The sequence below is a fragment of the Hirundo rustica genome, chromosome 16, assembly GCF_015227805.2.
Source record: "Hirundo rustica isolate bHirRus1 chromosome 16, bHirRus1.pri.v3, whole genome shotgun sequence".
Taxonomy (NCBI): domain Eukaryota; kingdom Metazoa; phylum Chordata; class Aves; order Passeriformes; family Hirundinidae; genus Hirundo; species Hirundo rustica.
In genome coordinates, this window is record NC_053465.1 from 5367149 (window position 1) to 5428096 (window position 60948).

Below are 60948 nucleotides of genomic sequence, written 5' to 3' on the forward strand. Positions count from 1 at the left end.
GGAGCCCACCTCCAGCTGGACTTGGCCACTTCTCATCTTGCCGTGCCCCTCAGAGAAACACAAAAGCATCCAGACAAAGAATTCTGACGAATTTAGTCACAGATTTGCATTTAAGGATGTGTGGGATTTACTTTATAGGAAAATTTATATGTTGGGAGTCAGATGTCTGGGGTGGCATGGTGAGAAGGAAAACACAGAAAACCAGAAAATTTATTTTCATGAGTGGGGAAGCGCAGGATGTACCAGAAATGCTGACAGCAGTACCTCTCTTGCAGTTTCAAGGCATAAAACTGCACGTATCACAGGGATGTTGGACAAATTCACCACTGCTACTTAAACTGAAAAAAGGAAAAAAAAAACACAAAAAACACCTCTACAAAAGCACTATTACTGCTGCTGCTAAACCTCCAAGAAAATTGCTTCTTTTCTGATAAAGGTGCACTTCTGCTTTATGTGAAGTTTAAGAAAAATCTGTACAGAGACTAAGATTCCCTTTTGCAAGTTGAAGTTTGAGTCTGGATTAACAGCCCGTGGTACCCGGAGTGGGGAGTGGGAACCTGTGGAGAGACTGGAGAACGAAAACCTTCAAGCTAGAAATTGTTACTGCCCTGCTCTGCCATGTGCAATAACATCACAGAAGGGACACCAGTGTCATCAGCAGGGCTCCACAAGATGCTTGACCACCACAAAGTCAGAGATAGCTTTAATTACTCGTAAAGTTACATTGAATTTGAAAGGAAGGAGCTGTCAGAGTGCACCAAGAAGCCGAGTAATTACCCTGCATTAATCCTTGGTTGCCCCCCGCCCCTGAGATGACCTGAATTTGTTAAATTCTATGAGCTCTGGAGTCTGTGGAACCACTGCATCAAGCCCAGAGCATTACAAAGAGTTTTCATTCTGAGGCTGAATGCAAAGGTACAAAAACCCCTAATGATTCTGAAGAACATTCTGGTTTCCAGTTGCTAACACCAAAAAGACTCATAAAGGAGGAAAAATACAGCTGCGTCCACCCAATAACATCCACTGGAGATCTGATGCTTGATCCCACTTATCTTCATTATAACCTTTCATTAACTGGATAAAGAGAAAAACTATTTTAATATAGTATCTCTTTGCAGAAGACTGAATTGAACAGAAAATTGAGAAAAAAATTTAGACTCACAATGCAGTTAATAGTTAAAATGAAAAGTTTTTCCTCAGCTGCCCGCTTGTTATAATAGGTTACAAAGTTTTACAGTTCCATTATCTTCTGTGATTGGTCATTTTTTACAATGTAATTGGCAATTGTTTCAAACTGAAAATTAAAATGCAGGGTTTGGTGACAACAGAAGTTTCTTTTATTAAGACATATTAAAGAATTAGGAGCAGCTCCAGTGACTGAACTCAGTCGATTTAGCCCAGTGAAATAAAACTTCATCATGTTGAAATTGTTTAAAGTCCTGTTTGCTCATAATTGAAGTGTAAAGGGAGCAGCACAAACGGGGTATTCACCGTTCCAGTAAGTTTGTGATCTTCATTTTCTAGAAATGTTTGTCAAAGAGCTTCCTATTATGAACCTGATTATTACCTGTGTTAGAAACAGGAGCCTCAAACAGCCAAAGTTGTCAAAATTAATTTCAGAAATTGGTCTGGAAGACAAGTATGAAGGCATTTAATCAGAAATCCTGTCTAATAAAACTGATTAGAAGAGCACAATTTTGCATGAGCCCACCTTGATCATAGTGAGAGCAAATAGCAAATGTTCCGAAATGGAATAAATTAGCAACGATCCCATCAGGGCACAGAGATAAGGTAATATACAGATATGAACTGCAGCAATAAAAGGTAAAGTGGGAAATGAGGTAAGATTATTTCTCTTAACAACTCCATTAAGTTGATCCGAGAAGAATAACTGAAAGAATTCAAACTGAATGCAGCTCATTGTGTTCTGGGATTTCTCTTCCAGATCAGACTGGATATAGTGGAAAATTCATCAGCTCTCCCGAAATCCCTTGAAGATGAATTACACTTCTGCACATGTGTACACAAACAGCTACACACCTGATACGTGAAGCCGTTTTCTAGGGGTGGAAATATTCCCATTTAATCCCACCTTTGATCATGGAATATATTCAGAAACCAACCAGACTCCCTCGTAATGGAGAGAAATGAAATTAAATGAAATTAAATGGATGTAATAGACAGACTCCTTAAAATAACTTTAGGAACTGCTGCACACAAAATGGGGAGAAAGTGCCAAACACAAAATGGGGAGAAAGTGCCGAACACAAAATGGGGAGAAAGTGCCCCTTTCCTTGCTGTGCCCAGGGATGAAAGTCACCACAGATCACCCCAGCTGGACACTCAGAAAGGCAACAGCAATGAAATGTTGTCCGAGATTCTGAAATGAGAATACACCAACAAATCAGCTCTGGGAACGAACATTTGGCACCTGTACAAGGACAGCAGTCACAGCAGGCCCAGGGCTAACTCTGCATCTGGGTTTCTATTGCTTTCACCGATGAAAATCTTTGCCATAAAAAACTAAAAAACAAAATAAAGGAACTTTAAAATGATGAGACCATTTAAAGGGCATCATTTAACAGAGGCAGTGAGTGGCCCAGCACAAAAACATTGCCACAAACATTATTTTTTCCACCCTGTATTTTAGATTTTTTTCCACTTTGGTTACTGAGCATTTGGTCTTCAGATTAAGAAGCAAAAGGGAGAACAGCAGACCCAGATATCAGGGAAAAAAGACATTATGTGAGACCCTTACAGAGGGGAATTTCTGAGAAACTTAACTTTGTCAAGGTAGATTTGGTGGAAGGCTTTTCCATTCAACAGAGCTGGAGCATTTTGCCCCCTGACCAAGGTCAGGTGGTTCTTGTAAGGTCACAGAACCCTTCCTTTAAAAGCATCAAACAAAACGTTGGTACATGCAAGTTCCAAACTTACCCCAGCTGTAAATATTTCCTAGTGGGGACTTAGTCACTCCAATGAAAATTTGTGGTGATTATATTTAACTTCACCAAAAGTAGAGAGCACTTCAGGTGATAGCTTCCAGGGAGGGGAAATGAAACACTGGGGATAAAGCCATCCTTTAAACCATGTATATTTTTATTATCATGGCAGGAGCAATTCAGAATTCTGGTGTTCAATGTTAATAGGACAGATTATCGTTCACCTGAGCCCCAAATTTCCTACTGCTAAGGCAAAAGAGATTTTTATTTATTATTTTCTTCAAGTCCGTTGAACTCTATTATATGGCAAGAGGTACTTGGATTCCAAGCAAACTTTCATCTGCTTCTAACGGAGGATTAAAAAAGAAAAGCTTTTGAAAGTCAGATATATGTGACTGAGTAACTCCTGTCACAGGTCTGCAAGTGAACCTTGGGTCTAATTTAGTCTCTCTGAAGTTATAGAAAAAAGAAATTTTTATTTTTAAGGTTTTGGAATCTCATAGCAGCCAAGAAAGCTTGGAAAAGAGCTGTGTTCTGAAAGATTTGGAGCTAGGTCTGGGGTATAGTAAGCTTGACAAATATAAATTAGACATTAAATTTCCTTCACATATATTCAGTCCCTAAAACACAAAGGGCATAGAGACATGGGAGTTAACAAAAAAATCCCTCAATGAGGATAGTAGTTAACAAATGTCCTGATTTTGTGTGAATGAGGGGTCAGCTTTGCCTCTGCCCCATCCAGCCAGAACAAGACTCCTTGGCAAATGGGAAAAATTGTTAGTGAATAAAGACATTTTAAAAAAGAGGATTTTGTCCTCGTTCATTCCTTTTGGCCGTGCAGCAGCATCTCCAGTGTGCTGAAGAACAGGCATGAAAAGGCTGGGGAACCACAGGACTCTGATGTTGCTTGGATGTTCCTAAATTACCTCTCCAAGAGCAAATGCTGCTTCTCTACCCCCATTCCCAAGGGCTGATCAGAAGTCTTGGGAAGACAAGAGAAAGACCCCCCAGACACTGGCACCTTCTGTAGGAGCAGTTCCTTTTCTCTGGTAAAAGTGTGAGCAATTCAGATCTCATCAGAGATGGTTTTAAGAATGGGAGAAGAGTGAGAGATACCTGATTTCTCCTGCAGGGACTGGAGGATGTCAGGAGCACAGGATGTGTAGGTGGGATGCAAAGCCCTGTGTGCTTGATCAGCCTCATCCCTCGCCTCCCTGTCCCACTCTGTGAAGACAGAGCTTGTGAGTCTTTAAAAGTATGACCTCCAACACACAGGATAAAATCAAATAGGTATTTCCTAAGTGTCTCACATAGATAAGTGGTGAAAGTATCTATTATGAAAGAAATTGGCGCCTTCCTACCTTTCAGAAAACGCCTTATATCTAATAATTTACCTCTGGTACTGTCTCAAGGAGCATAAAACCAGCATGAACAGCTGAGGCAATTGAGAAATCCTGAATAGGAGGAGAAGCTCCGTCTCTTTGCAAAAAGCTTCCAGACATGGCTTGCTGGGAAAAGCTGTGGAATGAGCTCCCAGGCTCTCTCCCTAACGTGATTATGCAAAGTAGATGATAGTAATAGTGTTGCCTTGCTATCACTTGCTATCACTTACATTTGTTCTCTTCAATTTTATGTAATTTTCATTGAATTTCGGTCCATCAGGTCTACAGGAGTCATGTGAAAATGAGATCCTTATTCAAAGCAATTGATGCAGTCGAAGAAATGGGAAGTGTAAAGACTTCTATCCATTATGCTAAGGGGGGAAAATTATCCCCAAAATTCAAAGAGATAAAATCTATTTAAATGCTCAAGTTTTCAGTTGCTTCCATTCCAGAAAAAGTAAAAGGAGGTCTGTGAATCACAGCTGTCCTCAGAACACTTGAACATATGTGCTCAGGTGGGATTTATGATATATATGTAACATTGCTGACAGACCTGACCCAGCAAAGGCTGCACTCCCAAAGGAATCCCAAGCTGGAGTGAATGCTCCAAACTTCAAATATCGACTTTGGGGTAGTAGCTACTGAGCGAATTAAACAAGGAATAAAGCAGGACCAGTAATTTAAAGGCAGACCTTGATCTTAGCAAAGCAGTAAAGCACATTGGCCAAGTCAGCCTGTGTGAATGCAACACAAATTCCTGCAGCTCCAGAGTGTAATGAGGTGCTTTCTGAGTGCAGAAAGTGGTAATTAGAATTCTGGATGCAGTAGAGAACTGCTGATCCAGTGGGCAGGTTTACACAATTAAGTCTCTCATGAAGATATCATACATAATCTGCTAAACTTCTTAAGTAATCCCTCATTGGCATCATTGGCTTTTGCATCAAATTAGAGCACCTCACTACAGTTTATAAAATCCCCAAGTTTTGCCACAGAAGCTGCAATGCACTGAAATAAAGTTCTGCCTGCTGAATCAGAAACCAGGAAGTAGCCAAGTGTATCAAACCATAACAAAAACAATTGCACATTCTACCTTGGTGATACTGTTAGCTGTATCTGTGCCTTTTTACAGGAACAGATTGATATATATATATATTTTAGCATATTTTTATATAGCGATGTCAGTCATGACAGTGTTGTCTACAGCCTTTCTTTAAACCTGTTTATTTACTTGAGGGGTTTTTTTTTGCTCCTGAGGCACCCTAGGCAGGCACATGGTAAAAACTGACATTTTTTTGGCTATGAAGATGGAAACACTTCAGATCTAACCCAAATACATTAAATTACTGATACAGTTATTTTGGCTTTTTTTTTTATTTGCCTGTGTTGTTTTAGAAGGAATCACTGGCTTTGCAATATGTGCTGTAAATTAGAGGGAAAGAAAAAAAAAAAAAAAAAAGAAGAGTCCCAAGCCTGAAAAATAATGACCAATTTTCCCTATGTCCTCTTACAGGTATCTCCTAAACAACCAAATAAACAGAAAACAGAATACATTCTATAGGGAATTCCAGCTTCACTGACATCAATGGATTTTTTTCCCCTTTAATTCACACTTAGGCATAAAACTACTTTTGTTTTGTGGGTTTTTTTGTTTTATTTTGTTTTGTTTTGTTTGTTTGTTTGTTTTTAATTTATTTTTTTCAGCCAGTCTGGTTAAGTGTTATTAAAGATAGTGGTGGAGTCATTGAAAATGGTGAAGGACAAAACTCAGAGACTTTAGGCAACACCAGGCAAAGCTGCTCCTGATCCAGGGCTGCATTTGCCTGGTTAAAGGCAAAGTGACCCAGGTTAAGAACATCTCCTACCAATGGAACCACTGCAAATATATTGATGATTTCTGAGAATCCAATTTCTTCTCAAGGTGATGGATACTGAGGAATTTGGTTCAACAGATAAAGCTCCAGGATGAGATGTATTGGTTTATCAAGCATTCCCTAATATAAGTAATTATACACTTTGCACGCTGAGGAAAGACAGAATTACACAGCTCTGTTTTGTTTCTGTAAATCAAATGAAAATTTAGTATCAAACCAGAAGCGTTTATAAAACAAAACAGGAGACAGAACAGGAGACTTATTTCCATGACCACTGAGAAAAAAAAGATCCAGTTAGTAGAACTCTGCGGACTCTTGTCTCAGAGACACACCGACTCTAGAGACCTATTTCTACAAATTCAGACATTCCTTGACAAGTTACCTGGCTTAGGCCTGGCTGGTTCTACTGATTTATCATTGCAAGCCAAATTTCAAGCAGACTTGTTCCTTCCACAGCTTTCTGTGCTGTTTTCTGTGCCAGCAGCATTGCCTGCCTGGCTGTGATTGCAGTTTGTCCCTTTTGCCCCTGCTTCGGATCCATCCCAGGAAAAAACTTCAGGCATCACTCACACATTGTACCCTAAGGAATGATGCTGCTGAAAGGTGCTTGTGAATACTCTTAGTAAAAACGAAATGCCAAAAAAAGGGGCTCTAAGAGGATCTCCAGACCCCTGAGTAGTTCCGTGGGTGCTTAAAGGAGCACACGTGCTTCATGAAAATCTGCTGCCACCCTCCGCCACAGCGAAAGCTGAGTGTGGCTCAGCTAGGCAGGGTTCGTGCTTCCCAGCTTCCCTTCTGAAGATCCTTTCAGCTCATGCTAGCTCTTTGTCATTTTACAAACTAGTAGTCGTAGTTTGAAGAATAATTTTTTTTTTTTTAATGCCCCCGAGAAGAAAGGGGTGAGCTGAGCAAGCCTAATCACAGTGCTGAAAATGTCAAGGAAGGGAATTCCTTCTGGATCTGTTCTGACCAGCTGGGCTAACAGGACTTTAGTTCGGCTGACACTTTGGTAGTATTAATAAAAATCACCTTCAGTAAAACATGCTCTGATGTTGGCTTGGGCTTGTCAAGGATTCAGGAATTGATCCTTACGTTCACCTTGAGCTTGTTCATCATAAATCCACTGGTTCATCTTTATGCCTCTCTGTAAGCCTAGGGTATGATGGATTTACCAAACTGAAAAATCACTAAGATGGCTTTTCCTTCTCCAATCCCCTCTGCGCTGGGATATTTTAAAGCACAACAGCAGCAGTAACAAACGCCTCTGTGCATGTTCAGAGATAATTATTTGCACTGTTTCCATCTCCTTTTCCAAGGTTTGCCATCTGATGCCCACCTCATTTGAAGCCTCTCTCCGCTGGGAGAATGAGCACAACTGATCACAAGGGGAAAATTCAGTTTGAGAACATATGTCTGAGCAGAGTGGATCCCCTGTCTGACAGCTGCTGCCCTCAGCCTTTCTGCTTCACCCTTACTTTGATTTAAATTCCCTATTTTGCACCTGTGAGAAGATATGCAGGGCAGATCTTGAGAGTGAATTTTCCGTTCAATGTCCTTGTTTAATATAATCAAATATACATTTAAGCAAAGGGGAAAGGTAATTAACTGGAAGAGGAGGAGGCAATGCTGCTCTAAAGGGCTTTGTGATAAGACTCTAACAACAGTCTTATCTTTGTGGTTTGACAGAGAGAAAACCATCTGCCTATCAAACTATCTTCACTGATTTATTAAAAAATATGCAAAATAAACAAGCTACAACTTTTGGACAGTTCCCTGGGCAGCTCTGTTAAAGCAAAACTTTCCACAGATTTCACACTGAAAAAAAAAAAAAAAAAAAGGGGATTTTGAAAGTACAGCTAAAGCTCACAAGTCACATCAGAACATTTCTCTTCAGGAGGTTCTCGTAAGTCACAAAGGATATTTTATTCAGAAATACTGAAATGTGCCAAGGCACTGAGATTACTTATTTTGTAGAAGGATTTACAGATCTGAGAGTAATTTGGTGCAGGAAGAGGCTTCAGAAAAATGTCCTTCTGCATGTACTTCTTACCTGTGTAAGAAAAATCCTGTTAGATTCTATCTTTTAGAAGTTCTAAACCCTCCTCCACAAAGGTTAAAAGACTGGGTCTAATGCAAAAGGAGGCAGACGATACTCTTTTACAAATGTTCATGAGGCACACCAAAAATCACAGGATTTGGAATGAAATTTTTTTGCTTTGTTAAGGGCACTAGCACATGGTGTTCTTTCTAAAATAACGACAGAAATAGTTGTAGCCATATTGCTGATCCCAGAAATCCAACGCTTCTAGGGAGAATGCCAAATGCCAGGCGGATTTCTCAGTTGTTGCAAAGTCTTAGGAAATTACCGGGGAGGGGGAAACACTGACCCAGCCAAGGGCTCAGCACCCTTAGGTGATACAGCAACCAGTCAGGCTTTTAAGGCTGAAAGCAGCCTAAGGAGTAGGAAGAAAAAAGAAAGAAATTAAATCATGCACGTCTTACGCAGCCTATATCTGTTTAAACCCAAAAGTAGGATTTAAAGTCGAATGAGCGAAGTGTAAATTTTTCTGAAAAATCTGCTTGGTGACTGAAATAAAACAAAAAAACCCAGCACAACAGTCAAGTTTAATGAGGGAAAAATTAAACTCTGGTCAAGATCCAGGTGGAGGCTGTACATGGCATTATTATAGGCTCCCATATGTTTCCTAGAAGCATTGAATGTGACAAGGGAATTTAGACATAGAAAAATATAATTATTTGTGACTGAAACAAAATAGCAGCCAGTTTATGAACATACTGCTCCTGTTGCATTAATATTATTCTACTGAAATGAACTGTTTTCAGATGCTGTTGTATTTTCAGAGGTAGACACAGGTTTTTTCATATTCTGTTTCACATATTACTTTTTTTAGCCATCAGAACTTAGTGACATAAAAATTGCTGTCTGAGTTGACACAGTTATTCCCTCTTGATGTCTTTAAGTAGGAGCATAATGTGACAGATGAGAGTGCTGAAACTCAGTGTCTCACACAGGCTTAAAAATTAGTTATTCCTGCAAAACTTTGAAAACTGTTCTACAGGGGGAAAAAATTATACTCTGAAGTTTATTTGCTTTTTTTGCTCCCCTCATTTTTCTATGCCTTAGAAAGATGTATGAAAACAGGGATTTAGTTGTTCAGGAACTCATTTCCTCCTGCTGTGCAGCCATCACAGGAAATCATAACCCTTTCTCTCGTTAGCAGCTGAAAGCTAGGCAGCAGCAGAGATCAAATAAACACTGAGAGATTAAACAGGGCTGAGATTTAGGGCTGGGCTTAACTGCAAAAACATGAGGACTTCACACTGATTTCTTCGTTTTGAGCCAAAATTACCTATCAACAGGACTTTGCCTATCTCAAACAGAAGTACCAAACTTCCTAAGGCTTCACAAGTGAGGTCTTGGGTTTAACTCATTTCAATGTTTATTTAACATTGCGTTACTGTTTGGGGTATTAATTACATCAATCCCAAAACAACGATACGAGTCAGCTCTTTGAGTATGGACAGGTACGGAAAGTTCGATTTCAGAAAATTGAATCTTTCCCTTCCTGCTTTTTTATTATTTGGATAATTTGCATTAAAATAATGTTTCTGCTTGTGAGTGTTTGCCCCCACTGCTTTATTATTCACTCAGAACACTCATTCTTTGCATATGATGTGATCATTATTTGCTGTTGAAATACTTTTAATGTCATTTAATGGATTAAATCTTCAAGCGAGGAGTGAGCAATCGGAAAACCCTATCACCTAAGCAACAGCAGTCCTATTTCATGCCTCTGTGTCTAATTATACCTAACAAGCCAAAACCCCCTTATCTCCAAGGGGATGATACACTCGCTTTCTTCCCAAACAATTTTTTTTTTATTTTATTTTATTTTAATTTACATCTTAAAGGATGGGCAAAGCCGGTAGGTTCTGCATTTTGTAACCAAGCCAGGCACAGCGATTTGTTAAACATCAATGCCGGGCTGGTATTTGATATAAAACGATCCTGTTGTGACAAGGAGCGGTCAGGGGGGTTGCAGTGCTTGGGACATCCTTCCACCGTGGCAGCTCCTTGGGCCAGATAAGGACAGGCCATGAGGGCAAACGCTGAAATGGCCGAGACTTCACAGACCAAGAGGGGAAGCTCTGGGGTGGCCGAGGCTTCCCGGGCAGCAGAGCCTGCCCCCAGCCCCACTGCGAGCCCCCGGTGCCCGCACCCCAGTCCCAGGGATCTCGAAATGCAGAGGAGAGCCCTGCGGAGCCCATCGGGGCGGCAGCGTTCTGCTGCCTCCACGATTGGCCCAAGGGACCCTGAAACATGACCGCGGCCCATCAGGCTCTTCCCGGAGCCCCAAAAGGCGTTTCCAGAGGCCCGTAAGGCTTCCCCCAGATGTTCCCCAAGCTCTTCCCAGAAGTCCACGAGGCTGTTCCCGGGCAGTGCCCCGTGCTCAGGGCCGGCAGCCGGTGCTCAGCTCCCGCCTGTGGCGCTGCGGGGCGGCGCCGTGCAGAGGAACCCCCGAACCTGCGGGGCCCCGCCGAGGCTCCCCGGTCTCAGCGCGGCTGTGCCCGGCTCCCGGCCGGCAGGAGCCGCTGCGGGCGCGGCTCGGCGGGGATGAGCGAGGCGGAGGGCGGCTCGGCCCGCCGCCGTGGAGAAGCCGCCGCTGCCCGCGGCCGGGCCCGGGGCGGCCGCGGCGGTCGCTGCCGCAGTTGCAGCCGCGGCGGCGGCGGCGGCCGGGCCGGAGCCCGGCGCGCCGGCGGAGGAGGCGGCGGTGGTGTGGAGCCCGGAGGTGGAGGTGTGCCTGTTCCACGCCATGCTGGGCCACAAGCCCGTAGGTGAGCGCGGGCCGCGGCCTCCGGGAGCGGCGGGGGCCGGGCCTGGGAGCGGGGCTGGGCGGGGGCTCCCGGGCGGCTCCGGCGGCCCCCGAGCCCGCTCTGCAGCCGGGCCGGGGCCGCGGGGCTGCGGCGGGGCCTGTGGGAGGGAGCGCCGGGCCCGGCCGGGCCCCTGAGCCGCCGTGTGAGCGGCTGCCCTGCGCTCCCGCCGCGTCGCAGAGCGGGTCACGCTGCAGGCACCGCGGGGTCGTCTGCTGAGGCAGGGTCGTTCCTGCACAGGATTGTGTCCAGGCCGCTCTGGAATAGCTTCAGGGAGGGAGACTCCATCGATCACTCTGGGCATTGTGTTCCAGCGCTCGCACTAAAGTTCTTCCTCGTATTGAGGTGGAGCTTCTTGTGCATCAGTTTCTGACCCATTGCTTTATGTCCTATTGCTCTGCCCCACCGAGCAGAGCCTGGATCCATCCTTTTGGCACCCCCTTTAGATATTCATAAACATTGTTGAGGTCCCCTTGTAGACGTCTCTTCTGGAGGCTGAACAGGCCCAGATCCTCCGCTGTTGGTTGCCGGAGATGCTCCAGTTCCTTCATCTCTGTTGCCCTCAGTGGACCCGCAGCAGGAGCTCTGTGACTCGCTTGTACTCAGGAAACCAGAACTGGACAAAGCACTCCATACACTTTCCTCGGGATGTTTCTCACACAGCCCCTCTAAAAGCTCTGTCTGTGTGTTAGAATTACCCACAGGGGCATCCTCAGCTCCCTAGGGAATAGCACCTGCAGTGTAGGGTGAAAGATCGGCTTGCCCAGCTGCCTCTCCTGTAACATATGGATTCCTTGTAACATGGCTTTTTTTAAATTCATAAGCAAATAAATAAATTTCTTTATATCTCTAAATATCATGAATAAAATTGTTAGCAGCGTTAATTGCACTGGGTTCTTCCCCCAGGTGTGAATCGCCATTTCCACATGATTTGCATCCGGGATAAATTCAGCCAGAATATCGGACGGCAGATCTCATCCAAAGTGATCTGGGACCATCTGAGCACCATGTATGACATGCAGGCTCTTGTGAGTACAAAGGGTTGGTGCTGCCTCACAGTTTCATGGAGTTCAGAAGTTTTGACAGGCCAAAATCACTGGGCCTGCCGTGCTTTTCGTGGTACTTAGAATTAAGTGTCATTCCAGTGAGTTGATGGGGTTTTCCCCAAATAAAAGTAGATTAGGTAGGAGGCAATAAAACCTGCAGGGTTTTTGGGGTTTTGATACCATGTTCTGCCTTTGTTAAAGTTGCCTAAATGCTGATGCAGAAAATGTTTAGATACATACATAAGTGTCAAATGAGAAAGTCACTGTGTGTTTACATAAGAATTTGCTATGTTTGGGTTCTAAAAATGATCTCAAATGATCATGAGTTGTGATCTCAGGTATCCTGACCTCAGTAATCAGTTTGATATCAGAAGCCTCATGATTCTCTAACATCTAAAGTGTCTTGTTAAAAATTATTTAGCTCTTAATTGCATGTAAAATAGAACTTGAGATTGCCTGTCAAAATTCAAATTGAAGTCTTTACCAGTCACTCACAGAGATCTTTCTTTTCTTTGTCAGCATGAATCTGAGATTCTTCCATTCCCTAATATAGAGAAGAATTTTGCTCTTCCTGATGAAATGATTCAAGAAGTGAGAGAAGGTGAGATGTGATTGCAGTCTCTGATTCTGGGTTGCTTTTATCTCATCTCAGAATCTTTAACAAAACTCCCCCCAAAAAGCATGTATTGTCAAATCTAATAGAAATGTGCAGGAATTTGATAGAAATCTCAGGTTGAGCAGTGAGCTGGATTTTGAAATTTAGCTGATGTGTGTTATCCAAAGTAGGAACTAGGAAATTCAAGCATTTGCCAAAGCTTGGGATATTTTAAACTTCAGTGGAATACTTCTCAATTACTAGATACACTAAACGTTACACTAAAAATTCAGTGTAAAATTCTAGTACAGATAAGACATTGCAATATGTTTTGCGTGTTTAGCATTTCACTTTCTCGTGTTAATGGTAATTTCTTGACACTGAGTTACTGATGAATGTTGCATGGAATATTTGCAAATGTGCAAAAATCCACGTGGTTCTTTAGAACCATCTAACCATTGCTAACAATCCTTTCTGTAGGAAAAGTAATGATGGAAGAAGAAGTGAAAGAGGAAGTTTTAAAAGAAGAGATGGAAACGCATGCAGGTCCTGAAGAAGGTAATTTTGTAACTCTCTACTGTGTAATACGAGATTAAAAAACAACTGTAATTGAGAAATTAATGTTAAAATGTAAATCCAAATGCAGTGTACTTTGGGATTTGTACTCAGACTTAGCCTGTATTCATGCTAAGAACTTGACTAATTTTAGAGTGCACAGAGTAAGCAGCTGCTTATTGAAAAGATTTCTTCTTTCCTCCTAATTCATCTGTACAAAGTTGTATAGCTTTGGAGACTTTTTGCTTTAATATGTACTTGACAAACCCCTGGGAGTCTGAAGGATCTCTGGAAGAAAGCTGAGTCTGATTTTTCTGAACTTAAATGCTCTGTGTTGGGAACTTTGTAGTCATGGGGGAAATAAATCAAAGAGATTGTAAAATTGCGTGCTGAAATGGGAAGGTGGGCAGAGTGTTTATTATTTTATTTTATTCTCATTATCTTGCTGCTTTTAAATAAAAGGCTTGCTTTCCTAACACTTTGCTGTAGAACAAGTCAAATGTGAACAGTAGAGATCCCGTTATTTATCTTAACAGACCAAGCCAACTGCTAACTATATGATTTCATCATATTTATATCACTGAATAAGTGGTGTTTAAAGACTGTAATAAAAGATCTAAAATGTATTTTAAAATATATTAAATTTTTGGGTGTTCAGTTTTAAAATTATCTATGGTACCAAATGTAATGACTGCTGCTGATTATAAATTCCATAGATTGGTCCTATGTTTCTGTAAGTGTTCATTTTAATTATTTTAATATTAAGTGCTGTTTAATTCCACTTAATGAGTTGGATTTCTAGCCTGTCAAAATATATGCCTGTCTTTAAAGCAAATAATAAAAGCAAGATGTGCCTTTCTCAGAGATTTTTCCTTTAGAACTGAAAGTAAGACTTAAATGATGGACAAGTATGCTGAGAGTCGATTGTTTTGAGAAGTTTTACGGAATATAAAGAAGTTTGTTATCACTCTTGTTTGCCTATGTGTATGACTCTGATCTGGAATCATTACTTTGGTCCTGTTTCAGTTTTTGCACCCTCTGGAAGTTTAGGAAAAACAACTGAAAAGCCAAGCAGCAAAGAGAAAGAGAAAACTTCATCAGATCCTGGATCCAAAGAAGGGTCTGATAAGAGGAAGCGCAACAGAGTCACCGAGAAGGTTCTAAATGCCAACAGCAACCCCTCGAGTCCCAGCGCCGCCAAACGACGCAGGACGTAGAGCTGAGGAGCACTGACAAACTCTGGGATGGGAGGAGGGAGCAGGAAAAACAAGGAGCAGCAGTTGCTCCATAAACTTTCGGAGCAAGTAAAAGATACCTGAGCCAGTATTTGAGGAATCCGTGCTTTGGCTTTGTCTCTCCCGGGGTGTTTTCTGGGCAGCCAGCGTGGAGCCGCCTTCCCGGAGCGTGGGGACAAAGCTGGCAGTGGGGAGGGTGGGTGTGACAGTGCCAGGGCTGCATTTCGAACCAGCAACACCCCCTGTGTCAGCACAGCTCGTGGGAGGAGTGCCCCATGGGGCACGGGGCCTTGGAGCATCGAAAGCAGAGGTGATTGCCGTACGTGGGATTGCTTTTTCTGCTTTTGCTGTCTGTGAGAATTACAGACCATCTGTGGGTAATGTTTGGCCATTTCCCTTCCATTTGTATCAAATGTCTCGATTTGTTGGTTCAGTAAAACTAAAATTCTTTTGAATGCAGATAACCACTGCATTTGAAGTGTTCTGTTGCTCTCCTTGCTGGAGGAACCTCATTTCACCCTTTTTCATGTAACATTTTTCAACCGTAAGTGAAAATTATAATGGCCCTAGCCCAAATAATTAATAAGTATCCTAAATAAGATATCTGGTGATGAGACATGGTTTTATAAGGGATCAGCTGAGCTGTGCGTGAAGGTGGAGGTGTTGCTTCATCCATTTGTAATACAGTAGTGTATAACAGTGGGGTTTGTACTTAATTATTTTTTTAAAGCAGTTTTAGTAGATGTGAATGAAATTGATTTTCCAAAATGTTAGTTTCGTTCTACTACTGAAGAATCTTGCTGACATTGTAATGCTTATCTTTTGTATGCTACAACATTGAGATTTGATGAAGTTACTATTTTTGTGTTGTCAAAAGATGGATCGCAGTCAACAAACACCTGTTAAATGGTGATTGAAGTGAAATGGTACTGAATTTGTTTCACCATATTAACTATCAGTTAATAAAAAGAAGAATTACTTCTTGATCTCTCAATATTGCCTTCAAGGTGAGGCACTAGGAGTCTTCTCATTTTTTTGCTTTATTCTAGGTACACAGCCAAGTTCTTGTCTGCCTAATTTGCTTCTCTTGTTTTATACAAAGAATAAATTACACTTGTTTTTATTTTACTAAATAGCAGTTGTGTGATTTGATTAAGATCTGGCCCAACTTATTTTGAAAGTAATTTAGCATGAAGTGCTGGTTACTTTGTCACGATCTACATAGATTTTGGCCATAAAGCGCAGATTTTGTAACTCTGAAGTCTCATATCCCTGTGGGCAAATCCTTCTCATTCATAGGATTGTAATCAAAATTTTTTGCTCTACCAATGAAATACTTGTATAGCTTAAAGTAGAAATGTGTTGACGATAGTGTGTGCTGGTGCAACCATCCAGCACCAGCCTTGTAGCAACAAAAGTTCACTTGGGGATTTGACAGTCAATCCAGCAACGCAGATTTTGTAGGAACTGTTTGGATGTGAAGTCGTGTTATCGGCAAATGTAAATGCTTTAAGTGCCCCCAGCGCAGCCGCTGGGTGCCCCCCTTGGCTTTCAGAGTGTTGGCTCTTTGGGAACGCTGTTCTTTGATCCCTCTTGCTGTAGGAGACCGGAAACTCCGTTCTTTGGTCCCCTTTCCTGTACGAGGCCGGGAACGCTGTTCTTTTACCCCTTTTCTTGTACGAGGCCGGGAACGCTGTTCTTTTACCCCTTTTCCCGTACGAAGCCGGGAACGCTGTTCTTTTACACCTTTTCCCGTACGAGGCCGGGAACGCTGTTCTTTTACACCTTTTCCCGTACGAGGCCGGGAACGCTGTTCTTTTACCCCTTTTCTTGTACGAGGCCGGGAACGCTGTTCTTTTACCCCTTCTCTTGTACGAGGCCCGTCCGCTCCGCTCCGCCGCGGGTGATGCCGGATCGCTCGGGCGCGGTGCGGGCGGGCGCAGGGCCCGCGCGGGCGGCGGCCAATGGGGTGCGGCGGCGCAGGAAGGGGGCGGGGCGTACCCCCGCTTCCGTCCCTCGGTTCCCCCCCACACGTGTCCGGGCTTTGTGCGCTCGGGCGGGCGGTCCCGCCGCCGCATCCCGGTCCCTTTCGCTTTCCCTTTCTCTTCACCCTCCCATGGCGTCCTTGGCGTCCTGGTTCACCGTCAGGGCGGAGGAGGACGAGGCGGAGGACGAGGCGAACCTCTGGAAGTACGACTCCACCTGGGAGGGGGAGGAGGAGGAGGAGGATGGCGGCGGAGGCGAGCCGGAGGGAGCGGCGGCGGAGGAGCCGGAGGATGCGGGGGAGCAGCCGGGGCAGGGCCGGGCGCGGGGCTGCCGGCACGGCCAGGTGCGTGTGGGGGGCACGGCGGCAGAGCGGAGCCTGCGGGGCGGGACGGCGTGAGGGGACCCTTCCTGCCCGGGCCCCGCAGCCGGAGCCCCTTCCCTTCCCTTCCCGGCCCTTCCTTCCCTTCCCGGCCCTTCCCGGGCCGTTCTCCCGTGCGGAGCCGCTGCTCGGCGGTGGAACGGCGAGCTCCGTGCCGGGGGAGGCACCGCGGCCCTCGGGCGATCCTCAGCACGGAATTTGTCCTCGTCTTGAGGAAGCAAATCCCCCTGGAGAAGGGGGGCTTGCGACGATGCTGTCACTTCATGACTCCTCAAGATCCATTCCGTTGCCAGGAGCTGGGTTTTAATTTGCTTTTCCCCACCGTTCCCAGCGATGTGGGTACTTTACCCCGTAAATACAGGTTCTGTGTTGTGTGCGGCACCTGCCTGTTCGCCACTGCTGATGGCTACTGGATTTGACATTATGGCATTGATGTTCTTTTAAGTTTTTGGTTGGTATCAGCTTTGTATGGTGGCCTTCCCTAGGCTCTTTCGTGCCATCAATAAAAATCAATTGCATAACATCTGCTCAGTTTTAAAAATGAGTTGTCATTCTTTATTTCTCATAGACGTGTTATTTCTTTGGGAGTGTGTGTAGAGCAACTTTGAAAACCAAAAAAAAATGGCGTGTTTTTAAAACTGGAGGTACGTGTGCAGTTTTGAGCAAGGTGCTGCAAAACACCAGTGCTTGTGTCTGGTGCCTTAAAATAGTATTTATTTGAAAAAAGGAATTTGTTAGTCTTATCTGAGGTTTCTGTTTATAGCATCAGTGTTTTTCAGCTTGACCTTGGGTGTCAGTAATTTCTTCTCCAGCACTGCTTTGGTAAATACAACTCTTTTGCTTTTCAGTACTTCCTATGTCAGGCGAAACACTTCAGTCCTTTAACTCCTCCCCTTTCGGGGAAAGGGAACCAACTCCTTCACTTCGAGTGTCATTTCAGCAGCTCGTCCTTATCTTTAGAATATAAATAGGCAGATAATGAATATACTTTTAAAAGAGCTTAATATTAAGCTTCTTTTTTTTTTTTTTTTTTTTTTTTTTTCTTAATAAGCATTCAAATATAGAAATGACCACTCTTGAAGGAAAAAGAAATTCTCTGTGCACATAGATCTGGGAAAGGCCGAAGGTACTTAGGGTGGAACAGCTGTAATTCTGAAGGGAAGAGGCAGAGATATCCTTCGGAGATTTTTGCACTGAGTGCACCTTATCAACTTGTCTTTTGTAGGTGGCTGGAGTTCACAAGTTTTAATAACTCCAGAACATTCCCATTATTCTGTTTGAATGTGTTGGTTCTTCAGGCTCTTTTTTTTTCCCCTGAGAGCAGCTCTGGATGGTGACAGCTGTAAAAGCAAGGACCATTTTTTCACTCCAGTGAGTGGACTGTTCCAGCTTTGCCTTACAAAGGAGGATCTTGTTGTCCCTGAGACTTACAGCCTGTGGAATATTATTCTGCATTTTTAAATAGGAGCTCTTCCTTCAGTGATGGATGTGTAGTCACCTCTGTCTGACAGTGCCCAAAAAATTATAAGGGCAGTGAGAATGAACGCACCAAAGAAGCAGCAGTGAATCTTCTGCTAGCCATTTATGCCTTTGCAGCTTGTCAAAGGCATGGGCTGATTTCCCAAACTTGTTCCTACTTCTGCTTATTTTACACTAATTCTCATTCTTCTCCCCTCAGCCTGGATGGTTTTCTTTATGCCTGAAGCACCTAATGTCTTTCTTTGGTACTGAGGTTAGAGTTTTTTTATTGTTATTTTCACTATGTTATTTTATGGGTTTTTTCGCTTTCAAAGCAAACTTAAAAATGTGCTTCTGTCTTTGCATTTCACTTGTATCTCTCTTAGTGTTCATGGCTTGAAGTTCCTGTAGGTGTGTCTTTCCAGCTCTTTTGCATTTCAGTGCCTTCAGCTTCTGCGAGTGAGCTTTGAAAACTTTGGGGGTTGTGTTCTTTTTAAGAAGTTCCCCCTGAGACTGCTGTAACACCTGGAGTTCATGATCAGCTGTTTTGATAACAAACCCCATGGTCCTGCCTTCTCCTAAATCTCCGTCAACAAAAGGTTTCAATCACTCTACTGGGCTCTCATCTTTGTTGTTCCTGTGCTTTGTTCACAGTTCACATCCCTTTTGGTTACAGCAGCTCTCCAGCTAATTTCTCAGCCAGATCCTCTTTCTGTCACCTTCTCCTGGTTATGTTCTCTGCTTCCCTTGCTCTTCCTACAGCAATGCACGTTCTACCTGGTGTGATGTAGGTTTCGAGCGTGGAACTCACTTAGTTTTGCTATGAGACAAAAAAGTGTGTGATTTCTACAGGGAAGTTTCAGCCTTGCTGTTTAGTTTGTGTTTCTGACCTGGGAAGAAAGGCCTTAATTTGGAAGTTTGTAGAGACCCAGGAACAACACCTGCTTGGAGGAGCAAAGCTGAGTTTTGCCGTTTTGCTTCCCCATCTTATTCTCTGGATTGCTGTGCTCCAAATTGCCTTTTCCCTGGGTGTGGCTTCCTTCTGGACAAGCCTTTTACAGCCTCTTGCACCGTGGCATTGCATCTGTTTCTGTACCTGCACTGATCCTTCAGCAAACCAGTTCTAAGTGGGACCCAGTCTGCTGTTCTCCTGTTCCACCTGACTGTGTTCAAGGATGTTACTGTAGAACCTTAAATGTAAAGAATTTCTGGGATTATTTGGTAATTGGGATCAAAAGTGTCATTAATGCCACATAACTATCATCAGGGCAACTGAATGGGTGACTTAATTACAGCAAGGTGTTACAAATATAAACCAATTCCTGCCTTAGTAATTAATGAACTAATAATCAGTGTTTGTTAGAAAGTGGTTTTATTTTGCTCTGTGCATGTGATGTTAAGAAATACCAAATGAGGCTATGAAGTTACTTGGAGGATGTTTTGCTGCTTCTTTCTTCTAAACTTCTTTTAATGCTTGTTTTGCAAGACTCTGCACATCTTTCCCCCATTTCCCAACTTCCCTGTTCTCTCTGTGAGCTGGCATTGAACCCTCTGGCTGTGCTGTGCTTTGGGTGCCCTTTATTCATGAGCAGTCTTGTTCCTTTTGGCGGTTCTCAATTCACAGAACATTGTAAAATGCTGTTACGGTTTGTGATAAGATGGTTCAGCACTCAGCAAGATTAGACCTGTCTGCGTAGCCTGTGAAGTGTAACAAAATCCCTTATCATTGAGGTAATCAAAAGTATAAATATGTATCTATATGTTTCAATTAAAATGCACTTTTAACTAAGTCATATTTGCAACTTCTATTTCTATGAAGTTCAGGGGAGGAGATTAAGCTGTTCTTTGAATTCTGTCGAAATGTGACACTTGAAATGAATCTAGCACATCTGTGATGAGAACCTGGTGCCTATTCGTGTGGCACCACAGGTTTTTCTCTGTAGCAATTTGAATTATGCATAAAATACAGTGAATTCAGCTGTAACTAGGTAAATCTGTCACTTGGCAACTAATAGGCATCCAGTGAGTCACTGCTGTGGGTATTATCATTTTGTATCTATTTTTTATTTTCTTAGTCAAGTTTGGTTTCAGAATGTTCCGACTGAACGCTTTTTATTTGCAGGATGAAAGCTCAAATTCCTCACTGCTGTCTTGGAGGGGTTTTCAGGTAGGCTTGACATAAAATTTGTTTACATGGAAAGATGGGTACTAATGAAGATTATGATTGGAAGAAAAGTCCAGTAAAATAAATATCTAATGTGACCATGTGGCTCTGTTGCTGTCAACTGCCTAAATCAGCAAGGCTGATCTTGGGTGTAAAGCAAAGACGAAGAAAACTTCTATTTCAGCTAGGTCTGCAGGGAATGAGAATCTTGAATTCAAGGGATATGTCTGCATCCTAAATTCTACAGTTTGAAGGTCTAGCCTCTGTCTTCACTAGGGTTTATAGTAACTCAGAGACATGTCTTGTTTTAAAACCTTTGAGTTAAGGTAAAACAATTTCATATTTGGGATCTTCAGCTTGTTCTGATCTGCACTGGCAAACCCAAGTGGGATTTAAAGATATACATAAAACATAAAAGCCTTGATTAGTAAGATGAGAAGGAAAAAAATTATTTTGGTTACAGGAGATGATGTTGTTTTCTCTTGGTTTAAATTTGTCTTCAGGAATGCAGAGAAATGACTACAGCTCCAGTCTGCTTGGTTTTGGGGGTGCTGGGAGTGCAGAGTGTAGGGCAGGGGGAGCTGTGGGAGGTGCTGAATTCAGTCAGGGCATTACTGTATTTTATTTTATTTTGTGGAAGGTGATTTTATTCTTAATTTCTGCTCTGTCTCTTCTCTCCAGTGCAGCGGGAGGCGCAACTGGACTGCGGCGAGAGACCTGCAGAGATACAGAAACCATTACCCAGTACGTGCTCCTGGGGCTCCTCACCACCACCTCCTGCCTTCAGGAACGCTTCCTAGATTTGGGAGCATCCTTTTGCCTTTGCATTTACAGGCTCAGCACCTTCCAGGGATTCATTTGTGAGGGGGAAGGGATGATATGCGTGTGGGTGCATCAGAAAGAAGCTGCTGCTTCCCAAAGCGCATTTTGAGGATTTAGCTTGAAATGTGTGGGGAATATGAGGGAAAGCAAGGAGAAGTGTTGAAGTGATTACTGCCTTTTAAAAGGTTGCTGCTTGTTCATTTCTTGTTCTCATCTCCAGGATTTGAAAGAACCAGAGAATGAGGAGGAAGAGGAGATGTGGAACTTGAGCTTTTATAAAAATGAGATTGCTTTTGTGCCCCATGGTGAGTAGCTTGTGTGGTGGCTGTTTGATGCCATCTGCTGCAGGTGGTTGATGAAAGAGTAGTTTCATCCATGTGAGAGAATAAAAAACTAAACCAAACAACTAACCAAAACCACAAACCAAACAAAAACCCACCAAGGATGTCCATTTAAAAATGTTCTCGCTGTATTTTCCTTAATACTCTGGGGTTAGAAAATGAAGGTATTTTTCTGGCTGGTTGTCTTGTTGGAGAAACTAATACCTGTGTGTAAATATCTAGGTCTGGGTAGTGAAATGTGTAGAGTAGCTGACTGGCAAACTTTAATTTTAATTTGGTGTCACTTCTTGCCTGACCTTTTCCTTTTCCTTGCAGGTGTGCTTATTGAAACTCTGCTTTCATCTTGGGGGGACAAGTATGAAACCCTGGAAGAAAACCATTCCTACATCCAGTGGTAAATTGTCTGCATGACCACAGTGCTTCTCTAGTTGTGCCTCTTTTAAGTGTCAGGGGGATCTGTGTTCCTGATTTCAGCTTCACACAAGGCCCAGAATTACTTTAGTTAATTGAGTTGCATCCCTCAGGAAGCAAAGCACTGGAACTCCTGAAGAAACAGATTTCCAGTGCAGCTGTGGCAATAGATCTCAGGCATTTGTGGTCTTGGGGCACAAAGTTAAGGCAAGGAGAGAGATCCACATCAGCAAAGGTTTTTTGTTATTGGTGTAGACAGTGCTTTTATGGGTGGGATTTACTAGAATACTACTTCTGTGTCCATAAGGATGGGAGTTCTCCAAGAGATGCCTGTGATATCGCAGATTTTGGAATAATTTTTGGTTTTAACAAGTTGGCTGCCCTGGGTTGGATGTCATTTTTGCTCATCTGGCCTGAAAATTTCCTTCCCTTCAGGCTGTTCCCTTTACGTGAACATGGGATGAACTGGCGTGCCAGGCCTCTCACCTGTCAAGAAATCCAGGTAATTTATTTTAAGTGTTTGTCTCTTTTTTGAGATCTGAAGGGTGTTGGGATTTCCCCTAAATACCTCTTATTTGAAGTCTAGAGGGCTTTTTCCCCTGTTTCCACTCCTTTTCGTGTGCACAGGCTTACAGTGGAGCATTTGCCTGTCTTGTGTCAGCAAATGAAATACAATCAACCCTTGTTTATAATTCAGGTGCCATGTAATCTGGTGCAGGTAATTAGGGAGTTGCACATTTTAATAATTACTGTGTTGTTTTCAGGCCTTTAGGAAGTCCAAGGAAGTTATGGACAGGTTTATCCGTGCTTACAAGCTCATGCTGGGGTTTTACGGAATCAACCTGGTCAATGAAGAAACTGGAGAACTTGAGAGAGCAGAGAACTGGCGCGAACGATTTGAAAACTTGAACAGGTGAGTGTGTTGATGCTGCTGAGCAAAAAAAGTCAAGGCCTAGGAGATCCTCAGCCATTGAGGCATAGAGGTTTTTGTTGATAAATCTAGTGAAAGTATTTCTAACTCTTATTCTGTTAAGCTACAAAACAGAAGCCTTTCCATATGGTTCCATGATTGTTCATGAAGCACCCTTGATGTGTGTCGAATGCTTTGAGTCCTTGTTTGAAAAGTGCACTACAAATGGTCTGTTTTTACATTAATGCAGGTTTTGTGGAGTAGGTAATGACCCTTCCTGGTGATACTAACCTCTTGAAAGGAGTGGGCATAGTCACAAAAGCAACATCCTTTCATGCCTGTGTTCTCAGCACTGCAGGCTTACCCTGTAGGGTCTCTGGCAGGGGCAGGACTTGTGTGTCTGCCCCAGCTGGTGGCTCTTACCTACTTGTGGCTGATTCAGAAAGCCAAAACCTGTCCAAGCAGTGAGATGATGAATCCTGTCAGCTCAGAGAGGGTTAGGAAAGAGCTGCTGAAGGCAAACAGCAGCAATGGGTGCTTTAAAAGTAACCCCACCTGTGCTCCCATTTGGATTGTCAATAGTCTTTAATGGCTCACAGTCAGTAAATGATAAAAACATTTGCAGATACCCCAGAGGTTCACAGTGACTTGTAAGGCTTTCCCTTGACACCTTTGCTTATCTGTGTCCTTCAGGTTCAGCCACAACAATTTGAGGATTACTCGCATCCTGAAGTGCCTGGGGGAGATGGGATATGAAGACTATCAAGTGCACTTGGTCAAGTTTTTCCTCACAGAAACTCTCGTTGAGGAGACATTACCAAATGTCAAGAGAAGTGCCTTGGATTACTTCCTGTTCACTGTCAGAAGCAAAGAGAAGAGGAGAGAACTCGTCCACTACGCTTGGCAGCACTTCAAACCTCAGAGCAGCTTTGTGTGGGGACCTCGTGACAAACTGCAGAAGTACAGACCCCGCTCTGCCAAGCCACAGCTGCACCAAAGGCCTGAGGATAAACAGGACACTCCATGTGCTGATTCTGTGGGGAAGGGTCAGAACCGGTGTCCAGAGGTGGAACAGAGAGCTGGAGATGCTGCAGAGTTGCAGCCTGAAATGCGTGATGAACATGTAAAGGAGAAGATGAGCAAATGTGGTTTGAAGGTAGGGGATGGTGAAGAGGAGAAAGAAGCTTCACTTGCCCAGCTGGAGGAAAAGGATTTAAAAAGTGAAGCTGAAGAAGTGCAAGGTACAGCAGAGAATGACTGCACGAAGGAGAGCAAGAAGAGAAAACTGAACTCAAATTTGGCAGATGCTAAAGGGGATGGATCGTTGAAAAACTCTGCTGATATTGAAAACATTTCCCATAATCTGGGAGAGTGTGCAATTGATGCAGAGGTCCCCTCCTCAGAGCCAGTCTCCCAGGCAGAAGAGAATGAGGAAGCACTGAAGGAAGATGATTCAAGCACCAAAGAGCCGGCGGCGCCGGAGGCCACGGACGCAGCTGTGAAACGCAGGAAAGTTGATAAAAGAACATTGAGAAGCAAACCTGTCAACTTGGCCATAAACCTGAGCATGGGGCCCCCAGGCTCTGCTGCCAAGGAAAATCCTGCTGCTGCTAACGGTGAGGCTGGGATAGAAAATGGCAGTGAGAAGAACACAGCTGTGGAAGTGCCAGGTGAAAAGGAGGGTGGTGGTGGTGATGAGGGTGATGGGGCTGTGAGACCCCCAGCTGCTTCCAGGCTCCCCAGGACTGCCTGCACTGCTCCAGTGAAGGACGACTGGAAGTCAGGTGGAGATGGAGAATCAGCAGGGGTTGATCAGCACCACTGCAACAGCAAACTCCTGGGGGGTAAAAGTGAACTAGATGGGGTAGGACAACAGGAAAAGGCAGGTGAAAAAGGACAAGCAGAAGACGCAGACAAGAAGCAAGCTCCAGAGAGTCGTGAGCAGAGCATGACACCCACTCATCCTGAAGAAAACAGTGCTGAGGTCCCACCAGAAAAATGTGAAGGCTCTGAGAGCGCAGCACAGCCTGGTGGAGAGCAGGGAGCAGCAGAGTGAGAGCAGCACGGCGAGTGCCTGAGCCGATGGAGAAGGCACTGCCCTGTCTGCTGGGAGCCAGCTTTGGTGGCTTGAAGGACTGAATAAACTTCCTTTGGGATGATCCAGCTGGCCCCTATCTCACTTTCACTCTTCCATGTTTTTTCAGTCATCTGTAGTAAACTCTGTGAGACCCTGCTCTTGGTTACCCTAAAGAGGAAAATTTCATTTGCTCATCATCATGGACAGGCTGTGTCCTGTTCCTGGGTTTTACCTGATGTTCAGGGCTATCTTGGAGCAACGGGGATTTTTGCACTTTGCTTTGAATCTGGTTATATCCTTACTGAAAGAGAAGAGGAAAACTGATCTGTCTCCTTGTTTGAATTACTTAAGTATTTATTAAAGACACAATTTTTAATGTAAGACAGCATGACCTAATTCACCCGGCCTTTCTACTGCTGTGTAACTTTTGATTGTTACTGTGAAAGGCTGTACCTTACCAGGAGATTTTCCTGGCAAATGTGCTGTTTCTCTAAAAGAGATGAGTATATGGATTTCACATGATGTCAGTGTAGATGCCTCTCTTCCTGTAAGGAAAGTAGGCTTGGCTTTAGACTGGGATCAAAACTGTCGCCAAAATGTGTCTCTGGCCAGTGAAATTTCTACCTTTGTGTAGAAATTCTGTTCTCTAAGGTGCAAAGTGCTGAGTAATTATTTATCTTTATCCCCACAGAGGCTGCTTTGTAGTTCTTGTTAGAGTTAAGACTACAAATTGCCTACTGGTTTCTAAGAGAAAAAGCTCCAGGTTTTGTAGAAAACTGTTTAGAGCTGCTCTTGCCCAGGTTTTCCCGCCACTTTTCGACCCTTTATAGTCTTCCACAGATTTTTGTGTCCATGACTGTTTCAAAGGCCCTCATCTCTCAGTTGCCAAAACAGCACAGATATTTCCCAGTGCATTTTTCCAGCCTTTGCTGGTAATTTGCAGTGGCCTGGCAGGGGAGCTCTTTCCTGCAGGCCCACGGTATGAGGTTTGATGTGTCACATCCAAGTTCCCTACTTAGGGCAGGGTTGCTTTGCCTTTAATGTCAGACATGCAGGGCAAGTTCCAGTGCAGCATGTCTGGAAACCACGGGGCTTTGTGGGGCAGTTCATTGAAACCTTAATTGGAGAGGCTACGCTTGTCTGGTTCGTTTTATTTCCAGCCCTCAAGAATTTACTTTCAGACCTTGGCAGCTCTTTGCCTGCCTCAGTGTTCCTGACCTCCCTCTCAGCTGTTCTGCCACACTTACACAATATTCCACCGAGTCTGAAGGAGCATTAAAACAGTTCAGCACCTTCACTCCTATAAATTTACAACAGAGGATCTGTTTCATGAAGCAGAGGAAATTGTTTCCAACAGCCTGAGGGTCTGGACTTGCTGTTTGCTCAGGTTGTTGGGGTTGGTTTTGAGGTTTGCTGTGTGGTTTGTGTAGGAGATGGCCAGACAGCAGATACAGCAGCTTGTGCCGTGTCAATGTTTTTCCTTTCTGCTACAGCTCTTCAGAAGCTTTATCTTCCAAGGAATTTGAGGGGTGGTTTGCCTTCCCAGACTGCAGGTTCTTAGCCAGCATGCCATGTATGTATGTGGGAATAAAAGTCTGCAAGCCTAACATCTGATGTTCATGGTCACACTGAAAAAAAGGCTTTAATGTTTTTAAAATACTTCTTTCTTCTTAAGAACAGATGGAGTTAAATAGCCAATAAGAATACACTTAACTACAGATTTAATACTTGAAGACATTGAGTGAGAATTCTTTCCTAACAGATTCCTAAGAATTGTTAATTGTGGCTTTTGTACAGATTTATAGTAATTTTCTTATTTAATGAAGTTTTCATTGTGAATATGTGCTCAGTTGGGGCATAGATCCTGTACTTGTTATGGTGAGGTTTGGTTTTGTGTTCAGTGGGATTTCACTGTGAGCTCCAGCCTGGAGTGAGTGCTCAAACCAAGCCCTTCCCTCTCCCACCAGGTTTAGTTTTGGCTGTAGGTGTGTGTGGTGAGTTCACAAGGTGTTTCCCAGCACTCAGAGCTGTATCACAGAGTCTGTTATCTTAATTCCCCTATTAAAGCATGACTTTAAGGCATATCAGTTTCCACTTACATTTTTTCATCTCTGAGGGTAGGCTATGACCACGTATTTATTTACCCATCCTCCTGGAGCTGTTGCTTGCTGTCTCCAACAAGAGGGTTCTCTGCTGGGCTCCCCATGGCACACACCTGCTGCTTCTTCCATGTGGAGATGATGCCCAATCTTCTCCACCTCTGAAACGTGCCCTGTGAATGTTTTTGGGGAAAAGACCTAATTCCTAAGACCATGCTGCTTGTTTAATGAAGTGCTTGGAAATCATAGAATCACAGTGGGTTGGGACATTGAAATTTGTCTTGGGCCAACCTCCCTTCCACTGGACCAGGTTGCTCAAAGCCCCATCCAGCCTGGCTCTGAGCACTTCCAGGGATGTTTCAGGATGTTTTGTGTTGCTTTTGCAGCTCTTCCCACAGGTGTGGTGCTCTGCAGAGTGAACCAGGACTCAGCATCCCCTGGGGCCCCGGGAGGAGGGCACCTGCCCAGCCTGGCTCTGGGAGCTTCAGTTCAGGGTTTTTTCCCCTCAGGACGCAAGAACAGGGGAGTCTTTGTGGTACCAAATCCTCTGTGTCATCGTGTCTCCTCAGCTGTGCTGCCTGTGGGTGTGGGTTGAAAGGGTTACTGGGAATCCTTTTGGTCTCTGGGATGGGTTTGAAGGTGAACGCTCCCAGGGCTTTTCCTGTGCTGGTCATGGGCAGGTTCCACCTGCTGCAGCCCCCCAAGCCCTGGCTTGCTCTGCACGAGGTGTGGCTGAGGAATTTGGGTGCTTTGCCTTCCCTCCTGCCATCAGCTGGCCTCAGTGTGGAGGAGGAGGTACAAGCTGTGCAAAGCTGCTCTCCCTCTTCGGGGTTTGGGGTGTCTAATAAAGGATTCCAGTTACTCTGAAGCTGTCAGAAGACATAGACACACATTTCCTTTCTGTCTCCCAACTGCTTGTTCCACAGAATCTTGTGGGAACTTGGTAAATCTGAGCCTCTGCCGAATCTCTAGGAATGCTGGCTGCTGGGGAGCTGGACAGACAGACACTGTGCTCCTACAAGCCTCCTGGTGTAAAGATGCCAAGCTAAAATCAGGTGTTTCAGTTTCTAAGCTTTGATTTTCCACACCTCCTCTTGTGTTCCTGATCAGATGAGCTGTGTCATTTCAGCCCAGAGGAATCTGGCCACTGTTCCACTCCACTTCCAAGCCCTGCTTTGGATGAAGTTGTCTTTAATCAATAAAGGGAATCCTGAAGCTCATTGCAGGAGATGCACCTTCATTAATCCATTGCCATTTGGGATCACCAGGGAACTTTCCTCCTCTTCCTTCCTTAGAGTATTTCAAATATTTCTGTGTGGATTTGAGAATGTTCCTCCTTTGCTTTCCTCCTTGTATCTGTGATTGTCTGTTTTCTGACCAGCATTCACCACTTCTCAAGGAATCGGTTCTTTTCAGATCGCCCTAAAAAAATACCCAAACCAGGTGTGAACAACCTCCAGAGCTAACAAAGCCCCTCAACAAAGCAGTAAGTGCATTTCTCTGTGGTGACTGTGCACTGTCACAGGTTTCTTAATGTCTCTGCTGGAATTAGGTGGTCTCAGGCCACCCAGTGTTGCTTTTTACCTGTCCGCAGAGGTGGTGGTGGGCTTTGGGAAATGTCCTGGGTGAGACCTAAGGACCAGCTTTGTATTTGCAGCTGGAATAACGCAGTTTTGCTCCTGTGTCCCGTCTCCCAGCCCAGCCCTTCCATGGGCTCCCGGAGCAGGAGCTGCCCAGCAGGGCAGGAATGAGAGCGGCTCTGCCTGCCTGCTGCTCCCCCTCCTTCTCCCACCTCCTCTCCTCCAAGCTCGGCCCCTCTCGCCTGGCTCCAGCTGGAGCCACAGGTTTATCTGGAGGCGAGGAGTCCCTGCTCTGTAAGCTGAGCCCCGGGAGGAGGAGGAGGGATCTGCTGGACCCTGGAGGAGAAAGGGTTTGGCCGCCCCGGAGGAAAGGGAGAGAGGCAGAGCCTGGGCACCATGGCTGGATTCTCTGCTCTTGGGCTCCTCTCCCTGTGTCAGCTCTTGGCCACAGCATCAGCTCAGGTGAGAAACCTCGTTTGTGTCTCGTGCTCCAGAAAAAACCTGTAAGGGTAAGAGTGGTCTGTGTGGGGTGAAACGTGGCAATAGGCAGGTTATTGTTCTAAAGTTTATCACAAATATGTGCCTGGGTTTGTACCTGTGTGGGTAGGTGTAGGAACTGCTGCTTTATGTTTCTGGGGAAGTGTTGTTTTCCCATTCAGGACTGCAATTATGAGAGGGAAAGCCTTGCAAAGGGAAGATCTGTTGATGCAAGGAAAACAATTTGCTTTTACAATGAAGTAACAGATTTCCAGCAAAATTGATCTGATCTTATCTGGGTCTTTATCTGAATCAGAATTTCTTACTCGTTCCATCAACCAATTTCCAAATTTTATACTTACAGCATGTTTAACCCTTGCTCGCTTGAGACATGAAGCTGTATTGAACTTCCCTGTCTGGTGTTAATCTTATTGTCCGGGGAAGTGACTCCTCAGTGAGTTTTTCATTGTTAGTAAGGAATTTTTTTCAGCCTAGCTTGGGAATTCAGAGCTCTGCTGCTCTGAAGCAGAACTGCTTCTACAATGAAGCCTTTGTTCCCTGACGCTACAGTAAGTTGCTCTCTGGAGCCCTCTCCATAGAGAAGTCATTTATTGGCCCTTTCTTTCCTTCCCCCCTCCTCAGACCTTTCCAAAATCCCAGATTTTCAAGTGGCATCCTGCTCAGAGAGGAGACTTTCCCTTTTTCCTCCTACCTTCATTGGTGTCTGCCTGGCTTTGCCATCACGGCACCAGACTGGGGCTATAAATCAATTATTTCTACCAAGCACTTGGCACCTTTTCCATGGGCTTTGCATTCCCTCCCCTGCCCAACCCAAAATGTGCCTGTAGCCAGAGCAATTTCCTGTGCACCAAAACCCCTTTGCTGCCCAGTGACCAGTTTGCATTCCCAGGATAGGCCAGCAGTAAAAGGAGCTGGGGATGTGCTCAGTCCCAAGGGTTTTCCAACTGGAGCAACGCTCAGCCCAGCCAGGCTGGCAGGGGGTGCAGATTTAGGGTTAAGCTGTAGGACTCCACTGATTTCTGATCTAGCCCATGTGTTCATCTTGATGGAAAAATAAGCTCTTGTCTCTCACCTTTGCCCAGTCCCTTCCGAGAATTGGACCACAAGGCCCTCCTGGACCACCAGGACCCCCTGGACCATCTGGCAAGGACGGCATTGATGTGAGTGACACGGGGCAGGGGTGGGGCAGGGGCAGAGCCAAGGGGGCAGAGAAGCTGCTCTTGTTCTCCAGATCCACAGCCTCTGGACATCCTTCAGGGGATGGAGCTGGAAAATCGCTGTCCTCACAGGAATCCTCCTTCTGCAGGAGTCTGAGCAGAGAGTGCAGGCGCTGAGCAGGTTCTGTGCAGGATCAATCCCCTGTCCCCAGGGAGAGCTCAGGGTTTGTGACCCTGCTTGCAGAGTGGAATGTTTCTCTTTTGGCACAAGGCTGAGTGCAGGGGTACGATGTGTGTGCGCTCAGCGCACGTTCAGCAGCTCAGAGACAGATTTATGTGGGAGCGTCTGCGCTTCTAGAGAGGCTACAAGAGACTCGAATATGCAGCACTGGACACTGCTTTTGTCTTACTAATTTTATTTCAATATTGTCATCATGGTTATCCCTCACTTTGGTGCATGATGTGTCAGGTTCTGGCTCTTGTGTTGCCAGACATGAGTTTGTAGTGGCCTAAAAGGCAAATAAAATGAAGAGTCTTTGTTTCAGCTGGCAGCTCCTTACACCTCCTGCAGAGGGAGAAGACTACATAACTCAGGAGTTAATGGAGGAGAAAATCTTGTTCTGTTACTTTTAATTGATGTTGCCATAGAAATTAAAACTATTGCTCCCATGCATCTGTTGGATAAGGACTGAATTTCCTGTAGTTGGCAGTGGATAAAATGAGCATCAGATGGACCTCCAGCAAGATCACATCAAATGCAAAAGTCTGGGTTCCTGCTTCGATTTTCGAGTTTGAACAGCTCTTGTCTCTCTGAGCTGCTTATGGAATAGTGCAGGGGTTTTTAAAGCTCAGCTGAAGTACATTTATTGGAACTGGGCCCTTAAGCAACCTTGAAAAAAATCTATTCATTCCATGCAGGCCATTTTCTTTTGGATAAGGAGGTAAAAAAAAAAAAAAAAAAAAAAGTCTGAGTTCGCTGGTACCCGGTGAACAAGGAGTGTTTGTGCCTGCAGTGGGGAGCTTCCCCTGCGGCTCCCCGAGCCAGGCTGGGCTGAAGAGAGAACCTCATTGATTTCCAGCTGCTCCCTCCGAGTGTCCTCCTGGCTGAAGGACTCTGTGTTCCTGGGAACCTCCCTCTGGTTTTGTAGCGTGAGGTGTTCAGAGCTGGCACCTCGGCACCTTCCACTGGTTTTCGTGGTGTGACAGGAGGCTCCGGGGCCGCCTCAGAGGAGGGCAGAGGACGCTGGTTCCCGTTGGCAGCAGGGGAGGGCCCGCAGCAGCACACGGCTGCGGCCAGCACGCTTCGGGAAAGGCTGGCTGGGATCCTCTGTGGGAGCAGAAAGAAGGGTTTGGGAAGGATGAAGCCCTCCAGACTTCAAATTTGAACTTCTGCAGAGAGGAAATGGGAAAGAAACGCTGTAGTTCAGTTCCTGCTTTCTACAGGATATTTCATTGTGGAACAGCACCAGCGTCACTTCTGATTGCTCTTGGAAGCAGGAGCCTGGGGACGTGTCAGTCCCAAGGACCTACACCCCTTCATCCACAACTGAAAGATTTGGAAGGCTCCCCGTGGGCCAAGATCAAACAACAACATCTAATTAACGTGAAGAACTTAGTGCTAATGAATCAAATGGCTGCATAAAGCGTTAAAGGTGCAAAGTCCTGCAGCGCCAACCTTTGGCTACTCAGAAATATTCTCTTGTTCGAACAGACTGAAGCCCATCCCTCCTATGGATGGAGGGTGTCAGGTGCCCAGTGCAGGTGAGGTGGTCTGGCTGTCCAGGGACAGGCTCCAGGATGGTTCCTGCTCTTCAGCAGGACTTTGAGTCCTTTCAGGAACTGCACAGGAGATGCTGGGCTGTGGCTGGTGTTGAGCAGCCTCCCTGCTCACGAGCCGCCCTGTTCTGTCAGCACACTCCAAAAAATGATGACACATAAAATTCAGCCCTGTTCTACATTTTCCCAGTGCTGCATGGGGAGAGTCATGTGGATCCTGAGTGGCAGTGTCAATTATGCCACTGCAGACTGAAACTGGTATTTCATTTTTCTTTTGGTGCTGAGACTTTTTTTTTTTTTAATAATTTGCAACTGAAAATTTTCTGCAGTGTATTCCTGGACTCTGTCAGCCACTCCAGCCAGGTCATTTTGACAGGTGACTTTGGGTGGAAGTGGTGTGGAAGTGTTGCTGGGTGGGTGCTGCAGAGGTGCTCAGCAGTCTCTTACCATCAGCTGTGGGCAGTGAGAGGTGCAGAGCATGCAGCTGAATTATTCAGGATATCTGCTTGGATGAACTCCATCAGCACAATTTCTCCAAGGTCCTGCTTTCATCCCTGCCTTTCAGGGGGAGCTGCAACATTAAGTCCCTCTGAAATATTTTATAATTAAAGCCTTTAACAAGCTCCTTGTTTCTAACTCAGTAACAAGCAAAATCTCTCCGTCCCAAGGCTAGAAACAGCATGTTTTGATGGAAAGAGCTAGTGACAAGTTCCTGTGAATTATTTCTGGGGATGTAATTCCCTAAATTGCTAATAAGCAATTGTCACTTTTCAAAAATCAAGCTTTTTTTTTTTCCCCTCTACTTTCTGTCTCCTGGCTTGACTTGCTGAGAAGGAGCAAACTTCCTTCGCTCTCACGCAGCACCAGGAGAGCATTTCCTCTTGCTGACAGCCCTTTCCTCTAATTCCAGTCACCTGGCACTGGGGGTGCAAGCACTGATTAGGGTTTGATTCAGCCCTCTGAAGTTCTGGTGCTCCTGCAGAGTCCTGCAGGGCTCCACCAGGACAGGATCAAAGTTTTCAGACGGTGCCCAGCAGCCTCTGCTGGTGCTGTCACCTCCCTGGGCAGATTCCCACCGCAGAGGGAAGGAAAAATGCAAGGGGCTGGCAATCCCAGGTGCTGGAGGAGGCAGCAAAACCACCCCTACTGCCATTTCCAGCTGCCTTTTCATTTCAAAAGAACTGCTGCTTTCATTTCCTTGGCAGGGAACCTTCCCCAGCCGTGGCAGTGATAACTATTTATGGAAAAGCTGTGGGCAAAGGGTACTGAAGGAGTTGCTTCAGCAAGTCAGGGCATAAAGATGCCTCTGTTCAGGGACCCTCTGGTCAGTCAGTGGTGCAGGACATAAATCCTGAGCAGCTCTAGGCTGGAGAGATTTGCCCACAGCCTTCCCAGTAAATACAGAGACGTGCTGTAAATCCCACAGCTCTGCAGATGTCTCCTGGCTCCTGATCTCCAGGCCCATGGTGGGATGGGGTTATTTCCAGCCTTGCTCTGGTAATATCCACCCTTCTTCCACAGAGATTTTATCCTGCCAGGGTGCCAGCTTGCCCCTTCCCCTCTGCTCACCCAGTGCCCTTCTCCTAAAGGCAGAGGGCAGGGTGCCCTCTGGACTGGGACACAAAGTGTGCTCCCATCAAAGAGGGATGTGCTGGAAACCAAGCTCCAGGCAAGCTCCTGCTGTTCCCAAATGTTTGATTCCTTTGGGGCCTTACAGCAAAATGGAAATTGTTATCTGGAGTCCACACACACGCTTATGAATGGCTTTACAACTGGCTGAGCTGGAAGAAGTGATTAAAGGCTTAGGAAATATTGTCTCACAAACACCTCCAATGCTGTTCTTAAAAGTTTCTTTTTGTTAGAATAGGAAAAAAAAAAAAAAAGATAGAGTGCTTTTGAAATATTGTGTGAAAGTTGTGTTTAACCCAGACTGTGCAATTGGATTAGGTGGAAATCAGTTGGGGGCTGTGCTTGTTCGCTTCTCCTGTCCAGGTTTAGTCGTATGAAGAAAATCGTTGTAGACAGTTTGTTCATTCTTCGCTCTGTGGTAATCCCCAGCTCCTGGCGGTGCCACAGCTTCACACTGTGCCTTGGAAAGCTGGAGTTTATCCCTGTGTCCCTCTGTCCCACCAGGAAGGTGTTTGGAAGCCGCGACTCCCATCCAGCTTCCTCCCTGCCCCACTCGCAGCCAATCCCAAGTGCAAATAAATCCTGTAAAATTTAAAAACGAGTTAAAAATTTATTATAAAATATAAAAACTGTATCTGGAAGAAGCTGAAGGTCCTGGGGGCACTGTTGAAGAGCACTGGTTTTCTCTGGAGGGCTGGGGCTCTGGATTTCCCCCAATCTGCTGCAGTAGGTGTTGGGAAAGGCTGTCCAGGCTCATCCTGCTGAGGGTTTAGAGCACTCAGCTCTAAAGCGAGCAGGGGAAATCCTGGAGCGGGCACGAGGAGAGGTTTGAGTGCAGATGGGAAGCCTCAATGGAAAAAGTCAATGAAGAGAAGTTCAGCACTAACAGTTTTTTCTCTTCCCTCTAGGGAGAGCCAGGCCCTCCTGGTTTGCCAGGCCCACCTGTGAGTATTTCCTGCTCGGCACTGACTTTTCCATCCTTCTGAGAGGACACGGGGCACGAGCTGGCACTTAGAGCCTCACTTCCCTCTTCATCCTCCACGGAATTCCCAGGAGTGGGAGCAAACACATTCTCCTGCTTCATTGCTTTAGCGGTGCGATAGAATGAAAGTTAAATGAATGGCTGAAATCAGTGGGATAAAGCTCGTATAATGACAGGTGTCGTGGCACCCAGCCACATCCCGTGGTTGTTTTTGGCACTGCTCTGAGTCTGCTTCAGCCCCTCACTCTGCCAAGGGCTGCTCAGAGCTGCACCAGGGGGCAGAGCCCTTTGGCCATTTACTGCATCCCTTCCTAGCCCCTGCTAAGAGCAGCTTGTGAGCGGGTGGGGATGAGCCAAAGCACTGGAATTTAGGGCTTGGATACGGATTCATAGCAAGGGTCACCTCTCTTCGTGGCATTCTCCCATGTTGCGTGGTGTGGGGTTAAACACATCAACAAATGAGCTTCCATCCTTGCGTCCTCACCACGCTTCTCTTGTTATTTTGTGATAATAATTGGCTGCTTACCTCCTGTAGGGGCCAAAAGGTGCGCCGGGAAAGCCTGGAGCTGCAGGTGAAGCTGGATTGCCTGGCCTTCCTGGAGTGGATGTGAGTGTTTGGTCATCTCCTCTTAGGTCTTTTAAACCTTTCACATGGGCAGGAGCGTTTTCCTGATGTGTCTCACCAGTCTTCTCCCCACTGGAGGAGGAATGGGAGTCCTGGACCTCCATCTGTTTCTTGCATGTTGAGAAATTGAAGGAGAAATTGAAGGAGAAATTGAAGGAAAAACACCTCTAAGTTGGATTAAGGAAGATGAGAACAATTTTGAGCAGTGTTGCTGACAGGATGGCACTCTCTTGATCTTTTGGTGGTTTTTTTTACAGGGTTTAACAGGAACTGATGGCCCACCTGGCCCAAATGGGCCTCCAGGAGACCGTGTGAGTACCTCATTGCATCCTTTAAATAGTCAATGTCACTGGTTGTAGGGATGATTTTCACATTCTGCTGTAAACTGGTGATGTTCAAGTGCTGATTCTGATGTAAACCCTTGCAGAATACTTGGATCCTTGAAGTGCAGCCCCAGGTGGTTTTTCATTAGGCAGGGCTTGAAATCCACCTTTCTTTCACATGGCTTTGACCCTGCTGGGGTTGCCTCAGTGGTGGCTGTACTGGGGATTCCTCAAGTATCCAAAAAGTTTCTTGAAGCAGTCGACAGACTCAGTTGTGAAGTTTATCAAAGTGAAGTTATTTTGGCCTTCATTTCCAGTCCGAGTCGGCAGATCTGTGTTGCTTAAAATTAATGCTACTGTGTATTAATTGTTTGAACTTTTGCCTTTTATTATTTCTGGAACTGTCCATATGGTTGCATTATTAGTTGCCATGGTGTTCCCCAGCCAGCCTAGCAAGAAATTAGAGGGTTTTTTATTTCCTGCATATTCCAGCTCTGCTGAGGGGCACCACAGGGACAGAGGAACCACTGCCAGAGATGATACAGCTGTCCTTGAGATCATCCACAGTCATCACCCACCCTTAGGCCTCCCTGTGACATTAAGAAATAATCATTAATGAGCCACTCAGCACAGACTGTGATCCAGCATGGCTATTATCCTGTATCCCTGATGGAAATATAAGGCTTGTGTCCACAGCTGGCTTGTTGGCCTCTTGGATTCAGGGCTGCAGCGATGAGCTGGATTTCTGTAACTTGTTCAGTATATCCCAATAATCCACTCGCTGCCGCAAGGACTTACTCACATCTAAAAAAAATCTGAGTTATTTAAGGGGATGAGTGCTACAGCCATGTATTTGTGATGTACTCTTCTTCCTTTCCCATGTGATGGGCACAGTTTGTGTGGCCACTGGGAAAGTTGAGTGGTAGGACCCAAACACCCTGGTCACAGCTCCAAACACCCTGGTCACATCTCCAAACACCCTGGTCACAGCTCCAAACACCCTGGTCACAGCTCCAAACGTCCTGGTCACATCTCCAAACGTCCTGGTCACATCTCCAAACGTCCTGGTCACAGCTCCAAACACCCTGGTCACAGCTCCAAACACCCTGGTCACAGCTCCAAACACCCTGGTCACAGCTCCAAACACCCTGGTCACATCTCCAAACACCCTGGTCACAGCTCCAAACGTCCTGGTCACAGCTCCAAACACCCTGGTCACAGCTCCAAACACCCTGGTCACAGCTCCAAACACCCTGGTCACATCTCCAAACACCCTGGTCACAGCTCCAAACACCCTGGTCACAGCTCCAAACACCCTGGTCACAGCTCCAAACACCCTGGTCACAGCTCCAAACACCCTGGTCACAGCTCCAAGCCTCTGCCCATCACCACCACCCTAAACCCCACTCCTTTCCTGTCCCTTGTGCCCATATTTCTCCCCAGAAATCCTGGCCACTCTCAGACATTCCGTGGCGAGAGTCCAGCAGCCTCTGGGAACGGATCCCTGATTTTCCCGGTAGGGGAGCTCAGGACCAGCCGTGGAAGGCTGTGAGCAGCTCTGTGCCCTGTTTTGGGCTGGGTGGCAGTGCTTGCCCGTGCCCAGGGTAGCACACAGCCCCTGCCTTGCAGGGGAATTGAGCAGGTGATTTCTGGGCACCAGAACTCCCTGTCTGGCTGCAGGCAGAGCCCCCAGGCAGAGCTGCCCTGGCTGCACGCTCGGCTTTGCTGTGCCTCCCCACATCCTGAGCTCCAGCTGGCAGCACGGGGCACACCTGGGACCCCTCGTCCCTGATGGGAGCTTTTCAAGGTCAGTGCTCCATCTGGGAAATTGTTTTAATTGGTCTAATAAAAGCCTGGGAAAAGGGAAGACCTCTAAAGCTGTAGCACTCCAAATGGGCAGCATTGTTAGCCTGACTTGCTTTTTTCCCTCCCTGTCTTTTAGAACATATTTCAGTCTTGCAGGACTCGCTGGAATAAGCTGTTTACTTATTGCTGCGGGTTTGAATTCGTGCTTAACACTTTGATTTCTTCTAAATGAGCTTAATTTTTTGAACTGGAGTGTCTGAGAGCAAAGCTGTGTAGCAGAGGGAAGTGGGCTCATGGAAGCCAGTTTTCAGTAACACTTTATTGCCAAACATTTCCAAAAGGATTTACATCTTAAACATCTCTTGCTGCTCTCAGCATCCATTAGCTTTTCTCCTGCTTCTGCTTAAAGACTGATTAGACCAAGTCTACTTGTTTTTGGGGTTTTTTTTTTCAGTTTTAAAGCCCCTTTGTTTTTAGCTGGGGGTGAGCTGTCCTGACCCCCATGCTAGATATCGGTGTCCTTCATTTGGAAAGTTCTCAAAGGCCATTTTGAAGTTTGCTGCTTTCCAATGAAAGCAATAAGGAAAAACATAATTATTCACTTCTATTTATGAAAGTCGTAATAATCAAGTATTTTCTATGCTCCACAGTTGTCTATTCACAGAGTAAATTACTACAAAGTGAAAAATTACAGTGATAGCGTTTTCTAATCAAAAGAGAAAGAACATTGTCACCAGGAGAATGAGTCGAGTCAGAAAATGTTATTAAAATTGAGATGTAAATCAGAGTCTCTCTGCCTTAATGCAGCAGCACCAGCTCACTCGGGGACTTCAGGATCTCTTACCTTCCCAGCAATGTTCACTGCTGCATTCTGCACCTTACACCCTCCCAGGTATCAAAATTAGGGAGTGTAGAGGGCCAGCGTTTGGCATTTGGGGCGCTCTGCCAACTTTCTGGCCTGTTGGACAAAGCAGAAAGGGGCGATGCAGCTGCTTTCAGATTTAGGGAGCAGGTCAGGACGTGCCAGGAATTCAATGTTTTCCTTGCATTAGGAGATCCCAGCTTGTCCCTTACAGCCAGCTGCAGTTGTAAGGATTTTTAGCCTGAAGATAGAAGTGACTGGAGGCAGAGCAGAGTAACCTGCAGCAGCAATGAGCTGACATTCAGAGCACGGCTGATTTTTATTGGATTACAATCCTCTGCTCACAAGACCACTCTTAACAAGGCCTTGGGTCCTCTGTGTCTTTCTCCTTAAGCTTAACAAGGGAAAACATTTCTAATCTCCTTTGGCCCACAGAGCATGAGGAGAGGGCAGGAATCATCCCTGGGGTCACACGGGGAGCTGTGTGTGCCGGGATATTCCCCAGGTCTGCCCATCCACCTCCTTCTCCTGGTCCCAGGGGCTGACACCATTTAATTCCAGCTCAGGACATCATCCTCCAGACGTTTCTGTGCAGCATTTTGGGGGTGTTTGGATGTTTGTTTAATTCCAGCTCAGGACATCATCCTCCAGACGTTTCTGTGCAGCATTTTGGGGGTGTTTGGATGTTTGTTTAATTCCAGCTCAGGACATCATCCTCCAGACGTTTCTGTGCAGCATTTTGGGGGTGTTTGGATGTTTGTTTAATTCCAGCTCAGGACATCGTCCTCCAGATGTTTCTGTGCAGCATTTTGGGGGTGTTTGGAAAAGAGGTTTGTGCTGGTGAGAGGCCATGGAAGTTTTGTCCCTGTGCAAGGAGATGTCCCTGTTTTGTCCCTGCACCCTGGTCCCCTGGAAGCTGTCCCTGTCCATGGCAGGGGGTGGAAGGAGATGATCTTTAAGGTCCCTTCCAACCCAACCCGTGCTGGAATTGTGTTTCGGCATTATCGCCCATAATTAATCTGACAGCCTGCTGGGCAGCTGGCAGCAAAGGGGTAAGGGGATCTCTCTGTGTCCTTATCTTCAGTCAAGCAGGAACCTCACAGCTCCAAGAGTGACTGAGTTCTACTCTGAGCCATCAGTCCACCAAGCTCCAGTCAAGCCTAAGAGCAGAATGCAAACTGGGAAAAGGAGACGGGGGAATTGCCAATGAAGCAAGTGAAGAAGCAGAAGCTGCCAAATCTTTGGCTTTGCTTGAAAGGAAAATCGATGAATTAATAAAATTCCCTCAAACAAATCCAAATTTTCTTAATAGTTTTAGAAAAATTAGTTATTGGATCTACATGTGTTATGAATGAGACAATTTCAAGCAGATAGAATTCAAGTTATGAGCATTATATATTCATGGAAGAAGATATTTAGATATCCAACTGAGGCCAGCATGGAATTCCAGTGTAATTATCCACAAGTTTTTGTCCTTATTTGTGAATATAAGGACAAAGTTCAGTGTGAATTCAGCTGAGCATCTCCAGTTGTGTCCTGTTTCTGCAAGACAGAACTCTGGAGTTTCCAGAGATTGGTGTCAAGGAGAGCAGACCTTGGTGAGTCCCCATATGGACGTTTCTCTTCCATCCCTGCTCATTTTGATCCTGTTTTATTCCCACAGGGTGCATTGGGACCTGCTGGGCCGCCTGGACCAGCTGTAAGTACCTCCCAGAACAGCACAGGTGATAAAAGTGTGGAATATTATGCCAAAGAGAGGATGGGGACCTTTGTGTCCCAAAAAAAAAAGAGTGAGAATATATTCTCACCAGAATGAGTGAATATATTGTATGAAATGTTTAAATATGTATGTGTGACCTGTTCTGGTAACACAGACCTGGTTTTATTCTCTGAGGTTTGCTCTAAAAGCAAACCAGACTGACGCATGTAATGCTATCATAATTATTGGACATTATCCAATGTCTAATCAAAATTAAAAGGAAAAGAAAAAGGAGAAATAGATAAACTGGAATGTTGTCTTCCTCTCCATGTCCCGCTCCTGTGTCAGCACACGTCTCTTTTCTTACAGACGTCTCACAGGTAACGGAGATGGAAAGGGAATACAAATTATTAGAGTCAGCAAAGGGATTCATCAAGACTGCTCTGATTGCAAATTATAATCATTAGGTGCAAGGGAGTGATAAGGCAACTTAGAACAAACAAACAAAAAAAAAATAGCAGCATTTTGCAAGGTTTTCTTTTCTTCCTGTGTGTTCAGTTTCTGAGTGACCTTTTACTGTCTCAAATGTTGTTTCCAGGGCAAAGGGCTACCCGGACCTCCAGTAAGTAACAAGAATTTTTTTTTTCCCCAAAAAAAGTTATAAATTAAGATTCTGATTTTATTGGATACCCTGAGCGTTGGCAAACCCACCCCAGGGCTCAGGTCCTTTTCCTGTGCCAGGCAGAGGGATGTGGAGTCCAGCAGATCACGGACCTTGTGGGGTTTTATCCTCGCCCCCACCCTGGGGATGCTGGCTATGGAGTAAATTCAAGGCAAAGCAGCTTTGTGAACAGTGCAAGTGACCAGTTGTGGGGCAGCTTTTGTTTGGTGCGCTCCTGGGAGCTGCCCTGTGCCTGGGGGACGCAGACTGGCCGGGAATTCCAGGGGAACACGGAGCGAAAAGCAGGATGTGCCTTGGGAAGGCGCTGGCCTGGTGCAGGATGGAGCTCCTCGGGGGGACTGGGCACATGGGGACAGCCCAGCTGCTGGCTGCCCCTGGCCTTTGGGGTGTCCAGGTCACCACAGAGTACAGGCTCTTCTCTCTGTTCAACAGGGCCCTCCAGGACCCAGCGGGCTGCCAGGAGGACATGGATTTCGGGGCCCTTCTGTGAGTTTCCCCTGCCGTTTAATCCTCATTTACTGAATGTGCCACAGTCACAGAAGAATGAGTTTGATCTTTGTCTCTTACCTCTCTCTGAAGTGATATTTTGGTAGCCACCCCTCGCATCCCTTTGCATTTACACTGAAAAGGAATTTTTATTATTTTTCTCTCCTTTTAGGGACCCTTTGGTCTGCCAGGATTCCCGGGGCCTCCTGGACCACCTGGGCCTCCAGTAAGTTGAGACTTGCAAATAAATGTGAGAAAATTCCTGGGGGGAGTCTGGAATTTTCTTCTTGCTGCACTTTTTATTTGCTGCCCCTGCCATGGGCATTCAGCAGGGCATAAACAAACACCGTGCCCTGAGGAGAGCAGGGAATTTTCCCTGGCTGCTCTTGGAGGTTTTGATGATCTCCTGTTTGGTTTTTTTGTGCCCTTTGTCAGGAGGGACCCAAGGAACCCCACCTTTATGGCACACAGGGCATGGGGTGGGCTTGTTGTGCTCTCAAGGAAGGTTTTGTGCTTGCTTGGATCAGGATCTGTTCCTGCAGTGCCAGCAGCTGGGGCTTGCAATCAAACCCCTGCTTTGCTGTGGCCCCTCTGGAGCGTTGAACAGTGGGACTGGGAGGTCTTTCCCAGGGCACAGCTGCTCTTCTCTAATTGCTGCCTCCATCACCCCCAGGCCCTTCCCAAGCCCAGCTGCGTGTCTCCAGGGGATGGTTACACCCTGGTGGGTCTGGCTTTGAGGGCTGGAGCAGCTCCTGACACTCCAGGGGCAGGGCAGCACTTTGGGCTGTGGGGCTGAGTGTGTGCAGTGTGCTGATCCAGCTGAGCTGGGACTGTAAGAATTGTCCTAGAAACTGTGTTTGCTCCTGCTGTTTGTCTTGTGTTTCAAAGCCACCCTTCCCCGAATTGCAGGGTCTTCCAGGAGCCCTTCCTGACGGTGGTGGGGACCTTCAGGTAGGTCCTTCTTTATGTAGCATGAAAAATATGCTTTGGTTTAACTCCTGATGTGACTTTTGGTTGGCACAGCTGGGGGAGTGTCAGACCATTTCACACGCACAGTTTGGACCCGCAGATGTGGGTTTAAACCACGTTACCAGCGTGTACAAGAGCGAGGTGGGTGTTTCCTGGACTGAAATGTTTTTTTCAAGGAGGCAGATGTGCACTGGAACAGATTTCCCAGAGAAGCTGTGGCTGCCCCTGGATCCCTGGAAGTGTCCAAGGCCAGGCTGGGCAGGGCTTGGAGCAGCCTGGGATAGTGGGAGGTGTCCCAGCCTGTGACAGGAGGGTTGGAACAAGATGAACTTTAAGGTCCCTTCCAAGCAAAACCAGTCTTTGATTTTATCCTTGTTTGCTTCCCAAAACGCGCATTTTGCGTGCATCCTTCACGTGCTAAGCAGCTTCAGCGTTTGGTGAAAGACAGCAGCTTTTCACGCTTCCAATCCTGCTCTGCACCAGCCAAGGCAGTGTGTGCAGCCCTGTTCATTCCCAGGGATGGAGGCACTGGGTTCCCATGGACACCGGCTTTGTTTAGGCTTCCTTCCTTAGGAGAAAGCCTCCATCCCTTTCCTTGAGGGGAACCGAAGGAGCGTGGAGTCCATGAAGGATGGAAGTGACATTGGCAGGTTTCACAGCTGTTGTTGTGACAGCTTCTTTGGTTTCCTAATTGGCGTGCCCCAAAAAAACCTCTGAGTCGGTTTCGGCTGCCTTATGGCGCATCACGTGGGAGTTAATAGAAAATGATGCTATTTCTGCACGTTTAATTTAAGTCACCCTGTGGAATATGCTAGAAAATTAAATTTTTGCTACAGAGGTGCTGCCTGGAGTTGTATTAAAAGGGGAAAACCAAAACAAATTAAGAGCTATTTGTAAAGTTTCAAGAGTATGGCCTTTTCCTCATTAAATTTCCATGCATGTTCTGATCTGTTCCCAGTCAAGCTGGAGTTCCCACCGGGGGCTCTCCCACCCCTAGACATCTGCAGATATCAGCTTATAGGTATTGGGTTTTTATTGGTGCCCTTCAGTTAACCCTGATGCCTGTCCTTGTTGGCTGAAGGGAATCAGTAGGGTCAGTTAATGCGGAGGATTAAATGTGGCCCTAACGATTCAAAGAAACTGAACCAACTTCACTGGGAAACTTGGGCTACTCGGCATTTTGGACTGTGGACACTGTCAGCCTTCAGAAAGTCTCACAGTCTGTGTTCAAAGGGGAGCAGGCCGTTCATAAACCATTATTTTGTGGGTTTCCAGGACCTCTAGGAGCCCATTCCACAGGGAAACGTTGTCCGATATGGGTTGGTGCTGTGATTCCATTTAAATTTAGTGAATTTAGAGCCAGAGCCCACAAGACTTTTTCACCTCATGGATGAAGCCAGCATCTCTGGTTGTGCTGTGTTAAACCAAAGTGCTTCTGTTCCCTGCAGTGCCCAGCTCTGTGCCCACCAGGGCCCCCAGGCCCCCCAGGAATTCCAGGCTTCAAGGTAAGGAAGCATCACCTGCAGTTCCAGGATTTGTCCCCCAAAACAAACACCACTATGAACCCCTGGCATTAAATTGTATGTACAGTCTCTATATATAAGCTCCAAACCTCCCAAACCAGCCAGGCATTTGCATTTATCCCTACAAATGGAATTTAACCCTTGGCGTGGATTAAACCCCCCTGCAAGCCCAGTGGGGCAGAGCTGATGGGCAGGGACAAACAGGGGCAGGGACAAACAGGGGCAGCAGTTCAGGGCTGCCTCAAGAACCAGCTGCTGCTTTTCCAGGCCTGAGAGCTGGAAAAAAACCTCAGCAGTCCTTAAACTGCAAAACCTAACTTACATCACTCATGTAATACGATTTAGTTGTTGTTTTTATAGCCAGTGTAGCACCAGGCAGATTTGTGTTTAGTTGTTGGGCTCTGGTATGTGAATTCAAGGTTTCTACCCTCAGGAGTTAAACGTCTCCTCCTCTGTCCCCTCTGTGGTTCACAAGAAGTCTTTGCAGTTGGGGACTCCAGCAGTGAGACAAAGTAAAAAGTGACTCAAGTTCTTTCAGCAGGATTTAGAAGTTGGCAGTGAGTGGGAGAGCTCCTGGGAAATGCTCTCAGTCCCTCCTGGAGTGACCTTTCTCAGGTCTGTCTGGTTGCTGCACTGAGTCATAAATATCATTACAAGTACAAAATGTTTAGGGCATAACTGCTCAGAATTCATGGCTCATGAAATGGAAAACCCTGTGAAACTCTCCAATTATGAAGCAAATGGTGCACAGGACCTTTGCTGTGGTGAGGAATAACATCTGCCATGGCTGAAATTAGCCTGGGTCTCTCCCACAATTACAGGAGTAGAGCCAAGACACAAATTGAATCAGAGCAGATATAAAAGCTTCCAGTGGGACACGGATTTCTTTGCAGGCTTGATGATGAGGACGTTAAAGATGACTTTAAAAGGGAGGTTGAAATGCAGGTTGGGGTTCTCAGGAGTGACTCATCCCCATTCTCTGGGGTGATGGGAGCTGAGTTCTGCTCCCTGATCTGTGTTTGAGACTTGCATCCAGACCATGAGCTTAGTCCAGTGCAAGTCACCCTGGGAAACCAGATCTGGGCATTTCCTCAAATACATCAGTTCTGGCTCTGGTACCTGGATATCCTCCCCCAGGAGGGATCTCCATTCACAGCACTCCTACAGGCTGTTTTCCCTGGGAGTCATTTGGGATGTGGGGGTTTGGGTTTCACAGCTGTCTCACCAAATTTCATTTTAAAACAAGGCTCTGCTGGGATGTGAATAATCCTGACTCTTATTTCTAGGGACACACTGGTCACAAAGGGGAGCCTGGTGAAGTAGGAAAACAAGGAGAGAAGGTAAACTTCAACTTAAAAGTAACGGGGGAGGAATTTTCTCTTTAAAAACACCTTTAAAAAGACATAAGTGATTTTTTTTTTCAAGGAGACAGGCAGGAATGAGGCTGTTGGCTGAACAAGGAGCAGATACTTTGGCTGAAGTGCACTGGGTTCCACTGCTCCCCCAGTAGGACCAAGAAAATTCACCTTTCCAAGGACCTCCATGTTAAGATCAGTTTGAGTTAACAGCCATCCTTCCCCATGCAGGGATGGCAGCTCAGGAAGAGCCCTGCATTAACCCCTTGGATAAATTCCTGACTGATCTGAATGCTCTTGCACGTAGAAGAAACTGTCTAATAACGTAGGAGCAAAATCTGAAGAGAAATCTGTGAGGGAGAGAGGGAGCTCAAGGAGAGATAAGATGGGGATGTTCCTGGCTGTGTTTGCAGGCTGCTGCTGTCCCTCCTCCTGTCTGACTGATTTTTCTCCCCCAGGGTAGCCCTGGCCCTCCCGGCCCCCCAGGAGTTCCCGGCGGCGTCGGTCTGCAGGTAACCCCAGCTCTTCCCTTCCCCGTGTCCTGCTCGCTGTGGAGCCCGGTGGAGCCATCAGTCACCTCCTCACACAATCACTGGCTGAGCTCCAGCTGATTTGTTTTCTTCATTAGGGCCCAAGAGGACTAAGAGGCCTCCCTGGTCCGATGGGTCCAGCTGGCGACAGAGTAAGGAAAAAAACTTCTGATTTTTTTTTTCCTTTTCTTCTCCACTGGTTTGTCTTTTGAGAGGTGCCAGTGGCACTTGTGCTTACTGAATTCCGCTGGGAAACTCATAAAGGCATGAAGTGTGGGTTGTTCCCTGCAGCCCCTCCACCAGAGCATCCTTCCCAGGTCAGGAGAATCCACACACCCGAGGGACTGGCAGGGCCAGACCCAGCCTGGCTGGATCATTGCAGCCAAAGTGCACGACTGACAATGTGATAGAATCTTCCCTCCTCCCAAAAAAACAAAAACAAAAAAAAAAAAAAAAACCACAAAAAAAAAAAAGAGAGAGGAACTTTTCATGAACATTTCGCTTTCTGTTCTGTCTCTTGACAAGAAAAAGCCAAAGAATCACTGATGGACAAAGGTTTTCAGGACACAAAAAGGCTCCTCAGTGAGAGCAGGGTCGATCTCCAGCTCAGTGAGGCTTTGGACTCTCGTCACAGTCCCTTGAGCAGCAGCCCAGAGGCTGAATGGTTTTGAATTGGATGAAGTCATGCATTTGTTTAGGATTAAGAGTTTTATCAAGATAGCGAGGCCATGAATGATGTCAGTGTATCAGAGGTGCAGAGGTGGTGAGATCCAGAGTGAAAACCCCTTGTTGGGAGCGGGATTTTCTGCGTGTCTGTCCTGCAGGAGATACGGGGTGTCTTTGCAGGGCTTTTGTGCTTTCCCAGGCTGTGGTACGAGGTGGGGATTCTGTTACTTCAGCCTCTGCCCAGCCCAGCCCCACAGTGCTGTCTGTTCTTGCAGGGTGACATTGGATTCAGAGGCCCACCCGGAATCCCAGGACCGCCAGGGAAAGCTGTATGTATCCCAGTCCCTGTGGCCTGCCTTCCACAGCCTGGTTTATTCCTCCTTCCTGAGCTCTGCTGCCAGTGGGCAGGAGGCTGTGCTGACCACCTCCATCAGATTATTCCCTTTGCCCTTTCCCTCCACTTAGAGCAATGTTATTTTACCTGACCCAGACTGCACGGTGCCTCTCCCTTTGCCATACCCCACGCCAGAATAAATTCACCACGTTCCCATTGCTCTCTGTGCTTCACTGCCCTTCCTTGAGCACCAGCAGCAGTGGGCAAGCACTGGAGAAGGGAATATCCAGTGCTTTAGGAGGAAGAATCAGCCCTGTCGTGAGCTTACATCCCTTGAGCCTGGTCGGTTCCCAGGTGCCCACAGCTCTCAAGGATCTTTGCTCCAAGCAGGAATAGCTGTGTGCTGAGGATGCAATCCCCATCCTTCTGCAGAGCCCCCTTCTGCAGCACCACCCTCTGGGGACCCCTCCCAAGTCTTGCAATTATAGAAGAAATTCATCCAAACTAAAATGAAACGAGGTGCTTTCTCACCGATCTTTCATTGCACCCAGCGGGGTCTAGGCAGTAAATATTAAAGCTTCTCTCCCACTCTGTTTCTGCTTAGAGAAATTGCTTCATTAAATGAAGGGGAAGATGGTCTCTGCCCTGAGGGATTTGTTGGCAAAGTGTCAGGAATTGGAGTGTAACTGGGGAGGTGCAGAGGAGCTCTGGGGGGACTGTGTGTGCTCACACCTCTGCTGGCACCGGCAAACAGCACAAAATCCTCCTCATTTCACCCTCCAAGCAGCAATCTCTGTCACTGCGCGGGGGAGATGCTTAATGGCTTTTCTTTCCTCCTCTGTCACAGGGAGACCAAGGGAGCAAAGGACCTCAGGGATTCCGGGGGCCCAAAGGTGACACTGTAAGTGCAGCCAAACACCCTCTGCTCCAGTCTGGGGTGTGGCAGTCCAAAGGATGTGCCCTGGGTTTGTTATGGTTTGTGCCCCCTTCATTTTCTTGAAAGGGATGGAAGCATCATCCCAAAAATGAGGTGTTTAACTCTTACTAAAGATGCCTGAGCAAGAAGGTGTCCAAGTGCTGCTACAGCCTGGAGCACAGGGGGCAGGTCTTACATCTCCATCCCATCAGGAATTTTCCCAGGTGTATCCAGCACTGGGCTGGTTTCCTGGAGTGTCCCGAACCAACCTCCATACTTATGTGGACAGAGAGGAACCAGCTGAAATGGAATGAAATGTCCCTGCAGAATCTGAGTCTTGTCTTTGTTGACTTGTTCTCCAGGTTTACAATGGTTAACACGGGATTTATTGTTGTTTTCTAGGGCAAACCTGGACCAAAAGGAAACCTGGGGGCTCGTGGACTCATAGGAGAACCTGTAAGTCAATTAAATAGGATCCTGTTTGTCTTGCTTGCAGATGAGGAGATAACACACAACAGGAAAAGAGCTGCTTCTTTGCTGTGAAGCTTCTGCTCTGTGGGTCTGTGTAAACCCAGCTGGACTAAGCCATAGCTGCACTGCTGCTAATGAAAACCTCCCAGGACAACTGGAGCTGGGCTCCTTGCCAAAAGTTCTTTGATGTGTTTTTTGTGCTTCTGTGAACGTATTTTGCAAACTGCAGAGCGTCCTCCTGACCTGAACGTGTGCTGTCCACGATTGCAGGGCATGCCTGGCAAGGATGGGCGGGATGGAGCTCCTGGACTCGATGGTGAGAAGGTTTGTAAAGTCCTACTTCAACACTGCAGGGAGGATTCCTGAGACTGTGCTGGGAGTGCTGCAAGGCTACTGATGCTCCTCAAGAAGCCTGGCTGGAAAGCTTTTCCTTCCAAAAAGTTTTTTTAATGGCACTAGTGAAGGAGAGGGAGATTCTCCTGTTGGTTAATCCCAAGGGAATTCCCTAAAGAAGGAAGGTGCAGATACGATGTAAGCTCAGCTGTGTCCCTGCATTTAGTGGTTCCTGCTGGCTGACTCCAGGCCTTCAGAGATGCCTCTTCAGAGCTGCTGACAGCTGATTTTAACAGCCTGGAGACAAAGTGCTGTCAGGTGCTGGTTGCCTGGTCCTTGAACAGTGCTCCTGCAGGAGGGTTGGATGTGTGCTGCCGGGGAAGGCTGGGAGCTGCAGGAAGTAGGGAAACACTGGGAGCTCCTGTCCAGCGGCTGCTCACTCCTCTAGACACAACAGCTCTTGGTCCTGGGCATAGAGGGAGGGAGAAAAGCCCAAATGCCCGTTTGGGAATGTGTCCCCAATGCCAGGCCATCTCCCAGTGCGGGGGGCTCCCTCCTAACCTCTCCCTATCCACAGGGTGACGCAGCTCCCATGGGTGCTCCTGGAGAGAAGGGGCCCAACGGACTTCCTGTGAGTATGGAGCAGGACCTGCCACCTCTGGGGGTTCCAGCAGCTCAGTGTGCCCACGGAGATCCTTCCTGGGGACAGGGGAGGGTCTTTCTGTGGGTTGTTTCACAAGGAGCTCTAGCCAAGCCCAGAGGAAATGCACTTTTCCCACCCCTCAGACAGGGAAGGAGTGTGTCAGACAGCACTGGAGAGCACCTGGAGCAGCGCCACACAGTAATTCCCTGGCTGTTGGCTTCTCTGGCTCTTTAAAATCTAAACTTGAGAGGGATTTTCTGTTTCACTTCCCACTGATGTGCATCCCTTAGGGAGGGAGGTAAGATCTGGGATACGATATCCTGAGCTCTGTCCCTGATTTACTCCAGTGCTTATTGCCAAAATGCTTCATCTCTCCAGACTTCCAACTACTTAAAAGAGACAGTGTCTTCCTTTCTTCCTGCATTTAGAGAGTATTTTGGACGCCCCTGGAGAGAGGTTTCTGCTGTGCAAAATGTTGCTGCTGCTGGTCTATTTGTATATTCCTGCTCTTTGCCCTCATGCCAAGGATTAGTGTTCATGGAGCTGCCAGGGCAGCAAGAGAGACATTGAAGTCATAATTTTCACAGTGAAATCTGCAGAAGTTTAAACCCTCCCTTGCTTCAAGCAAAGGTCACTCCTTGTGTGTCAAATCAGACCAGAATAACAAATTTAATAACTCCACTTCTTCTGACACTGCTTTAATATATATATATTTTTTTTTTTTTCAGGGTCTGCCTGGAAGAGCAGGTATTAAAGGCTCAAAGGGTGAACCAGTAAGTGAATCTCTAATGATGGGGTCTGGTGGGGAAACTGGGCACAGCAAGACTTTTTAGCTTTGGGGGATTGGGAGGATTTACCCCAAAGTGATGCTGTCTGTATTTCTGCTGGGGCTGATGAGCAGGAATTGGGTAAAATAACTGGGTTCAGTAAAGACACAGCAGATGCACAGGAGAGTCATCAGTGGTTTAGCAAACCTCATCCTTTTGTCAGAGTCCCAGGAGGAGCCTTGATCTTTGGGAATCAAAAGGCTGAGCCCCAGCAGGAGCAGAATGATCTCACCTTGCCTTCTGCAGATTTTCCCTCACCTCATGAGAAAAAAAACTTCCACGGAGCTTTAGAGTGACACCCACTTGTGAGATTAAAGAAAACCTCAGGCAGACCAAAGCACTCCAGCACAAAGCTGTTCTGAGGGGTGCCTTTTTTTTGCTCTGTCCCTCCCCTTTATGATTTTTTCCCTCTGCATCATTATTGCTGCTAATCCTGAGGGAGGAGAGCACGCTGCAGGGAGGAGGTGCAGGGGTGAATGTGGTGGGGTGTCCTGGCTTCCCTGTCTCACACAGGACATGGGGACACTGCCCTGGGGCTGGCAGCTCTCCCTGGCCACTGGTGCCGGGAGAGAGTGGTGCAGCTCACCTCTGCTCTTGTGCTGTGAGTTTGGCATTAAAGCTGTAAAAGTTTAAAGCTGTTTTTATTTCCTGATCCGGGTTTTAACTCCCTCCTCCCTTTGCTGCTTTAGGTAGGACAGAAATGCCTTCCTGAAGTGGTGCCCTAACCGAGAGTTTGCTTTGTGCTCTGCAGGGCAGCCCTGGAGAGACGGGAGAGGCAGGTCCCTCTGGAGAGCCAGGCATCCCGGTAAGTGTCCCACATTTCCCCTTAGCATGGGCTCTGCTGGTGAGTTCTAAACCAGACTGGGCAGCTGGAGCTTCCTTGTGCTGACAAAGCTTCCAGGGATGCAGCACCTGCAGTCCCATGGGACTGAGCACTGCGGGCATTCCACTCTGGTGTGGAGCTCCCCAGGGGCACTGAGCTGGGCACTGGGCAAAGCCCCCAGCTGTGGGCTGGCAGATGGGCCGGGAGTGGGGCAGGGGTTTGGGACTGGACAGCCTGGCATCCAGGAATATGTCCCAGTGGGGTGGGAAGGGTGGATTTGTGACTCCTAAATATCACAGCTGACTTTGGTGTCCCTGCCAGGGCGACGCTGGCATTCCTGGTGAGAGAGGTCTGCCAGGGCCCAGAGGAGCAACTGTAAGTACAGAGCTGGCTGTAAACCAGAGAGGTGCCAAATTTGGGGTTGTGGGGGGAGGGTCACTCCCTGGCTACAGTTAAAGGCCACTTTCTCTGTCAGTGGTGTCTCTGGGGAGCTTTGGCAGCAGAGAAATTCCTCCCCCAAGCTGGGTGAGGTCCTGTTCTCACTGACAGCTCTGTGCAAATGCCAAGTGAGCCCTCCCATTTCCCTTGGCAGAGCAAGCTGCCGCTGTCCAGGAGGTCTGTGGAGCTGCCACAGTCTGGCAGGAGAGACTGGACAGTCAGCAAGCCCCTCATTACACAGGAGTAAAGGGTTCTGCCCGTGCTGAAGTGAGGCGTTAGTGAAGCAGAGCTCCTGGGGAGCTGCTGCAGTGGGCTTTCCACCTGAAACCCTCCCCAGTCCTGCCTCCCTCTCCTTGGAGCAGTGCAGAGGGGTTCCCTGTAAAACCTGAAGCCATGCATACAACAAAACAAAACAAAAAGATATTCCCAAAAAAACTGGGAATGACTGCATGGCTCCCTGCTGTGCCCTGCTCGACAGCAGAGATGAAAACAAATCACCCCAGGAGGGTAAAACCCTCATTTTGATCCCACCACTAAAAATGCTCAGGTACCTTTTCCATCTTGTCACTCCCCAGCTAGCGCTGCTGTTGGGGTTGGATCTGATCTTCTAGTGGCTTTTTGGGGTTGTGGGGTTTTTTTTGGTTTTTTTTTTTTTTTTTTTTCCCTCCATCTTAATCTCATTTTGAAATCCAGGAGCCTACAGCAAGTCTAATATGATTTCTGGTACGTGCCACTTGGAAGAAATTGAACTGCATGATTTATTGCTCGTGAGCAGCTGCTGATTAAACTTCCAAGGAGAGGGAAATCAGCTTTAGAAATAAACTGTATTAATAATGTTTGCTTTTATGTCTGCAATTTTTCATCAAAGTGGCTGGCCTCACAAAAGGTGCCACATTATTACAGACAAAGAAGCAAAAGCAGCCCAGCTAATTGTGTTGGTGCAGAGTTTTGACAGGGGTGCAGTTGCAGCTGAACCCATGGTTATGTCTAACCTGGGCTTCTCATTTCTGATTTGTTTTATTAGAATCATAATTTATTAGTTAAGGCTGGGCAGTTCCCAGAGAGGTGCAGGGTTTTTCCAGTGTTAAGGATGTTCGGCTCAAAACAATTTGGGAATTTTTTTTTTTTAGATCTGAGTACCAAGGGTTTCTGAGAACCTGTCAGGTTCCTCCAGCTCCCACCAGCAGCTCAGCAGAGTCATTTCTGATGCAATTTAACTTTCCTAACGCTTTGTATTTATAAATTTCAAAGTTCCTTACTGAATTACAAGCAGAAATCAAAGCGGAAACCAGCAACCACAAAAATACCTGAGCAGTTGTTCAGCTTTTTGAGGACGATGCTGCTTTATGTCAGTGGCTGGTTTGGGGTTTATTTGTGTCCCTGAACGCTCCGCCCAGCAGGGATGGCAGCGACAGGAGCCAAAGCTGCAGCCCTGCCTCGTGACAGAAGCTTGCTGAAGGCATTTATTTCAAGAAGACAGTTTACAAAATGAGATTCAAATGCCTAAATTACTTAGGTTGGGTTTTTTTGTTTTGTTGGTTTTTGTTTGTTTTTTTTTTTTTTTTTCATCTAAGATCTTTATTGGATATGTGATTTTTTTTCTCAGGAGAAAGCAATAGAGACTCCTAATGGTAAAGTTCCTGCTCAAAGCCTCTGCTCTGGCAGCATAAACTGCTGCCTTTTTGCACTCTGCTGGAACCAAGGATGTCCAAGCAAATGGATGCAATTCCCATTCACCATTTCCAAGGGCCTGCAGCACCTGCTTTGCAGTAGCTCCTTGCACTCAGTTAAAATCCTGACATTGGGACAGCAGATCCCTCTGATGGATGTTGACTTTGCTCCATCATGCTGCCACTTTTGGCTGTCCCTGGTCTCTACGACCCAGGAGCGTGCTGTGTTCTCAAGCACTGATTATCCAAACAAGCCTTTCTGTTAATAACGATGCAATTAACGAAGCTCAGCAAACACCACACACCGTTTAATGGATTTAATCGGTTTTCTCCTCACCAAAGCTGATCTGTGTCTTTGCAGGGACCCCTCGGCCTCCAAGGCCCCCCAGGAGCCCGCGGTGTCCGAGGTTTCCAGGTCAGTGACGAGAGGGGTGATTTTGGGCGCGAGTTTTGGCAGGTCGGTGTCGCTGCACGCCTCTGGCCGGACAGCTGGGTGATGGCAAGGAGGGGAAGGAGGAAATGGCCTTCCATTTGCCAGGCCCAGTGCGACACCTCCATCACCAGGGGATGGGAGAGAGCACGAGGCCACAGAAGCTGCCTGCAGGAGCAATTCCTGCTCAGTGTTTGTTTGCAAAGGGCTGAGTTTGGAGCCTGTTCCTGGCTGTGGCTGCCCCTGGGTCCCTGGCAGTGCCCTGGCCAGCCTGCCCTGGTGGAAGGTGTCCCAGCATGTGGCAGGTGGTGGAACACGCTGAGTTTCAAGGTGCCTTCCAACCCAAATTGTTTTTGAGTTTGATCTTCATAAAAAAACCCTCAATTTCTCCTTGATCTGCTCCACCCTCTGCCCGTATTTCTCCAGTGAACCCCTCCTCCCTTCTGCTGCGTTGGGGTCCCCAATATTTCTCCCTCCCTTCTCCAAGGGTGTGGGATCTCCAGTCCCCACTGGCTGGTAGGGGAGCATCACGTGGTGGGATGACAGATATGGAGGATTTATTGATTTTAAGAGGTTTATTAGTTAAAGACCCAAGCAAAAGGTTGGAGCACCTTGGCACGTGCCTGACCTTGGCCGTGGACCAGGAGAGAAGCTGGAATGAGCTGTGCCAACCAACACAAGTGGTGCCCAGGTCCTGGGGGCAAAGGGCAAGAGATCATCCAGAAATGACCATTCTGAACACGTTATGGTGAATTTCCAGGGTGCTGCAGGGTGCAGGCTTTCTGCATTGTAAGCCCTAGCTTGGTTTTTGTTGTTTTCCCAACAGGGGCCCAAAGGTGCCAGTGGTGAGCCTGGCCTTCCTGGCCCGACTGGGATCCGTGGAGAGGCGGGTGACAGGGTAAGGACAAGGTCCCTGTGACGAATTCTGTTTGGGGTGGGAATTTAGGGCATCAGGGGAACCAAAACCCGGGGTAGCTGATGTGTGTTGGGTGTCCCAGGCCCGCCCCTGAGGCTGCCCCAGTCAGACTGAACGCTCTGTTCCTGGTTTCTGTTTCATTTCAGAAACTCCCACTGTTTTCAGGCAGGGTGGATTGTTTAAAAGCAACTCCCAGGCCCTTCTAGCCAGAATAGAGAGTGTTTGGGGTTTTATCCTGTTCCTCACACCGATTCCACCAAAGCCTCACTCCCCAGGAGCACAAGAGAGATGATTCATGAATTTTTGTCACTCAGATGCTTAATTAGACTCTCTGGGTTTTCTTTTTAATTACAGTTTTGTCAGTGACTTTTCCTTCTGAACAGCAAAACACCTGGGCATCCCACCTCACAATAAATGTGCCTTTTTATTTAAATGAGTTCATGCTCAGTTGAGAGAAGCCATCGGGGCAAAGTGAGCAGCCTTTGTTGGGAGCTTGCAGGAGAACAGGAGCCATGTGTTCACCAGCTCCCTCCTCCCCAGCTTTAAGGTGAAAGGTGTTGGTTTTTTTTTTAAAAAAAAAAAAAGCTTTAAGTTGCTTTCTGTGTAAGCAACTGCTGCAGCACCACAGGGGTTCCACAATGGCCCTTCTGTGCTGGCTCCAGGCAGGTTTAAAAAAGCCTTTTGGAGGGACTGTGAGCTGGAAGTGTGAAACAGGAGCGTTATTGTGGAGCTGTGGGGCTCTTGACTGCATTCAGGGCTTTGCTGTGGTGAAAAATGTACATTCAGAGGGGAAGAGGCCCCTGCATGAAGCGCCCGGGGAGCTGCTCCAAGCAGAGGGAGGGAAAACGCTGTGCTTAAAGCCATAAAAAATAACCTAGGCTTTATTTCTGGCTCTGAAGTTCAGTGTAGTTACTCTAAGATGTGATTGTTGGTTGCTGAGAATGAGAGGAAGTGGCCTCAAGCTGCACCAGGGGATGGTTAGATTAGATATTGGGAATTTTTCTCACAGAAAGGGCTGTAAAGCATTGGCACAGGCTGCCCATGGGAGTGGTGGAGTCACCATCCCTGGAAGCGCTCAGACAAGGTGAGGATGTGGCCCTTGAGGACATGGTTTAGTGGTGACCGTGCTGGTGCTGCTGGGTTGTGTTTTTACAGCCTGAACGAACAGCCTGTGCTGCTGGGGACACACAAAGGGCCCAGAGATCTGCCCTGGGCTCGCTTGGCTGCTGGTCCTGATGTGGATAAAGAGAACTGCACACACGGGATGGATGCAATTGCCCCACCCCAACTCAGCAAACTCTCCTGAAATCAGTTGAGAGTTTTCTGTGAAAAAAGAAAAATCCCCTCATGCCCAAGCTAACTGAGTACTCACCGGCTTTTTCACAGTCCTTGGGCTGACTGTGGTCAGGAATACGAACCAGCATTTCAGTGAATGTGTCTGCTGGCCTGGAAAATACGAGTGGTTTAGTGCATTTGACTGTAAGAGATCAAATAGCTTTGAGATAAAATACATCAGCCATCCTGCTGGAGTGGGATATGGGGAGGGGAAGGGTTTGGCTGTTCTTGCTGAGGCAGCAATAGACAAATATTTTTCCTAAGGATTTTTATTGTGATCAAATTCCTGAGGATTCTGGATGCCAGCAGCCACCTGGGGCATTGCCTCTGTCCCTGCTGGAGCGCTGAATGCTTGGCCAAAACCACGAGTTTTGTTTAACTGATCAGATGAAGCGTGTGAAGACATGGGGCTGGCAGTCCTGATCGCTCTTCCTGCTGCTAGGAATTACCACTGCGGTGAATTTGAGTTTTGAATGCAAACCCTCTGGGCTAAGCTTGTCTTTAAGGGAGTGTTCCTTGCAAGGCTTGGTTTTTGGTGTCTGAACTGTGTTTTATTGCCATAAAATTTCCTTTGAGACCTTGTGAAACCAGAGGTATAAAATTTAGATGAAAATGTTCGGAAAGGAATATATTGGTTTTGCCGTCAGCAAACGTAAAATGGGTGCTATAAACAGTTCCAGTCGCTCTTTCAGGTCTACATTCTGTTCTGTTTTTCTGAGTTATTTTTATTAATAGAAATCCCCCCTCTTTTTAACTTAGTGCTTGAATTGAGCAAAATAAAATGTCCTTGTTGTGTGTTTGTCCTCCTCGAAGATTCTGTCCTGCTGAGCCATCTCTAGATCTAGTTAATAAAAAAAAGATGTTTGCAGATGCCAGATTGATGAGTGTGCTGTAGAAATCCTGCTTGAAGGGTAAAATAGCTGAATTTCACGTGTATATTTTGCAGCAGAGAAAAAAATCTGACGTTCTCCTGAAGTCCTTGTTGGCTCTGCTCTATGGAGCAGAAAAATCATAAACAGGGCTGAAACTGTCTCATGTCCTCTCTGTGAATGTCAGGTAGATAAAGATGGAAGGATTTTTCAAATTGCTTGGATTATTCCTGGGGTAATAATCAGTTCATCATCTAAATGTATTTTATTCCTATGGCCATGTTGTTCCACGAATCTTTAAATCAGGAGCACCTAATTCTAAATCCTAGGAAAACTGACTAATGAGGCCCTGAAAAAACATCTCGGCTTTTCGCCCTTGTGGTATGAAAATATTCTTGTCTGTTTTATACCACGAGTAAATCCAAGCTCCTCCTCACATCACAGGCCGAGAAATCATCCCACAACACAAACCAGGGACTGTGGAGAGTGTCACAGAGCTGGCAGGGGTGCTAAAATCCCTTCTTATTTCTAGGAAGTGTCAATGAGATTTGTACCCTCTCGCTTGGCAGCTGGGACACTGATTCTGACCCCTTGCTGAGCGAGTGTCTGACCACACCAGGAATGCACAGGGAAGGAACAGTCTGAGCTCATTTGCCTTCCTTCTCTTTCTTCTTTTCAGGGTCCTGTTGGTGTTCCTGGGCCCAAGGGGAACCAGGTAAGTGATAACTTTGATGCCATCGTCAGCAGAGGCATTGAAATCAAACCTCAGGCACAGCTTTTGACAGCACAAACAGCTTTCTCTTCCATAAATGAAAATATTCTGCAGCAGACACCAAACCCCTCTTTGGTCCCATTTCCCCTGCATTGGCACAGATGTTGTCTGTTCTAATGGAGACCCATGAAAATGCTGTGGTACAAACACCAGGCCTTTGCTGTGTGTTTTGTGGCCCCAGGGATCTCTGCAGGAGCTCCTCACATCAAATTCCTCCTGAGTTGAGTTTAGAGGTGCAGCTTTTCCTCAGCTTCCTGTGCCTGATGAAGGATATTTCACCTTAACCTCCAAACTTGGCACACTAATGAGCGAGTTTAATCTTGTACTTTTTGCTGCTCAACTTCCACGCATGGTTTAATCTCAGCAATGAGCTTTTGGGCCAGTTTTTATCAAATATATGGCTTTATTAATGCATGCCTGTGTTGCAGAAAGTGAGACTTTCCTAGCGAGCCTTGCTGGTTTGGTTTACCAGTACCAGTGTGGTCTCTGTTTTGTTGCTAAGGGGAAAGACCAACCTGATCTCTGTTTGCCTTGGGATAACTTCCTCTGGAAAGCTGTGGAGTCAGCATAACAATGTTCATGATGTGCTCTAGTAACAGAGCTCTGTGCCTCGGGCAGGGCAGCGATTTGTGTCACGCTCAGACTGCTCAGGCTGCTGCTGGCAAAGGGATCTCCCTGGCCTGGCTGGTACTGTGCATGTCACCAGAGCTTTAGGAACTCTTGCATTCCTGTCCCCAGGAGTGGAGAGGGATGTTCCTCACCGAGAGATCACTGCAGTTTGAGGGTGGGATGAAGCTGTTCTGCTCAGGAGGCCATGAGAACAGGGACACTCAACATTTGCCTGTGGCTGCAAACCCACGTTTTCTGTGAGACAGAGCAGGGGGAGCTGAAATTTAGGTTCCCTGCTTGAGGAATGCCAGTGCCAGCCTGTGGATGTCTTTCACAGCCAGCCCATCATGGCTCTCACCCGTGTGGGTGAATTCAGCCTTTCATCCAGTCCCAGCTCGTTGCAGAGGGCACCCAGCCCTCTTGCCAGCTGCCTTGTGCCACACGTGCCCTCATCAGCAGGGGAACAGCTGCTGTGGAGCTCAGTTTTGGGAAGAGAGAACTTCCTCTTGCTGGAGCAGCTGCTGGGAGCCCCCATCTCCCCCAGGCCTCAGGGTGATCCTTGCTGTCAGCAGCGGGAGCAGCGTTAACTCTGGTCTCTCTCTCAGGGCATTGCTGGAGCAGATGGCCTCCCAGGTGACAAAGGAGAGCTGGTAGGTGTCCTTAAATTCACCAGGGTTGACTTCTCAAATAACAGATGGGTCCAGAAAGCCATGGATCGCTATGGTCAGTCAGAATAAATCACCCAAGGTCTCCAACCCTGCTGTGAAAAGAAGCCACCCAAGCCTTGCACACGTCACAGCAGCTTGGGAGACTGGGCTTCGGATATGATTTTTCTCAATGAGTCATTCTTTCTTATTTCCCTTTTCTTTCTGACAGGGTCCCTTTGGACCCCCTGGCCAAAAAGGAGAGGTAAGTGCCACACTCTGGGGACTCATGCCCCAAAGGATTTAGGAGTAAGCATGACCATTGCATCTCTATAACTATAGAATAAGCTCTGCTCTGGTGTCGTTCCCTAGAGGCAGGCTTTCCTCACAATCATGCTATAAAATCTGTGAGGAAAATGGGGGGTTGTGGCATTCAAACTATTGAAATCTGTTTGTTAATTTAATATATGTAAAAAACACCCTTAGGCTGTAAGAAACGTATCTGATCATCCAGATCAGTTCAGGAAACACAAAGAAAACCTTAACAAACCCCCAGGAGAAAAGAATGGACCATGATTTCCATTATAAGTGGTTTTTGTCTTTTTTATTCTTCACTGCAGCCAGGAAAAAGAGGAGAGCTTGGTCCAAAAGGTGTCCAAGGACCTAACGGGACAGCTGGAGCCCCAGGGATCCCAGGACATCCAGGACCCATGGGGAACCAGGGGGAGAGGGGTGTCCCTGGCATCCCAGGAAAACCTGGACCCCCTGTAAGTATCTGCTGCTTCTGCAGCACAGTCAGGGAGCCTCTGAAGTGAATAAATGGTTTGGATGCTATCCAAAAAATAAGGTCCTGCATTTCAGCAGGTAAAAATAAGGCCAAATAAACCCCAGATTAGATATCTGGCCTAGCATTAAAATTAATCTCTGCCATTTGTACAGCAGAGTTCTCAAGGGAAGCTGTCACCTTTCAAAGAGGGGAAAGAACCCCCTGCTCTGCAGGCAGGACACTGCTTCCCCAGCTCCTGGAAATGTGTTTTGTGTCCTGCAGCTTCTGCCAGGGCTGGGTATTGATAAGGAGCTTTCTACAAGGATAAATTCTTCTGTTAACTGCAGGGCAAAGAGGCCAGTGAGCAGCACATCAGAGAACTCTGCGGGGAAATGATCAATGGTGAGTATTACTGAGAGAAAACTGACTTTAATTACCAGATGAGTAGATCCTGAACATAAAATGGCTTCTGAGATTTGTTAATTTTCTGTCTTCATATGAAAAAAAAAATACATTGACCTTTAGGGTAAGGAAATTATTCAGGAGGTCACCTTGTTGGGGAAGTCTTCTGGTGTTCTAAAATTAGTATTTTTAAATGATTCATCATGGCAATGGTCAAAATACACTGAAAGCAGCTTTGGCACAAGTGTTGTGTGAGACCTGCCCTAACCTGTGTCATTCTGAGCTTCACCTCTCCTCAGTGCACCTCGTTTCCTTGGAGCAGGTCCTCAGGAGTGTCCTTCTTTCTTCAAAGTGACTGCTTTGCCTTTGGAGGTTACATTCTCTGTTTGGCATGAGGTTAAACTCTGAAAGTTTGCTTCAGGAAGCTTGTTTTAATTATTTGTAATTTTTTTAAAATGCTTGATATCCTTTAAAGTGGTTTTAGAAACAGGAATCATCAACCTGTTTGTGGCATTCAAACTATTCAAACTATGACTAAAATCTCCATCTCTGGAGATGTAAAAAAAAAAAAAAAAAAAAGGCCCAAAAAGCTTTTTACAGGTAAACTGAAAGGACAGGTTCAATGTTTTCTTCTGCCAGGAAGGGAAGCAGTGGCAGGAAGTTCTGCCCAAAGAAAGAGTGCAAAGGTTGGAGACGCTGTGTTTAATTGTGTTTTTCAGAGCAAATTGCACAGTTGGCTGCTAACCTGAGGAAGCCCTTGGCTCCTGGAATGACGGGACGGCCTGGCCCAGCTGGGCCCCCAGGTCCTCCTGGGACCACGGGAAGTGTTGGGCACCCTGGTCCTCGTGGGCCCCCTGGATACAGAGGGCCAACAGGAGAGCTTGGTGATCCTGGACCCAGAGGCAAGTTAAGACCGAGACAATTTGCTTCTCTTTTATTCCCCCTGAAATAATTTGTGAACTTGTACTGGATTCAGCACTGGGGAGAAGAGATCAGAACTCCTTGGTGGAGCTCTAGATGGATCTTGAGGGTGCCATGTAAGCAGAGATCCCTGCAACATCCACAGCATTTGTAGCTTCTCTTGTTCTCTCCCCTTCCTGCTGGTGGCCCAGCTGCAGAGCAGAGCTCACTGTGGGAATTGTGTTTGTGATTAAAGGTGAGACTGGTGAAAAAGGAGATAAAGGACCCGTTGGCCAAGGTATCGATGGGCCTGATGGTGACCAAGGGCTGCAGGGTAAGTGTGGGGAAATGATTCAGTGCTCCTTCACTGAAGGGAAGGCCGAGGAGGGACAGCTCTGCATGCTGATGGCAATAGATTAGCATCACTAATTTAAAGGTGTGTGACCACTCTGAGGTTCTCCAGACCAAGGGAAAGGATGGTGCCTGCTTCCTGATGATTCCTTTATTAAAAGATTCAAGAGTAATTGAAGCAAGTT

General features: G+C 46.5%; 3 protein-coding genes across 3 annotated transcripts; all 3 read left to right on the plus strand.

Annotated features, from left to right (window-relative positions):
• The first annotated feature begins 10831 nt into the window (after positions 1-10831).
• Positions 10832-15652, plus strand: MRGBP (MRG domain binding protein). Its single transcript, XM_040080363.2, is given in 6 exon segments — positions 10832-10858; positions 10860-11052; positions 11995-12116; positions 12654-12735; positions 13210-13287; positions 14311-15652. Coding segments are annotated over 6 exon segments (693 nt in total). The 3' UTR covers positions 14502-15652.
• An 870-nt stretch (positions 15653-16522) lies between these two features.
• Positions 16523-27149, plus strand: OGFR (opioid growth factor receptor). The gene is made up of 8 exons (XM_040080110.1): positions 16523-16848; positions 20465-20509; positions 21188-21250; positions 21549-21633; positions 21985-22063; positions 22516-22582; positions 22845-22993; positions 23684-27149. Exons 1-8 carry the CDS (start codon positions 16636-16638, stop codon positions 25044-25046), a joined length of 2064 nt encoding a protein of 687 aa, XP_039936044.1. The 5' UTR covers positions 16523-16635; the 3' UTR covers positions 25047-27149.
• A 1767-nt stretch (positions 27150-28916) lies between these two features.
• COL9A3 (collagen type IX alpha 3 chain) lies at positions 28917-60529 on the plus strand. The gene is made up of 31 exons (XM_058422747.1): positions 28917-29208; positions 30327-30404; positions 34715-34750; positions 35324-35395; positions 35671-35724; positions 40068-40103; positions 40702-40725; positions 41218-41271; positions 41444-41497; positions 42181-42222; positions 43689-43745; positions 45050-45103; positions 45577-45630; positions 45747-45800; positions 46590-46643; positions 47496-47549; positions 47967-48020; positions 48306-48359; positions 48946-48999; positions 49740-49784; positions 50590-50643; positions 50983-51036; positions 53131-53184; positions 54026-54097; positions 56999-57034; positions 58306-58350; positions 58577-58609; positions 58965-59111; positions 59458-59512; positions 60232-60414; positions 60489-60529. Exons 1-31 carry the CDS (start codon positions 29143-29145, stop codon positions 60527-60529), a joined length of 1824 nt encoding a protein of 607 aa, XP_058278730.1. The 5' UTR covers positions 28917-29142.
• The last annotated feature ends 419 nt before the right edge of the window (positions 60530-60948 follow it).

Coding starts and splice junctions, on each gene's coding strand:
- OGFR (XM_040080110.1), top strand. CDS start 16,636: ATGGCGTCCTTGGCGTCCTGGTTCACCGTCAGGGCGGAGGAGGACGAG. Junction 20,510..21,187: donor TGTCTTGGAGGGGTTTTCAG/GTAGGCTTGACA, acceptor TCTTCTCTCCAG/TGCAGCGGGAGGCGCAACTG. Junction 21,251..21,548: donor GATACAGAAACCATTACCCA/GTACGTGCTCCT, acceptor TCTCATCTCCAG/GATTTGAAAGAACCAGAGAA.
- COL9A3 (XM_058422747.1), top strand. CDS start 29,143: ATGGCTGGATTCTCTGCTCTTGGGCTCCTCTCCCTGTGTCAGCTCTTG. Junction 42,223..43,688: donor ACGGTGGTGGGGACCTTCAG/GTAGGTCCTTCT, acceptor TGTTCCCTGCAG/TGCCCAGCTCTGTGCCCACC. Junction 50,644..50,982: donor CTGGAGAGCCAGGCATCCCG/GTAAGTGTCCCA, acceptor TGTCCCTGCCAG/GGCGACGCTGGCATTCCTGG.